Below are 72089 nucleotides of genomic sequence, written 5' to 3'. Positions count from 1 at the left end.
CAACCAGCTGATAAATGAAGTCACAAAAGCCAAAAGTTTGCAATAACACTGGGTTGAATGCCGCAAACTCCGGCAAAACCTATGTAATAATTTAGACTTGCCAGCAGAGAAGAGTTCTTACTGTGCTGTTAAGAATCTGCAACAGCACCTCATCCGTCATCTGTCACCGTCTGTTCAGGCTATCTCTCGGGCCCAGCTGGAGAGCATCCGCTCTCTCCGAGCTCACATAGATGCACACAGCTTCAAATGTGATGGATGAGGCAGTGTGCCTTGCTCTTTTCACAGAGCACGACTCCATTTACACCTACAGTGTACCGGGGAACACTTGTCTCGCTCGTTGGTCCCTGTGTTGTCCTTATCCTGACCATTATGAACAAGTGAAGACAGATGTAGGGCACACATGGCCCCTTTTTTCACTCGTCTTACGTGACTCTTAACATTGAGGGGCGTAGCGACAGCCAAACTTTTTTTCAGTGAGGTGGCCACGGTTACACATCTCACATGCATGAGTATGCATGCGTATTGTGTATTCTTGTGAACATATGCAAAACCCTTCCAGTCACACTCATAATACTGTACAAGTGGGATTTTTTTTTTTATTCCAAGGCTCAATTATACTTTGTGTGAACTTTATCACAGTCCCTACTCATGTAGTGGGGTAGGAGGATTACATTAAAACGTGGCCACCGTCATTTCGCAAATTTTCTGAACTCTGTCACTTTAGACGTTGAGGCACTGCATGAACAATCTGAAAAGATCTGAGGCGTACCCGTATCTGCGCATCTGAACCGTATACGAATCTGTGGTGTCTCAAATTGAGTAGAGAATTGGCTGTGGAAAACAAAATGCGAATCTGAATTTTCTCATCCGAGTCAGAATGCTTCATTGTCACGGACGAGGCAGAACAACCAAATGCAACACGGGCTCCTTATTTAGGGAAAGCGAAAAGGAGACAAGGGCTGATTAAGCGGTCAGCGAACGCGTTGTCGTGGTGGCAGCTAGTGGTTGGGCACAGGCAGAAGGTCAGGCCAAACAGAGTCCAGGCATCTCGCTTCACAGCGAGTCAGGAAGCAGGAAAACAGGTGGCAGGCGTTCGTGCATCAAGGCAGATGAACCGGCCAGGCATACCGCTCCACAGCGGATCAGGCAAATGGGAATCAGATGGTATGGCAAAAACAGGGGGAAGGAATACGTGTGTCGAATCACACAAATTGGCCAGACGTACCGCTACACAGTGGGTCAGAGCAGGGACGGGTGACAGGCGTGCGTGTCAAGGTAGACAAACTGTCCAGGACTGATGGTCTATATACACGCCCTTATCAGCGAGTAACACTAGACAGGTTGTTATATTCTGTCCCAGTTCTTTATCTTTAATGCTCACTATGCTAATAGGAATTACCAGGAGGCTGCCTTCTCAGGTTATGTCATGTATACCACAAAGATGGAGACACAGCTGTGGAGCCTTCTCTGCAAGATTGCGGAAGAAGGTTTAATCCCCCCCCCCCCAAGGTCCCTACTCTTATACTACTCTTGGCCGCCCTCCTGCAAGAGAGCGACTAGCCTGTGTGATAATGTGTGACCTTGCAGTTTTAAGTGAGATCAACTCCTACATATATTTGCAAAGGGTGTCATAGAGAAGGGAAAGCCGATGAAAGCATGAGAAAGGTCACCGCAAGATAACGACATAGCTCAAGCTACCTAGCCAATCACATGGGCCAAAGAGGCCTATTCTAACCACAAGCATGAGTAGTTCTGCATTGGCGACGTGCTCCCCCCCCCCTATTTATTTATTTATTTATTTATTTATTTATTTACTTATTTATTTCATTTAGTGTTGCAGACAGTATTTCATAGTGTGTACAGGGGCTTGTGTGTTTGCACAGCGACTTGAAAAATTAGAGGAAACATTGCCTGTGGGTACAACCAGTATGGAAGCAGTGTAAAGGTAGCCTAAGTTGCCATTTATTTTGGAAGGCTATTCAAGAAGTGTGGCATAGTTTTTTTTCCCCCTCCGAATTTCAGCTCTGAAACTCAGAACCAAAAACAACATCCTCTTTTGAGATCTGAGACTATGATTGTGACAGATCTTTGTACGATCAGAGAGCATATCTAGCTAGCATACCCTTGCAGATGAAAATAAGCCTCCAAGTGAGGCCAGCCAGCCTCGATATGTCATGAACAAAAATGTTTTAAGATTTTACAATTGGTAATAAAACCAAGTGCGCTGTGATATGCTAATTCTAACACATGCAGACAATGGGCAGGTGCATCCATGTACAAAGTAGAAAAGGTCACCATAATTAAGTACAGATAAAAAAGATAAAACACCTTCTGTCTCAATGCAAAATGAGACACCTCTAAAATACTATCTTAATTTCAACCTGGTTTTAAGAAGGTAATTGACATAAGGTTTAAAAGAGAGAGAACTGTCAAGCCAAACCCTAAAATACCGTGCATACATCCAAGAAACCATTTCAATATTTATTTTTTTATTGTTATTTTTTTATTACCATTGTTATTGTAATAAAAATCCCTGAGGGATTCACAAGTCTCACATCTCAGGCCTCAGCATCGCTGTTGTTTTGTTAGTATTTTTAGTCAACTTTAGCAGAGATAGTTACGTTAGGGTTAGAAAATGTAAAACATGCTCTTCAATTTGAGATAGAGGGACCAACACAATAAACCTATAGATAAATTAATCTGCATGAAATGACAACTGGCTCCATCCCCAAAAACGCAAATATTTATTATATGAACGGAATAGTAGTATGTCAAAGATGACGCCCTGAAGAACTTCTGTCAAACATTGAGCCATTGATATGTGAGCCCATCAAATTAAACAGGTTCTAGTCTTTCAGACAGTTTCTTCACAAACCAACCCACAGCATGCTTAGACAAACCAATTTCAGGTGAGCTATTGTGACATGATAAATTCAGTCAACTGGGACTGGTCAATAAATAGTGTAGCAAACAAAAATCTGTAGTTTATTGCTTAATTGTTTATGGCTTGACTTGCATGTTTCCGCAGTGTACACAAATGGCTTTTGGCTTATTTTTGGTACGTTTGCTGGAATAGATCATCATAAGATCAATTGATCAACTCAAATTCAGTAATAGAAACCATTTCATTTATTCAATAAATGTTACTGTAGTTGTTACCATTTTAATAGTAAACGTTTATAATTGATATTTCGAATCTTCTTATTCATTGAAATAAGATGGCTGAAACAATCTGTTCTCAGAAGTATTTTAGATAACCATGACCATGTATTCTTTCTTTTTCAAAGAATGAATCCCCCGTAGTTTCTATTTGGGCATTGTTTAGTTGAATTTATTCCTTCATTCAGGATTTATTTATTATTTTTCTGCTGCTTCTATTCCTATTGATTGGCCGCACTCTGTTGCTGTGGAAAGCGATGGGTAGGTGGTGCGTAGGCGTTTTATGACCCGTCCTCATCCTCTCGCCGTCCTGTAAAGTGCTTAACGACAATCAATCTTAACTTCTCTCCTAAGGAGATCACATCGACCACGAGCTTGCTATTGATTTGCAAAGAGGCCTCCAGGTGGTTTTCCCACAAACCTCACCTGCTTGCGGTCGGACTGAAATACTGATTTACGAATAAGTGGCCATGGTAACATTACTAAAAACGCAATACCTGATAACAAAGGGTAGATAACCATGCTCAATTAACCTAGGTCCAATTTGACCGATTTACAACTTAGACTCTCTAATAACAATAAATATAATAAGCAATAAATTGTGTTTTACTTCTAGCTGCCTCAAGGCCTCATGCAATTCTCCACTCCGTGTATTGAGCATATAAAAGTAATGATCACCATTGCCACTGAATTTTGAGTGGTATAGCCAACCTTGTAACACCTGTGGCATTCCGGATCAAACGTTATCGGCATCTAAAATGGATGGGTATCTAAATTATATCTAGTTGCAAAGTTAAAGTAGAATCCGAATATCACTGTGTGGGGGAATATTGCATCATCCTTAAAAGAGCTCATTTCAACTCCAGACATCAACAAGACGGTGAGTATGGTGAATCATTTATCACAGCTGGATGTGAACTTGAAAACTGTAGATTTGGGGTTCTGAAAGAGCAACCAAGAAGGAACAGGAGTCTATTTGGAATAAAGGACAAAACAGTGTCAGAACACCTGCAAATGGACACAGATCTAAAGCCATACAAAAAAATCTGACATTAAAACTGTAAAGAAGCAGATATCAATAATAAATAGCAGCTCTGTAGAAGACAAGACACTGAACATGGACACTATAAAAGCAAACACGAAGAAAGCAAAAACTTACTCATGGCAACAAAACCCACGCAGAAAAGTAGGTTTTTAAGGAATGTGACTCCGGTTGTTGAAAGAAGAACCATTCTGTTCTTGCATCTAAGTTGCAGCCCCTCACAAACATAACACCTTTGAGATGTTTCCGTTTCCCTGGCTCATTCTTTTTGACATAGCATTGGTGCGTAAGCAAAGGAGAATATCCAAGAGAGCTTGGATGGGTCATTGTGTTATTCTGACAATCATTTACTTGTGTATGGTAGAGATAGCGAGAGAGTGAAAACTATACTTCAAAAGTTCCAACAATAGGTTCATGTTTATTGGTCAAAAAAAAAAAATCAGCAGAAGGCATTGAAGCTAACCAAAACAAGGTAAAGGCAATCCAGCTGCTGCCACAGTCTAAATGTGTGGAAGATACTACTTTACCAAGTTCATGCCACAGTAATCCGCCTTAAACACACCACAAGTGGATCCAGCCGGTGCCACAGGAAACGACGTTCTAGAAACTAAAGGAGATCCTAAGCTCACCAAAAGTGCTTGCTCAGAACTCCAACATAGAAGACATGAGTGGCTGCAGATGCATTGCCATATGGTTTCACAGCCATACTCGCACAGCAGCAGTCGGCCTTTGGCGACCAGTGACCCACATTTCAAGAGGACTGGCTGACACTGAGAGGCACTATGTACAAATCGAAAAGAAGATGTTCTGCATCACATGGGAGTGTGAAAGACGAGAATGATATCTCGTGGGTTCATGCATTCTAAGGTTCAGGCCTAGGCTGCTACAATATTCATTGAAACTCATCTATCTTTCAAGGAAAAGTCTTCTCAAGAGGAAGTCAATGGGATTTTTGTGGATATTGACACATAGACACAAACATTTGGGTCTCCAATTGTTCTGCAAGTGCACACTCAAAGGTGTGTGATCTTAGTGAACTGTCAGGGTCTGGGAGTTTTCTCTTCTGTCCACAGGTGGCATCAGTGAGCAGGGTAACTGAGGATCCACAGGTATTGTTGAGCAAGCTCATTGAGGGGAGGCTCTTAAGGAGCTTGCTGCCAGCAACTCCTCGCCTGAGTGTTTGCCCACGTGATCGCCTACACGGCTTTTGTACTTGCGCTCAGATCTACCCTGCTCACCTTTCCTTGCCTCCTGGCTCTCCAGTCTGCCTGTTCGCTCTCCGCCGCATTACCATCGAGCCACCTGACAAATCTATTGTTGTCTTCCATCTCCTGGACCCTCGTCGCTGACCTCCCGATAGAATCCAATCCTCCCTGGCGGCACTTCACACACTCTACCTTCGAAGCACTAGCTCTGTTGCTTCTCTCCTGGACCTTCAGCTCTGCTATTCCATTCCTCCTTTTCAATAAACACTTAAAGATCACCTCGGTCTTCTGAGTATGTTCTGCATGTAGGTCAAACAATCGGCAAAACCATGACATGAACTTAACATCACCTGCCCATGGAGGTCTTCTTGCAATTCCTCTTGAATGTGCTATGCATGCCTCAAGCTCATGCCCGACTCAACAAAATCACGTTCTTCTTATGCCATGTCAAGGACTATCATTTGCACCTCTTTTGTGCAGCATTTGAAGGGAATGAGAGGAGATACAGTAAGTCAGCTGTGGTCACCCCCACAACCATGCAAACTCCCTTTTTTTTATTTGTGCGGGCTTGCGGGCTTCTGCCGAAATACCAATTGCTCTAACACTTTTCCAAGCAGAGTTAGATAATAATGCATATTTGAATGTATTATTTTTATTTTATTTGCATTTTATTTGAATATAAATTGCAATTTTAATTGCATTTTTAGTTTTAGTTGCATTTTTATGTGCATTACTCTTAAAACCTGATGTGCTATAGAAGAAAAACAGGCAGATTCAGAATTAGCGCAAAAATGAGCCAGAAGAGTTTATTTGCGTCTCTGATTAAAAACATTGAAAATATAAGTTGATCCCACTGTACATTACTGTAGTTTGAGAGTTGTTTTCTAGAGTTTAAGAAACCCACTCAGAATGCCCCAAACTTTAGCAGTTCTATCTCGTTGAACACATTTTTTACACATTAAATATCTTATTTTGGAGTCCAGGTGGGTCTAATTGTGTGCTCAGTGAAGGTTTTATGTATCTGACTCAAATTACACTCACCACATCAAATACATCAGACATGCATTGATTTTAAGCATTTCTCGGTGCTGGAAGCACTGAAACCACGGAGAAGCGTCATAATTCAGAGGGTTTACTTTATTTGACATGTGCAGCGTTCATGACAAAATAACAGGACACACTAAATTTCCTTTAACTGCTGTCCTTGCACTCCTCATTGCCCAAAGCATTTGCATCTGTCACCCTCCATACATTTAGGCTTGCAGAGCTGCAGGTTCATGTGAGGAAGAAAAACTGTTGGGAACATTACCAGATTAAAGAAAATACACCACAGCCATTTTGAGAGCCGCCGTTTTTGTTTGTATCCTGATATTCCTCATTATAATGTTAAAAATGTTTTTCTGTGTAGATTGAAATTCCATTTAGATGGATATCTTTCAACTGAAAAGGTCCCCTATTATTTTGGAACCTTTGATATTATTTTGTCGTGTATCCAAGACAATTTGGCTTGGTTTATTTAAATCGACATAGTCAGGCCACAGTCTGGTTAGTTTCATACGTATATTTTTCACAAATCTAGATTATTTGTCAGTCCACGTGTATTTGTTTTTATCACTGATTTTGTTCAACACTAGTACTTAGCAGAAGAATCAGATCCTTCAATAATCATAGACTCTTTGAATTGAAATATGCTTTGTATTTGATCATTTCAAATTCATTCCAAGATTTAACCAAAACGAGAAGGATATTCATTACATCTGCAGAAAATAATGTCACACCTTATAATTAACTGAACAGTTTACACATACCAGATGGGTAATAGAATGCTTGCAAAAAATGGGTTAGTTAATGTGAATTTGAAACAATAAAACAAATCACACCCATTGTTTCAGCTTGATGGGAATGCGTACTTTTGCGAAGTTCAACCAAAACTGTCCTCTAGAGCAGCATAATTTGTGAGAGGAATAATATAAGAAAATGTGAATCTGGTGTGTGTGTTTTTTTTTTCTCAACTAATATTCAAAGTGTTCGTTCAAACTGTGTGGGAGGATGAACCTTAATGGACAGTGCTTTCCTTTTATTAGAAGCAGTTCCAGATAATTGAAGTGGCATTTTTGTGTATGCATATTATACTAAAGCGCCTTTGTGGATTTAAGAAAAACAACTCAGCGAGAGAATTAGTGTTGATGACGGTAAAAATTCTTGCTCCTGGAGGCAAAAGGACAACTTTACATTTTCAAAAGGAAGGCAAACTTTATTGAAAAAAAGGGTCACTTTGACTCAATAGAAATTATGGAATTTTTGAGAGAATAATGATTCCACAATGATACAGTTATGCTACATTCAGACCATGGACACAATGTCGCTTTACCACACGTGTCTTAATTGCGGGAATTTTATTCCACGATACCAACGTAGTTGCATCAATCATGCCATGCTACAACGAAGATGCGGGGGCCATTCTTCTCCTCGGAAAAAATACCGTATTGGCCTGAATATAAGACGACCCTGATTATAAGACGACCCCCTCTTTTTCACGACTCCATTTTGAAAAAAGACTTTTTGAACACCAAATGTAACTTTTATACAGAAAATAATTACACTATATCTGAAACAAATGATGGTTGTGCTATAACGGGATATAATGCTAAATGCTATTGTTAATGTGGAGTGGAAAACTGAATGAAATAATAGACATAGGTGATAATATTTTTCACTTTGGAAAAAAATATTGAGAAAAGCAAATAGAAAACGTTCATGGCCAGAACTGAACAGACCAGAAGTTAACGTGTCATTTTTATTTTCCCCACAACAGTGTTGCCTTATAATGTAAAATATGCACGGCAGTTGAAAACCAGATCACTTAACTGATCAATAGAATTGATTTGCTAAAAAAAAATACATTTGAATATCATTTTGAGAAGAAAAAATATCATTACAATTAAGTTAGTCCCATTGTTCTTCCACAGAGGATTGCCTGTCTGTTCAGAAACAGATAGACACATAATTCTAATTGGGCCAATTGTGACAGCAATGTTTTTCTCCTTAGAGTCTTTTTTTTATTTTTTTTTAAATAAATGTCTCCCTTTCATCAGCTTCTCTGGTGAGGCTACGAGGAGTCAAGTGCACATCACATACTTTCTGTGTGGGACTCTGTCTGGTGGATATCTGTCTTTGGGTTTAGCCATTTCAGTATTCAAACCTAAAAGAGAGAACAAGCGCAGTGGGAAAGCGGCCATTTGAATAATTGAAGAGACTCCATGGCGCTGGAGGATGCTCTCTCTTCTTTACACTCTCTGTCGCCACCATCTTTCCCCTTCCTTCGCTTTTCCAGTCTAGCTACTTGAAGTTTGTCCCAGAAAGCAGTCTGGGACTTGTGCGAGCAGAGCAGTGCAACCAAGAATCCCAGTGGAATGCTGGAAAGAGATAGAAAGAAAAAGGAAAATGGAGTAACTTCACAGTACACGTTTTGACAGACAAGTGGCTAGTGACCTAAAAGGAGGCATAAAATAAGTTGCTCAATCCTTCATCTTTCTTTTACATTTTTAAACGGGAAGTCAACCCAATATGTCAAAACCTCTTGTTTAATCTGTTATTCTAAAAAATAAATGTAACATTCAAAGCACGGCATTTATTCACCTGTGGGAGGTGCCATTTTTCTTTGAAAAAATCCTTACGGTTGACTTTCGTTTTAATAACAAAACAGAGCTTTTCAGTTTGATTAAAGACAGACAAAACCAAGGTTGTCAAGTCAAGTGACGGGGGAACAATTTTAAAGTCCTCATTAAAAAAGGTCCTTTTTTTTTTTTTTAACAATAGAATTAATTTATTCATTCATTCATTCATTTTCTGAACCGCTTAGTCCCCACGGGGGTCGCGGGCGTGCTGGAGCCTATCCCAGCCGTCATCAGGCAGTAGGCGTGGGACACCCTGAACTGGTTGCCAACCAATCGCAGGGCACACAGAGACGAACAACCATTCGCACTCGCACTCACACCTAGGGACAATTTGGAGTGCTCAATCGGCCTATCAAGCATGTTTTTGGGATGTGGGAGGAAACCAGAGTGCCCGGAGAAAACCCACGCGGACACGGGGAGAACATGCAAACTCCACACAGGGAGGGCCGGAGGTGGAATCGAACCCGCACCCTCCTAACTGTGAGGCGGACGTGCTTAGAATTAATTTTGTGAAATGAAAATAAAACATTTTGCACATCATGCCAGTGTTCCTTGTAAGAAAATGATGGACCACATAGGCCATCTGGTTGCTCTACACTAGAGTAATGTGATGTTTGCAAGACTTTTATTCGCTTCTGTCTGGATCAGGTTTGCAAGAAAGCAAACACAGATAGGCTACAAACTGGGACGAGGGGGAAACCGCTATGAGCGAGGGCACTTTACCTACAGTGCAGTCAATAATTAATTTACACTTAACACCCTCTATTATAAAACCCAGCGAGATTAGTCTGTTTTGAGGAGGTGAGCCCCTCTCATACAAATGAGCCACTGCTCATCCTGCTCCTTTGACTGTGAGGCCCATCCTAAGTGCAAGACATGCTACATGTTCAGCAGAATAAGTGACCGGGCAACTGACTTTGCATGTAATTGTGTGGACATAAGATTTTCTTATTTCAGAGTCGATACAATGATTCATCTAAGGAACTCCCTGTGTAACATGCACACGCTCGCACGCACACACACACTACCACTTGATGAGAAGTTTACATAAATTCATCATAGACATAAATGCACATTTGGGGGGTTAAAATTATGTATTTTAATAATGTTCTTTTTCCAGAGTGGGAGGAATAAACAATGTCAGTGATTTGTTTCAGAAGTTGAAATGTCTTTTGCTAATGTTGAATATGTGTCGAGTGTGCCAACAACTGACAGAAGATAGTTGATGACTACAAAAAGGTTAGTTTAGTTACACTTAAACTCCCAATGGAACGTATAACCAAATAATCGTCAGGATCTTTGTATGTATTTGTGCAAATCTGTATTATTGTTCTAAAAGTCAAGACAAAGTCCACACACACCTGTTAAAATGCCAGGTTTTTGCAATATAAAATATTAGGCCAGTATTAATCATTAAAAATAATAAGCTATAACCTGTACAACTCAAGGCAAAATGTAATTATTATTTTGACAGAGAAAACCTGAAAAAATAAGCAACTAGGATAATGTGGTTGCATCTGTGCATAACACATAACTGGATAGTGAACTCTCAACTCATCTCTATTTTTAGAGTGCTTCAAAAACAACAGGGGTGCTGAAATTGTAGTTTTGCAATCATAGCGTGCTTGTCAATGCGTGTAAACAAATAAATGGAGTTTTCTAACAGCACATCTTCTGTCTCATTCATTTTAGCGCCAGCTTTTGAATCTTCTTCATGTCGCCGTCAGGATGCATTCTTTGCGTGGGGAACCACAGGCAGCTCCATGTAAGAGGTAAAAAAAAGCAGTTAGCTCCTTGAGGTTGTGGGGAAAAACAAGGTAAAAAACTCAGATCACTTTGATATTCACTTGGGCTAAAAACAGTTAATGGGATAAAAAATATAATAGAAGAACGAAGATAAATATAATGTAAATAATAATTGAGTCTGAACTGCCTCTTATTAACCCCGAGTAAAGTTCAGATGGTCATATGGTTTTCCTGACATTTTGGTATCTGATAGCACAAGCCACGGTCCGCGGAGAGCATCCTTAAGTTTCAGTCAGGAGAGGGGTACAAAACATTTTCAAGGCATTAAATATACCATGGAACACAGTGCAGACAGTCACCATCAAGTGGAGAAATATAGCATAACAGTGACTTCCCAAGAACTGGGTGTTCCGCCAAAATTTATGAACAGAAGAGAAGAAAATTGGTCAGGGAGGATGCCAAGAGCCCGACAGCAATGTTGAAGGAGATGCAGGAATTTCTGGCAGGTATTGACTTTTTAATACATATATATCTGGACGATGGGGTAGGGTGACAAGACGGGAGGCTTTCTTTTCCCCAAAGAAAAAGAATGAAGCCCTGCTATATTGCGCAAAACCACAAGATGCAGTGGTTCGATAAAAACCAAGGTTGAAATTTTGGAACGTTGTTATTCTACCTTGTGACTAATTTCCCGGCCATGTGATACACCAAAAAAGCTGAGTTCCTGGAGATTTGAATAATGCACAACAGGCTCAGTCGACCACTTTGTAAAGGCTCCTAATGATGCCGGCATATGCCAACATAGAAAAACTATTCCAGCCCTGTGTAAAATATTTTCCCCTCTTCTCATTCTGACTTTTTTTTTTTAGGAAGTTTTACCTCTGATGTGGAGGATCATCAGACAATTTAAATATCTGATAAATATGTATCTTAAATATCTGACAAACATAACAGAAGTTAGCAAAGTGTAATTTTTAAATCTTGATTTTTTTTTATGAAAGGAAGAATATATCTACGCTTTCGTCTGCTGTCTATTGTGTATTTATTTAATCTTGTTTATTTATACATTGACACGTTCGTCTGCTGTTGTTGTTTATTCAATCACGGATATCTTTTGCATCTACGGCGGATCTATTCCCCTCACTCGTTTCATTTGTCGTTTTGGTTGTGTCTGATGTTTATATTGTCTATTTGTTTATTTATGTATTTAATTATTAATTTAATGTCTCTCTCTATTCGTTTTGGTTGTGTCTGATGTTTATATTGTCTATTTGTTTATTTATGTATTTAATTATTAATTTAATGTCTCTCTCTCTCTCTCTCTCTCTCTCTCTCTCTGTTTCTCTCTCTCTCTCTCTCTCTCTCTCTCTCTCTCTCTCTCTCTCTCTCTCTCTCTCTCTCTCTCTCTCTCTCTCTCTCTCTCTCTCTCTCTCTCTCTCTCTCTCTCTCTCTCTCTCTCTCTCTCTCTCTCTCTCTCACTACCTACCCACCTACCTACCTACCTACTCACCCGACCCTGTGTGAAAATAGAAGCATTTTCTATAACTGCCAATGAGTCTGTGTGGAGATATTTTGGAGCACCTTTCTGTGTAGATTTATCTTAATTCAGCTACACTAGAGGTTTTTGGAGCGTGAACCTTTTTAAGGTCAAGTGGAAGTTGACTTGCTGGTGTTTTGGGGATCATTGTCCTGCTGCAGAATCCAATTGCACTTCAGCTTGAGTCACAAACTAATGGACCAACATTCTCTCTCAGGATTTTTGGGTAAAGAGCCAAATTCACAGGTCTAGCAATCACAGCAATTCGACCAGGTCCTGAAGTAAAAAGCAGTCGCAAACTATCACACCACTCAGACTGTTTGCCTCTTGCTATGATATTCTTTTTCTGAAAAGCTGTATTACATTCACACCTCCACATGCCTTTTGGTTCAATTGCTAGATTATTATGTAAAAAAAAAAAAAACTCCTTCTGTCATTGTTGGAAATAATGTTGAAAAATCCAGCATTTAAGGCCCATAGTCACTCTGCTTGTATATGGAAACATCTCTCACAACAAGACCCCGACCTCAAAAACATCCTTTGACTTCCATCCTATGAGTACACCACTTTAAGCAGAAAGTGCACTTTACCAGATTTTGCTGGTCCTTCATCCACAACTTGGGCACCCTTATGTCCTCGCCTGTCTGTCCATACTTATAAATGTTCATCGTTTTCAAACGGCTTCTGTCACCAGTCTGTTGCTCAGTCCATCGTCAGTCCGTGTTGAAAAAAAAGTCATCGTCCATAATCCAATTTGATTAAAATTATGGAGTGCATATATCAGAGTATCTACACACCATGCGGTGGCTGGCAAAGAGCTTTCCAAAGCCTCACATGCACTTATTTTATCCATTCCTACTTGCCGCCAAACAATATGCAGGGGATACCTTTCTCCAAGGCCAAAGTTGCCTACGCAGTCACACAGGGAAAGTCCAGCAGCCCAATAACACACACACTGCAGAGAGAGTCCTATCTTATTTGGCACTACTTTTCTTCTTGCTTCTTACACTCGAGTCAATATTCACTCGTTTGTTGTTTTCCGCTCCAAGTTCATACCCGCATGCACTCAACTTCTTCCTCTCGCACATTTGTACTCCACATATGTCTCACACACACACACATACATGCGCGCACACACATTCAGCTATAACCACAACGCCCAAAATGTGTTAGTTAAAAATGATTTACTTTAACCAGGATCCCACTCTGTATTGCAGCCAAAGACAGAATTAAATCCAAGTAGGTTATCGCGGTGTCATACAAAATACCATCCGGCAGCCATCAGTGGCATCCAAAAACTGAGCAGACTTTCTCTGCTCTAATTTTTTTGCCATGATCACAATGTGAGAAAGGCTAACGGCAGAGGTTTCTTCATTTGAAATAATTAACAATTAATGCTCAATATCTGGCTAATTTAATATTCACATCCACTTAATTTACGGGCACCCATTTCCAGGTCAACGTTCATATTCGCTCTGAACATAGTGAATTGGCGGATTACACAAGCAAGACAGAGGGTGTTTCTGTTTCAGGCGGGAACGGAAAACTTAATCTTTTGCACACTTCCATGTTGGTGTGCCGAAATGGTCCGTCTGAGAGCTTGACCCGGAAAGGGACAATTACACGACTGGACAGATGGAAAACCACTTCCGTCCGTCCTCAGTCGGTACCACTTCCGTCCGTCCTCAGTCGATACTTTTATTAACTTTCCCGTATCTTGCCTTTCGGCCGCAAAATGGGAGTCCGTCCGGGATGTTGTCACGCAAATGGCCGTGTTTTATCATCATCCCAAACATTTTCTTGGCTCCATTGATGGGTGATGCGGGTAGGAGGTCTGGCGAACAAGGTGCTCCTGGCTGCCTCTCTGGCGGTGACTAACAAGGTCATCGGCAGCCATGGAGCATTTTGTCTGCCTTGAAGTGTGTATGCGACAAAGAGCCCCGTGTCAGGCTTGTAAGAAGCTGAAATTGCTCTAATCGTTTCTGTTTAGCTATCAAAAGTGAACTGCCCTGTCTGTCTGCCTGTGGAGCTGCAGCTACTTCAGCGTTGCTAAATGTCCAAAAACTACGACTAATCGCCACCAAAATTCATATTCACATTATTATTATTGTCCACTTAAAGATGTAAGAATAATTCAAAAAACAACAAGCAATTTTTTTGATTTTGTGGGGGGTGATAGTGGGTTTTACCCGTATGAGCTCACATCTGAAAACCCAAATATTGTGCAGAACAAAATTACTGCAGATTTTTTTAGTTGCCTGAATTTGAGTGCTGACATCATCAGACTATTATTAGTGACTATTAGTGCTACTGTTCAGATCACTCAAATGTCCCTTTAATTTTGTCAAAAAGCTCAAGTGATTTCCAGATTAAAGAGGTCTGGAGGTAATCAGGCATCACCCAAGTTTGTATCAGACTAATATCATCTGCCAAAATTGTCACCAGGAATAAACCTTTTCTTCAAACTGTCTACCTCTGCAGCATGTACAAGTAGTTAGCATGCCTGCCTCATAGTGCTTTTGCTTTGGTTTAGAATTCCAGCTATTCAGTCTTCCTACCAGATTTCAAAACCATAAATATAAATCATGACGAACACAGAAGAGACCAGACAAAGAATATATGTCGAATTGAAATTTCTTTATTGTCTTTTATTGGATTTAGTATTGGCGTAATCCAAAAGTAATTATAATGAATCAATTGAATTACATGATTGTAATTGTGGTACTAGGTTTACGATATGAGCTACATTTTACATCATAACTAACCGAGTCTATTAGAATACATTTTTAAAGTAACATGCTGAATGCATTAATCCATGGATGACATTTTAGATGCCTGATTTTTAGACTAAAACGCCTGTAGGTGGCAACCATCCTTCATCAAGTACTCAATCGTATACGCGTGCTCGCGCGCGCTCAAGCACAAGTGCGTGTGCGCATATTGGCTTGATGCGTTAATGCCATCGATCCCTGATAATTGACGACCGCTGTGTGATTTAAACGGGCAGATGGACGCGCAGGCAAAGTGGTCCAAGTTAAAATGGTCCCTTGGCGATATGAACACTTCCAGTTTGCTTGAGCGACTCACACGATTCCCCGTACGCGTACTAAAGCTGAGCACATGGTCGCGCGCACATGCACGCTCCCCAAGTGTGCAGGAGGTGAGGGAAGTCGGTGGTCTAAGCTGCTTCGCTTGCACCGCACGGATGCTGTTGCTGCTGCTGCTGCTGCCGCCACTTCGTACCTGCGGAATTATTACTAATAGCCGGGCTTATACGATCAATACATCGAATTGCTTTGGGCGGTGGGGGCAGCGCCATGCAGGGGACTCTCAACATTCTGTCCGATTGAAAATACAGTTTGCCAACATGCTTTATAATTTTTGAAGCAGCGTATACGGCAGCCTATTAATCCTGTCCCAGACGTGTGATGCTCAAGATATAGGATGGCTATCTTTAATTGTATCCAATAGGTGTTACGACCCCCCCCCCCCCCCCCCCCCCCCCCGGTCTCCTGCTTTGCTCCCATCAATGCCTTCAAGAGTTAACTGTCTCGTTTATCTGAACCAGTAAAGTGGAGGGTGATTGGAGGAAAACGGCCAAAACCTAAAGAGTCCTGTTTTTGTTTGCGTGTGGAGGGTTGCGCTTGTATGTTTGTCGTTTTTTTTTTTTCCCTCCACCGAGGAATCTGTCGGTGGGAGTCAATTTTGGCTTTGACTGATTTTGGTAAGGGGGCGCCATCACAGACTCGACCCCCCCCCCTTCCCCCAGCATAATCAGAAACTCTACAGGATCTTCACCGTCTCGGTCCAGATCGGAATATCTTCAGGTCGTGGTCCCGCTAACAGTGCAGGTGCCGGTGCTCCACAGACTGGCTCATCACTATCCATGGGAACGGGTGGTGTGCATCGCAGATCCGCGCAACTCTTTTTTTCAATGTTTGGCATTTTTCGCAGGCGAGCATTCTGACTTGTGATCGAGAGGGAGACTCGGACTGGAGCAGCCTCCCCCCAAAAAAGCTCTCCTCACATGGAAATTTGCGCCTCGCTCGCACCGCAAATCTGGGGACCAGGGCCCTGATGATTTTTCCTTCAACGCTGCCAGTTTGTATTCACTCGATAAAATGCGTAAGTACTTGATTGCATTCACTTAGATTCAGCCCACGTCCGGTGTGATCTGCAGAGATCTTGTCATATAGCGCACATTGACCGGTTGCAATGCGGAAAACGGGGCACTTCATTTGCACGGAATGAATGGTATTATACTTTTTTTTTTTTTTTTTTTTTTTTAATGCCTTGCTACGTCCATTTTCACCCCTGTGTGCTTTTTATATCTGCCGCATCCATTTGTGTGTGCGTATGCGCATGTGAATGCATCCCATTCGGAACGATAGATTATGTTCAATGTAGATAAATATGGATCGGTGTGGAAGCGGGGCTATGCAACAAATTGCTGGTTTGAGCGCTTACTGGAGGCTGTACTGATGTGTGAGACTCCCTGTTGCAAGCAGGACATCACTGCTCGAAGAGACGTACGTCATATGGTAATTCAAATTCTGTTCAGGTATTCTCAGCATACACGTTTGCAGCACAAAAAGAGCGCAGGGAATGGGCCAGACGTGCGTGGAGGGGTTCTGGAACAGGAGTGTGTGTGACATCTCGTAAAAGCTTAAGCTTGAGGTTTATTTTCACTGAATCTACACAGGCAAAGCGCCTGTTTGTACAGTATGTCTATGGCCCCCCTATGTGTCCTGTTTTCTCCCTGCATGCCCTCTCCCTATGGGGTGGTGCAACTCAAGCAGAAATAAAGCTCCTATCTCATACTTAACACTGTGACACATAACGGATTTGTGAAATATCCCGTTTTTTTCTGGCCAATATTGAAATAAAATTAGAATCCACATAGAAACAATTGATCAGCATTGTGGGTGCTAAAAATATAAATGTTAAAAATTGTTGTTTGTAGTTTGGTGTGAAGAAGCTGTATTGGGAATAAGCATCTCACAATAAACCTGCATGACTTTGTCCTCGAGTGTTCACGAAATGCACATCTTTTCATTCCGCGAACAATATGCATTCCACATACAGTACACTTTGACACTGCTTCTCAGAAATCAGAAATGTGTGTAAAAACAATTTGGCACCATAACTATGAAACAATCAAATGAAAAACAATAATGAATGGCGTGTGTGCCTTCTTGTGTGGCGTGATGACGTATTTTCATGTTGCCGCGATCTCATCTCCACTCAATGTACAGTAATCAAATATCTTTTGGGGTCTCATACAGCCAATCACATTAACATTCCCCCAATGATGCCACCATGGAGGGAAATTAAGATCATTGACACACTGATGGCACAGCATCAGGGGAAACAGGGGCTTTTGTATCTTGCATCGCCTGGCTGTGTACCATTTGCTCGTGCAAATGCCAGGTACCCATCATATTCTTCGATTATTCGATGTTGCTCCGGCAACCATTTTCCCATTTCAAAGCACAAAACAGCAGTCAAAACATTCCGCCACAAAACTATATATAGTCATTATTCCGTCATGCAAATATGTATAATTTGACATCTTAATATCCACTGGTAAATGGACTGAATTTATATAACACTTTATATGCCGTATGGTGTCCAAAGCGCTTTACAACGCCTCACTCACATTCACCCATTCATGAACACATTCATACACCAGTGCCATGTAAGGCGCTGCCAGGGCCCACTAAGCAAATAAGGATTCAATGTCTTGCTCAAGGACACTTTGACATGGTCACCAGGGTTGAGGATCAAACCCACAACCTTTGACTTGGTAGAGACTGAGCCCTCAAAATAAAAATATGCTTGACTATTTTTCTGTAAAACATTTGACAGGAAAATCAATGGAACATAGTAATGGTATTATTGAAAACATTTTTTAGGAATTCAGGATTGTTAGGCATCTGTTTCATGAAACCAATACCAAGTACACACACCTGGCTTCCTTATTCAGTGTATTTGAGATGGGAGAAAGATAATCACGTTATTAAACACATATTGTAAAATAAATGTATCACACAGAGTGTATAATTGATTGTTTGTTATTTATTATTATTTAAATTGATTCGTTGACTGGGTGGAACATCGGCCAAATGTTTTGTAATATCTCTGATTAGATTGAGAGCCATAATTTGTAATATTTTCTCGAAGGTAATCTAGAAAAAAGGAACAAACAATATAATGGAGGTCTTTTACATGAAATATTTGATTGATTGTGCTGGAACCCCTCGATTAGTGTTGTTTTCGTTAATGTTATGAACATTGGTGGGTGAGTCACGTTGAGCCATCTGGGTTAGAAAGTCAACATCCTGCCGGGAAAAGCACTGTTCAATACTATCATTACCGACATTTTTCTCATGTGTATTGAAGCGCTGTGGGACCTGTCACATAGTGTGGATTTGGGTTTGTCAGCACAACTGAAGAAATTCGATCAAATTGAAAGGCATTGTAGCTTTTGGCATTTACCTTCACCTGCTAAAGAACCAAATAGCTGCAAAGCTTGCCAGGCCCATTCGCTACATCAGCTTTGACAGATGCTTTCACCATGGGAAACAAGATCCTGGTCAAAAAATTATACTGTACCTCTTCATGCATGGCACGCATGTAGTCAACCACTGGCTCACCTCAGTGAACAGCGGCTCATTTTGTATCTATGGCTTTTCCTTCTCTCATTTTTCCTTGCACAAATTGCTGACTAGAAAGACATAAAGCTTTGTCTAATTGTGGTTTGATGGGACTCAGTTCTTCGTTCGCTCTTAAAATTTCTGGTGACAAGCTGCCATTTTAAACACAGACATTCATGGTGAACTCAACAACAGAGTAAAGCGCTATTTATATATTCCCGAGTGATTGTGACTCTGTCGAGCATTGTTCTGTCATCGCCACCCACCTAAGCCACGTCGTTCAAGATCCAACATTAGAGGTTGAACATTGAAAATTGTAGCAGAAGCAGCAGCAGCACATGCACCAACCACAAGAGTCAGCTTTTTATTAAAGTCGTAGATTCCTTGTTCGAACCACAGGAAATAAAATAATGAGAGCTGGCCGCACCTGTTTTATTTCACTACACTAAGCATGGTGGGATGCTAATCGCTGAGCAATTTCAAGGACCACTGATACTCAGAAAAGAAGTGTTTACCCTTAGCTTCTTAAATAACCTGCAAGGTGAATTATGATCTTTAATTATTCGTACCTTGAAGTGATGCGCTTTACATGAACCGTAGCTGATTGACAATGTAGCACTGTAGATTTGTGGCACAGTCATATCTATAATTTAGATTTTTGATGACAAGAGCGCAGAAAAGTCATCACTTGTCACTTATTTTGACTGTTTATGGCACGTTAGATGAGATAAGAAAATATATGTTGTATGGAATATATATTAAAGTGTTTTTAAAGTATCTTTTATTGTTCACTCCCATTCAAATGCGTTTTAGTTTTAAAGACCTTGTCCATCATTAATGTGTCGAATAACCCGTACAACGTAACTGGAGGAAAAAAAGAAAATGTTTTTTTCTGAGAGGGGAAGAAAACCAAAACAATTAAAATAATGAGAGTTTTATGTGTGCTCACTCATAAATGCGGATATGGCTGTGTTCAATTAACCAATGACATTCAAAAAGCTCTGCAAGTTCACAGAACAGTCATAGGTCAGTAGTGTGAATGAGAGGGGCCTCAGAACACAGCCTTGGGGGAGCTAGTGCTGAGGGTAATGGACAAGGAGGCGGTGTTGTTGTTCAGGAAGTCCAGAACCCGGTTCCCGAGCGATATACTAAGCACAAGAATATTCGTCTTTTTTTACCACTTCTGTGGGATGACGGTTTTGAAGGTGGAGGAGGAATTTAAAAAAGGCAGGCTGTCAGTGGAGTACTGATGTCAGAAGTGATGCTGCTTTCTGGCGAAAGAGCCGGAAAAAAAATAGAGGATATTACGTGAGCTAAGTTCTGTAGTTCCTGAATAAAATGGGCCTCACAGCTAAGAAGAGCAAGTCTCACCCCTAGGCGCGTGATGGGAATACACTGGGCCAAATACATCTCCAACCTCACTCCCTGACCCCTTTGAAAGCTGTAGAACGCTAGCTGGGTACTAACTTCTAACCAGAAGCCCAGGCTTAGTATACCTAGTGTGCTTCGCTCTCAAAGCAGTTAAGAGGTGGTAGACAGTCCAAATGATCCCTGCACTGTAGCTTTCTCCTCTTTTGGCAAGTTGTGCATTGGCTGTTTTCAAGGGTAAGTCATATGTGAACGTGTCTGGTGCATCACTACCAGAATTCTTGAACTACATGTATGTTTCCTGTACATCAATTGCGAGTTTAAAAAAAAAAAAAAGCAATGTATTTAAAGGACTTTGCATTAATGTGTTGGAGAAAAAAAAACATCTATCCCATTTGTTGATGGAGTAATTGGGTTGAAGTGTACATTTCAACCTGTCAACAACCAAAATTTCATTTTCTAATAGCCCCGCCGCATCTTGCAATTGATGGTGAGTGTCAGCATTTTTGTCGGTTTTGCATTCTAATACGGCACACCATTTTGTTTCATCACTTGTTATTATCATATTGGCCTTCTGCATTCTTTTTTTTCCGTGACATTAAAATTGGTGATGGGAGCGATGATAATTTATGTCTGCGGCACTGTCTAGATAAAGTGGAAAGGCACCTAGTGCTTCCAGGCATGAGTGTTTTAAGTTGTAAAAAAAGATGATGATGATGAAATTGTGTATGATGAAGTAGACTAAGAATGTCTGGGTGACATAGATAAGTGAGTCGGATGCAGTTTGAGATTAGCTTGACTTGAAGCCAGCTCATCTTTGATGACAGTTCCCTGAACCTTTCCACCCGAGCCTCGAAACATGTGTTTGTGTCAGGTGGAGAGACATTCCAATTTGAATGTCTTGGACTGCTTGGGTAAGAAATACCCTAAATCCAATATATTCCATCTGAGAGAGATTTAGAATCCAATCTTGCATATTAAGTTGTGCCTTTGTACACCAGAAAGGGGATTATTCAGCGAATCCTGCTCTGTGTCACTCGCAAGCGTCAGTCAACTAATGTTGATGTGGTGATGACTGGAGAAGGAAGTTCCCTTGGCTTTTCGTTTACAAACCAGTGCGTCTTTTGGAGAGTGACACTGTTAATGTCATGATGACACATTCACTGTTTTGACTGAAGCCCTCTAAACATTTTATCTTTCTTTCTCACTACTCGTAAGGCCCTGTAATTGGAAAGCTACGCTCAAGATTTAAGGTACACTGTCTCTTGTCTCTTTTCAGCACTTTCAAATGTTTCATATTGAATCCTTGGCAAATATCATACAACTTTGAGCTGTAAGGCTTAAATCAAAGTCAACAACTTGTAAGCAAATAAAAGGCACTGTTTTTGTGAAGTACCAGACTATATGTAAGAAGTATCAAGTGTAGTGTGTCACACACTACTTTGAAACATGCAATCGTGTGTGCCAATTATAATCAGTATGCTTATAATAATAAGAGTCAGCTGTAAAAAAAAAAAAAAAAAAAAGTGTGCCAATTATAATCAGTATGCTTATAATAATAAGAGTCAGCTGTAAAAATCACATACTCGAGCAACAAAAAAAAATCTAAAGTATAATACTTGCGTCTTGCTGTTATACTTTTAGCTTTTCAGCACTGGTTACATAACGTGCAATTTGCTATTCAATTTCATTTTAAGAGTCATGGTTCTTTATTTGAAAAATGTCTTTAAGTTATGCGGTGAAATGTAATTATGATTTACTGTGCACCAACATTAAACGGATTAAATGTGTTCTTACAAATGGAATTCTTATTGTTGTGTTATTGTAAATGAGACCAGGTTTCTCATGACTATTTTAAGATGGAATACTTGGATGTGGTTTCAAAAAAACAAGTTGTAGGTGAAGAGCCTCAAAACATAGAAAGCAAGTCAAGCAACTTATTTAAATATGAAGGTGATAGAAAAGTGTTTTTTCCCCTGTTACTTTTATTAAATTATTCCATAATCTTTGACAAGAGTAGTCAAAAATACAAACTGTAGCAAATTTGAAGCTTCATTTTCTCATCACTGCTGATAGAAAATCATCTTTTTTCTGATTAATTGGTGCCAGCTCTGTGGGCTCTCTTCGTTTTGTTGGCTCTGTTTGAACTGTGGGCAGGAATGGTGCTGTGTTTGGTCCATTATATAGAGGATGCCTTTTTAAAGTCAACCTCCTTTCACACATACACTACAAAAAAACATTTCAGGGTTTTAAACGCCTCAGCTGCGTGGTCGTGCGAGGTCAACATGAAGGTATACCGGTATTTAAAGAATAAACGTTAAGAAGCAGTTGGGAAAGGGCTTTGTTCACGCTTCTCTGTTCCTCTCAGATTGCCTGCTGTATAGCTGTGCAGTCATGCACCGTCACCACATAGGTGGAACATTTTTCCTTTGGGGGCTGGTCTATTTATATATATATAGATATATATATATATCTATATATATATATAGATAGATAGATAGATAGATAGATAGATAGATAGATAGATAGATAGATAGATAGATAGATAGATAGATAGATAGATAGATAGATAGATAGATAGTGGCAGCACAGCAAGACACCTCCTCTTCCTCCCTCATACTGTGCAAGTCTTTACGTTCTCATAGTCAGTGATTCTTCCTGAGTTGATTGCAGCAACCTATGTTGAAATGGCCACAAATTCAAATCTCAACATTTTGCAAGCCTTTTGCCTTTTAACGGGTATTTCATTCAATTTACAAACAGTCTTGATGTCACACTTAAAATAGGTCGCAGACTCATCTTGACTTATGTATGTATATTATGCATATGAGTGGCAAAATTCAAATTATGACTAATTGCGAATCCGTTAGCCTCACAGTTCAGAAGTTCAGGATTTAACTCGGCTCCAGCCTTCCTGTGTGGAGTTTGCATGTTTTTCTCGACTTCTTTGAGTGGCTTTTCGAAAACATGTCTGCTAAGTTAACTGCAGACATCAATTGTACTTATGCGATCAATGCATGGTTTAACCCTTGTGATTGTCTCACCAAAAATGTATTGAGATAATCAGGAAAAGTGGTATAGCAAATGGATGGATATTTGATTCGGGGTAGTCTCTCTTCACCAGTAGTCAAGGAGGAATATATGATGAACAGTTATAGGCAGAAACATGTTACGTTTGTGCAATTACATTTAATTAAAGACCCTGTAAGATTTGCTGTTGTCTCTGAAGACACATATAAAAACTGAGAGGAAAATTATATAAGGAAAACTACCATTAGAAATGAATGTTTACTAAATTTTAATTTACTAGAATGTACATTGTGTGTGTACGTGCGTTCGTGTGCCACAAGGTTGACAACTTCCCTTTCATTGCAATTTAAGAAGCTGTAGCATTGAATTATTTTTCATCCCTTCGGTTTTTCCTGATTTTTTTAGGAAACTGTGCCTCATGACGCATTTTCTAGTGCAGCGTGAATCTCCTCATCTCCCTTAAATAAGAACTTGAGTGCCATCATCGGTTTCAGTTGCTATCTGGTATTTCAAAACCCAATTGTTAGATTGAAAAGTGTACCACCTTGATGACACCAAATATGGCAGTTTGAAGAGTCCTTCCGTCCATCCATCCGTCCATCCATCCGTCCATCCATCCGTCCATCCATCCGTCCATCCATCCATCCATCCATCCATCCATCCATCCATCCATCCATCCATCCATCCATCCATCCATCCATCCATTCATTTACCTGGGGTCAGGTCAAGAGAGCAGGAGCAAAATGCAGGAAACCCCAAAAGTTCCTCTCCCCAGCCGTTATAAGGCGTTCCCAGGCCATCTGGAAGATATAGTCTCTCCGGTGTGTGCCAGGTCTTACCCTGTGTCTCCTCCCAGTGGGCCCTGCCCGGAAGACCTCACGAGGTCAGTGTTCATAAGCATCCTAACAAGGTACCCGAGCGAGATAAACTGGCTCCTCTTGATGTGGAGGAGCAATGGCTCCCAGAGGACCAGATTTCTCACTTTATCTCTAAGGGAGCCCAGATACTCAGCAGAGGCAACTCATTTTGCCCATGTGTATCTGCACTCTGGTTTCTTCGGTCACGACTCACAACCTGTAAGGAAAGGATTGTACATTGGCGAGTAAATCAAGAGTTTTGCCTTTTGGCTCAGCTCTTTCTTCACCACGACAGACCAATGGAGAGACCTCATCACTGCAGATACTGATCAGCCTGTTAATCTCCCACTTCATTCTTCCCTCACTCGTGAACAAGACCTCAAGATATTCAAACTGCTCATTTGAGGCAATATCTTATGCCGATCTTGCAGAAGGCACTTCACCCTTTCTTGACTGAGTACCACGGTCTCAGATGTGGAAGTGTGGATTCCCATCCCAACATTTGGCCCGTTTCAGTGAGAGATGAAGATACCAGCTTGATGAAGTCAGTAGGACCACATCATCTGCAAAATGTAATACTGTGGTCACCAAACCAGGCCTCTTCAATGCCTTGGTTGTGCCTAGAGATTCTGTCAACAAAGGGTATGACCAGTCGATGACCAAGGGCAGCCTTGACAGAGTCCAACAACCACTGGAAATTAAATTGACTTGCCGCCAGCAAAGTGGACCAAACCTTGATACTCGGTCGTACAGGGACTGAACAGCCCATATCAGTTGTGAACAAAACGTTACCCCACTAATCCTCAAATCCGTCTGCATGATACAAATCCCAGGCTAACAGAAGATCTGACAGTGAAAGAAGTAAACACCAGAACTATGCGGGAAGTTTGCACACAACAAGAGACAGCTGGCAGGTGGGGAGCCGACTGGCTGGGGAACAAAAGGGAACTTGATAGGGTGAATGAAGATTGCTGGGTAAAAATGGTCAACAGGTAGACAGGTAGTAATTAACTAGGTGTTCAACGAGAGAGTGGTGAAATGTTGAAAGACAATTAAAATCAGAAGCCAATGTGTCCCATATCAAAATACCAATAGTATATAATGCCTTGGCCAAGACTTGACCATTAAAATCAGAATCCAATGTTTCCCACATCAAATTACCAAAAGTATATCATACCCTGGCCAAGACAATGCTGATAGAAATGAGTCAGAATACTATGTGGGTTGAAGATGAATCATCTTTCATCAGCAATTTAGCTGGTAGGCATCAAGTGTGCATTGCAATGCAAATGATAAAATTAATGATCAAAAACAGTGCTGAAAGTTAACGCAACTAAACCAACAACTATGTGATATATGTCAGAAATCTTTGACCAGAGCTGCAGTTCAAACTTCACAATCAAGGCCAACCAACAGCAAAGTCAGCCTATTTATTTCTCATTTGATGTGTCAAGTTTGAACCCAGTTGAGGTGAAAGCGAGTCATTGGAAGGGCTTTTCCTCAAAGCCCTAGCAAATCTCATTGTCTGCTTATCAGCCTCAAATTTACTTTGCCTTACTGAGATATTCCCTGAGAGAATTTGGGATAATAGCTGAAGTGATGACTGTCATGATGAGACTTTTTTGCCCCCTCAATGTTCAATGACACTCCTCTCGCTTTTAGTTTTCGACTTCCTCTCGATTCACTTCCCTATTCGTGTTCCAGTTCTCACATAACAACTACGCAATATATCTCGAGAAGGTTCATTTGAACAAAAGGTCATTAACGACTGTGCTATTTGTATTTAGGGCCATTCTACAACATGGCCATTCATATTACAGTGAAAGGAGTAACTAACTCACATTAAGAGAATTATCTTAACTGATGTATAAATGCTTTACACAGATTGTAGCTCAGAGAATGCAGACTTATTTGGCAGGAATAGGACTTGAGTATCTGGCCTCCAGTCAAACACAGCCGAAACAAAAAGGGAATCATCTATGGCTGACAACATTGCCTCAATAGTGTGTGGATCTCCTCTTCTTAGTTTGCCACCTTTTATGACAACAGCTTTCTTCCAACTACTGTTTTCTGTGACTGAACAAGGCTGTTAGAACATATTGTTCCCTTGTTGCCATGTACTAATACATTATTGGTGAACCTCGTTGTTTTTTGCCGCGAGAGGATTTTGTCACTCAAATTCAGAGAAAACCAGAAATAAATCCTCCTGTGATCCAATTCAATTTGTCTTGTATCATCAATAATAGAGAAAACTGGCTCTTATTTTGCAATGAGATGTATTTGGCTACACACTAAACCAAATTGTGCCTGTAAGTAGTGCCCTTTTGTACTCGCTGGGGGTCTTGCACCTTTTGTAGATTTTTTGGGGTTCTCGGTTTTATACTGTATACACTCAAACATGACTCTGTTGACAGTTTCGTCAATTTTTTGTACTTCAGGAAGGATTTGACGTAACAAAAGTGGGACAATTTAGATGAAATGTTATTTCCCCTTAAATCATCAGAAATTAAAAATGCAAGTCAACAGCATGTGCTTTGAAATATGGATTAGTGTTGGGATTAATAACTGCTGACACTTTCCAAACATGGCAGTATCAGTATTTTAAAGAAGAGTGTGGCGTTACAGCAGTTTGTATTGCAGGAAATAAGCACTAAGCTTTAATTTGAATTTTTTTTGCACGTGCTGGTGTTGAGTGTCAGTCTGAATAAATAATGTCCAGGTACATACTGTAGCTATACTATGAGCTCTGAGAATGGATGTGTGGCTGTATATGCCGTCCGACTCAATGGTGACCAGTGCAGGTGTACCCTGACACAGAAAAACAAATGTTATAAAAATGGATGTAAATATGTCCATCTGTAATTATTCTTCAGGTTTGGTTGAGTGGCTACTATTTTCTGTCTGTTAAATCCAAAGTCCATTGGTTTCTAGTCTATTAAATCAATGTTCCACTGTACATTTGATCAGATTCCTTATGCTCGTCAAATGCTAGTGGTAAATCCTCCAGTCTTCCTTATTTCCTGCACTGCATACATTTGTTACACTCAGTAAACATTGTGCATTTTACTGTAATGGCTCTGTGGATGCACTGGTTAAGTTGAATTTTGAAAGCCCATCTAAATAACACCTGCTGTTTGGACTTTAATTATCCAAGCAGGGAATAAGGATGCAAACGGTGGCGGAGTCTCTAATCTTTATGTCATTTACACCTACCTATATTGTGTTATTTACACATTTTTGAAAATGATTATGACTGGCCTGTTCAGAACAATAGTTCTGATGAACCTATTATATCCCCTAGTATGCTTTTTTGCTTACTTCCCAGCAAGAATTTTCTGCCGATTAAATATGTATGAATATGAATGTGTCCAAAGCACACATACTGTACATACATTTGTATGATCATGAAATCATGATTCTTTTATGACGCCTTCTTTTTTTAAAAGCAACGTGTAGTATAAAAATCTAGCTCCTAATGTTGATTACAATATTGACTCTGGCACTGCGATTAACAGTTGTACTCAGTTGTACTTTGGAGTTTGTTCGTGGTGTAGAATCATTTTAATTGACTAATTGACCTCTTCAGCTTCTGACCATTTTTTTGCCAGGTAACAAATACAAGTCGGTCGCCCTTCATAGCTTATTCCCACAGTAGCTTGGAAATAAATTACATCAATTAGGCAGTGCTTGTGAGTGATAAACGCTGATTTCAAACTACACATGAGAATTTACATTTTAACACGAAGCGATATGTTGGAAAAATAATGAACTTGAGCTAGACAGGAAGCAATAGCAGCAGAAATCCCGGCCCATGGTAAAATATATGTGACATGTTTTGTCACTATTGTCTTGGCTGTGTATTAGTCATATAAGATATCTTTGCAAAGGGATACTTCTAGTTATGTTGGAACATTTCCTCCAGTGTTAGCTGTTATATAGCAACGTTAACTTATCAAAATAGAGAGCTCTCTAATAGAAACCTTTCGTGCTTAATTTGAAACTGTAGAAATTCGTATAAAACAACAAATAATAAGCAGAACATCCATCCTGTATGCCTTACCTTACAGTGTAAGGTATGAACAGCTCAAAGCCACAAAATGTGAAGACACCCTATTTGTTTTCATTTCTATTTCCTCTGAGATATTGCTGCTGTGAGGAGCGGTTTGGCTTTGACTACTGCAGAATAAAATTCTGTGCAAGACATGACATTTGAGGCTTACAATTGCACACCTTTAATTTGTTCAGTGGAGCATTTGTTTCACACATCTGTCAACTTACTCTTTATAAAAGAGAAAATCCTCTCCACAAACCTAGTGGAAGAGGGGATGCTGAGGACAAAAGATACTGCTGCTTTGATGTTGGGGAGGTCAGCTGTCTGAAGGACGTACTTGTCAATCAATTGGACTTATACAATGCTGATATTCATTTCACATTCTTGTATAAACCTTTATCAGAGGGTTAAAAAAATTCATTCATTATAAAACATATGTATCATTTCCGTTGCTTGGCTGACAACTAATTTGTCTATTTCCCAAGTTTTGTTGTGCCTTCTATTCTATATGTGTCCAGAATCTGGAATCATACTATTTATAGTCAGTGACAAGAGTTGTGCTGGTGTGAAATATTTTCTTCTTCCCCTTGGGGGGGCGGCATCACAGAAAACAATTGAGAAGCACTGTCCTAATGTGTCATATAAAGGGCACTGTTGTTCATTCCATCAACATGTTTTAGCTGGTTTTTAATTCTCATTGTATTACAGGACAAAAAGCAGTATGGGACTTATATTTCTAAATACAGAATGTTTCGGTTTTTCAATGGATGGTTGGTAACCCTACTGACAATGTCTTGTAACATGCCAGTTAGGTTTGTGTTTCTGTCCTGTAAAATAGAGAGAATTGTGGTTGTCACACAGAAAGCAGTGTTTTTCAATGAATAAATGTGTTGATGTGAGCTGTATAAAAAAGAACACAGGCGATGGAGACTGCCCAAGTTATACTAAATTATCCTGGGTGACAAAAGTCGTTTTATTCACACGTTTTTTTTTTATGGACGATTTGTTCTAACACCAACATTCTGCTCAGGCTATCTGTGATTGGCTAAATAAAGCAGAGACAACGTTGCAGCAGAGCGCAGCTGACGATGGACTGTGTGTGTCGACTGTTGATTACGGCAGGAGACTGCCGTTCCATCTATTTCATATTCATGAGCCAAATGGTGCACGTTGTAATATTCATGAACAAATTAGACGTTCAAAAAACCACTGTGAGTAGAGTTGTATACAGAATACATTGGATTACACGTAGTTTCTTGAAAACCAATTTTCCTGTTTTATCCTTCCATTTTCTCTAGCTCTTCTCATTTTTCCAGGTTCACAGGTAAACTGGAACCTATCCCATCTGACTGGCTGGGTGGTGGTATTTGATTTGATATATCTTTATTTCGAATGTATTTGAAACATAAAAAATAAAAAAAATATAACAAATAACACTTTAAAGAGCCATCTTTAAGTCACTGAAAAAAAACTGAAAAAAACAACAACAAAGAATGGATACACCCTGAACTAGTCAACTCCACAGTCAATGGGCCTGGCTTTAAATGTTTTTTCCCATAACCTATCCTGAGTCTACCATCTCTTTTGTCATGAGTTGCTGAAGGTACTGGATTTTTTGTATGACAACATTCAGAGTTGTTTTTCGCCGTTTACATAAGAGTGTTCAGGGTTACAGGTAGATCGAGCCAATCCCAGCTCCGCCTCTCCCCACCAGGTGGGATAGGCTGCGATAACCTGGACTGGTCACCAGGCATTCACAGGAGGGAGAGACAGACAAACCATTCACACTCACATTCACACTACCACAGAGTGAGAAATGAACCTGGCACACAATCTGTGATGTGGATAATTATATAAATATATGTGTGTGTGTGTGTGTATATATATATATATATATATATATATATATATATATATATATATATATATATATGCTAGATTCAAATGTGAGCCAATTTAATTTGAGCTATGTTTACATTTGTGTTATAGTCAGAGGCATCAGTAATTTACTAAGAGTCATTACACGTGTCCCCTTTCGTGATCTTTCATTCTTCAGAGTAACAGTTTTTACAAGGCCATTTAGCCGAAAATTGATAAAATGTAGTCTATTCATTGTCCTTTTGTGGGAGGACAAACAGTTTGTGTGTTATGTTTTCTAAGGAGCCTTGTCAACTGCTGGCCCATATTTTTCCTTTTGGCAGATCTGCAGACAAGAAAACTCATTTTTACTTGTTTGTTGTAATGTAGATGTCGTGTTCCCAGAGAAGTGTTTTTCATGTATTTTTAAGAGCTGTCAGGAGGGAGCAAAAACAGAAGTGTGTCCAATCGGTCTCCAAAAAGTCTCATGAGCCACCAACAGTATACAGTATCAGTGTCTGTGCTGTGTGATTCTTTGTTATTTTTACCAATGGCAATATGAAAGGTCAATGGAGAGACAGCAAACTATACATATTTTCAAATGAATAATGATAGGACATGAAAATTAACTTTACAACCAATCAACAATTTATTTAATATTCACCTCATTTAGATTTAGCAAAGCCACGTTCTTTATTTTGAGACTGCAATGCATTTGGTCAATCACTGTAATGGTGTGGATTTATAGTCCATTTTGTCCATTAGGTAATAAAAATGTTTTGTACCCTTGTGGGTCTAATCTGTTAATCGAATAGATCCTCTTGACCAAAATATGAAAACTTTATTTCTTTGAAAATGAATAAATGTTTCTCCTGAATAAATAATGTTGAATAATGTGGAAGTATCATGAAAAAGCTCAGACCTAAACTTGAAAATGACATTAATGTTAAATTGATGAAGAGTCAGTATTACTATCGCCATTATGATTTGAATTGTTGTATTGCAGTGCTGTGCTTTCCACAGATTCATTCCAGCTGCAGTTTTGCCTTGCTCAAGCTAATCAATTTAGTTTGACACCATGAGCGATTTGTCAAGGAAGGTATTCATAATTGAACGATGGACTTCTCTCTGAATCACTCTTTCGTTCTTGATACCCAAATTAAAGAAAGCAAATTCAGATGATTTGAAAATCTGAAATTACTGGAGAGTGGCCAGAGTTTTCGTCTTGGACTTTAGCATTGCATATTTCTGTTAAATTCACATCATTGGTGGAAGTAATTATAATCTGTGGTAACTATACTGCAGTGGCTGCCTATTCATCAAGCGTGATATTAGACAACCAACATCTTTTGGGGGTAGTTTATGTCAAGAAATGGTTGTAGTTGCAATATTTTGGCCTGATTGTAACATTTCAAAATGACTAATTTACATAAATAATACTGCCCCCACTGCAAATTTTGCTACCCACGACTAGCTAGGGGAAAGATGAAAGATCCACTGAACACATGATGGCTGGAAACATGTAAATGTCACCACAAAAGCTTGGCACTAACATGCCTTCAATTGGGCTCAGCACTAATTTGGAGTAGATACCGAACAATATCGAGCACTGTGTTCTTTTTTTAATCAGAGAAATTGGTGACTAGATGAAGCATGGAGCAGCAAAAGCAAGTAGGATTCAGAATGTATAAATACAAAAAAAAGAAGAATCACTGTGACCTATCCAAGTAAAAAAAAAAAAAGATTTAATTGCATGAGTAGAAACTATAATGTTAGGAAGGTATGACAACCTAATAATTTATATTTTACACACTATCAAAAAAAATACTGCACTCAACCAGAACAGGACGTTGTCTACACTAATGGATGTTAGTATAGCACACGCACCTAAATTTCACGAGCAAGAAGCTATAATGCTGGTGGGAGCACCACGGTAGCACCATGATAGTCAAGGAAAAAAAAAAACCTTGCTAGTTCAGCTTGCTCATAAGTAAGTGAAGGATGATCATTTCTGACAAATTCCATTTAACATTGAGTAGATTTTTTTTTTAATAACATGCTTCCTTGAGCAAAGGAGGCACAGCTTGTCTTTGGCTATAATAGCAGGAAAAAAATGTGTCTGGATTCAAAAAGGTGCATCTAGTTCGTTGTTGACATCATTACAGCTTTTTCTGACTTGATGTGAGCATATCCAATTCTTCACTTTCCGCCACTGTAGTCCCAATATCACCTGTTTCTACAGAAACACTGAAATAATCACAATAAGCAGGTATAAATGATGGATTTTTTTTTTTTCTTTTTAATACCAGAGATTGCTATTGGGTTTATGTTGTATGAATTTTGGCTTGAAGCGTTGAATTTAATCCTTTAGTTCTCCTATTCAAGGCATAGCCAAAGACTACGATGGTTTACTTGTCCACTGCATGTGCCACAGTCAGTAAAAGGTTCTACTCATTAATTCACAAGTGGAATTCCATCGTTCGGTGACGAAATGCAATCACTGTGTTTATGGATGCACTTGTAACTGTATTGAAGTTCAGTATTTTTTCCCAAATGATCCAGCTAAACATGAACAGAAATGCACACCTCCATCTTCAATCTCATTTCTCAGAGATTTGTCTCACTGGATAGTTTTAAAATTTCTTTCATGTTTTGACTCTGGAATTCAAACTTAAACACAGCTTAGTATTTCAGAACACAGCCTATCGGTGTCAAATACGGTTTCAACCTGCAGCTATAACTTAGTAATTAAATGTTCAGTCAAAGACAGGTTTATTTAATTTGCATCTGACATAGTAATAGTTGATGCAGATTCCTTTTGTAATTAACTCCTGACCTGAAGGTTTGGAATAATTTTTGAACATTGCTGCTTGGAAAACAGTCGTGATTTCCATAAGTTTAAAAAATACAACATTAACAGCCCTTAATGAGTTGCTTAAGGCCTAGTGAAATGTTAACACTCATTTGCTGTACATCAAATATGTAACTTAATGAACGTAGAGGGCAGAGGTTGGACTTGCACACCAAGAATTGATCATTGCCTTGCCTGATAGGTCCTCAGTTAAGCTCAGGAAGTTAACGGGCAGCTCTCCAGTGACCCGTTGCAGTTTTCACATTTTGATCCACAGTGCGACTTGACCTGACGACTATCTGCTCAGTAACCAATTGTTTGCAATCTGAGCTACTGTTGTTGAAGCAGAGATTTTATTGACCTTGTGCTGTGATTCAGTCGTGCAATTTGGGATTTCAAAGAAAAAGCAGTTGTCGTGCCACTGTACAACTGATGTAATGCGAGGCATCAGAAGATAGTCTGTGACATTATGCAATATTTTAATTTGAGTTAGTCAGAGTCAGTCACTGTTGATCTGAACTAGTGTTGTATGAGTTGTTTCTTTTTATTCCATTCTAAATATTCCGGTTAATGGCCTGAGCCTCGCATTATAATCACATTGCAAAAGTATATCCTTTGTTTATATATGCAGCACACAAAACATTTTGTACTGATATGACGGTCTGGACATAATGCGACTAAGATGGTAATATTGCATTAGTCTTCTTTCAGCTATTGCTTATGCTGACTATGACCGCTCCAAGTTTAAGGTAATAAGAAAAAAGCAGTCTACATGGCAGCATCTTATTCAGAGTAACAACTTAAGCGCATCTAAATCGAGGTGACAATCAGAAACCTTATTGAGAGCTTGGAGACTGCTTAATATATTGAAATGCATTTTGCTGACTGATGCAAGGTCTATTCCTTTCAACTTTCCATCTACTGCCAACTGTACACCTAATTTAAGTTGATATGCGATGTATGCAATTTTCAACCATTGTAAGGACAGACGCTATTAAAATCTATGAATCAGCATTCTGTAGCATTTTCTCTGCTCTCATATTGGTTTGAGTGAGCTATCCAGCCATTTTCTATACCGCTTGTCTCCACGGGGGTCACGGGCTTGCTGGAGCCTATTCCTATGACTGGAGAAAGCCAACGCGGGCATGGGGAGAAAATGCAAATTCCACACAGGGAGGGCCGGGGGTGGAATCAAACTTGCACCCTCCTAATTGTGAGGGCGGACGTGCTAACCAGTGCGCCACCGAGTCACCCTTTGGTTGAGCTAGTTTACAGTTGTTTCTCAACTCAAACTGAGGCTGGAGGTTCTGCCACTGCTGTTTAGAGGCTTGTGAGATTAATTAAATATTTTTCGTGCAGGAAAAACAAATGCAACTCCACCAAATATCTTTGGAATTTCCTGCATGTACTGTACATCATTGTCGTCATATAGATGTTCAATTTAATGAAATTGAATTAAACTTCAATTAAATGTAATTTATTTTCATTTAATTAAACTTGAATTACATTTAATTGATAGTAATTGTGAGGTCTGCTTCCTCTACTTTTTAATATGATGCCTTTGGTCAATTGTTTCAAGTTACACAAAGGAGAGGACCAGGGGAGACGCACCCTTGAAATAAGATGACTGTTTGCTCAAGCAGTATTTTTCATTACACAAAGGCCTCACTTCAGTCATCCTTAGGGAACCTTCCAAGACGCTCCGATTTTCTACAAAAGTTACTGCTTGTCCCTGTGTCTCATTGGCAGCAGTAAACAGGGAAACAAACGCATCAGAAAAGTGTGTGCGATTGAAACGTTATATGAAACCTCTTCTGCACCCTATCCTTCGGCTCTTGGCTGTGCAATTAACAAAAGGTGTTTGGCATTTGCAAGGCGCTGGAGATTGATGTGGGCCATTGCAGACACCAGCATGTTAGTGTGTCACAGCCGTTTAGAGGATTGCTCGTGTAATGCCATTCGTATTCAGGGGATGAGCATTCACTTTTACAGCAGGGCGGAGAGAGCGAGAGAGAGCAAGCGAGAGAGAGAGAGAGAGAGAGAGAGAGAGAGAGAGAGAGAGAGAGAGAGAGAGAGAGAGAGAGAGATGGACGGAGAAAGATAGACTGCAACCAACATCTGTCGCTTCCCTTTTATCGTCCTTTCAGTCATCTGCCAGTCACTTTCATCCATTTAGCATCACGCCACATGCTTAGAATTGTTAATTAGAAAAAAAAATTCACTCTTGCAAGAAAACTAAGATCAAATCATTTGTTTAACACCTGGCACAAGCTTTGTCATGCACATTTGCAGGAGGTATGAAAAAAGAAGCTTGAGAAATGAATGGCTTGAGCTTTGTAATACATCCAACCATCCATTTTCTGAACGGCTTATCCTCACAAGGGTCGCGGGCGTGCTGGAGCCTTTCCCAACGGTCTTTGAGCTGTAGTTGGGGGACACACTGAACCAGCCGCTAGCCATTCGCAAGGCACACAGAGACAAACAACCACCACCCGCACTCACACGTACACCTACGGCCTACCATAAATGTTTTTGGGATGTGGAAGAAAACCGGAGTACCTGGAGAAAACCCACATGATCATGCAAACTCTACACAGGAAGGAGGTGGAATCGAACCCGCAACATCTGAACTGTGAGGAGGACGCTCCAACCAGTGTCCCACCATGACACCCTCTGTGTATTACAGTAATATGTTATTTATAGTTATTATTATAGTTGTTACACAAAAGTGAGGTTAATACCGTGTCAATGGTGGTGGTGTGGTTCACTCTGAATTCCTGACTTACAAGCATTGGGGAATCGTGGTTCAGTTCTCACTTGGTGACAGTGTGAATGTGAGTTGAAGTGTTGCCTGTCTGTGATTGACTGGACAGCAGTCAATGTGAAGTCTGTTTTTTTTTCTGGAAGTTGACAACTCCCCACGACCCTAAACAGGTTAAGACGCACTGAAAATGGATGGATGAAAGGTTAACACATTCAATGGATGTCAATAAAGTTATGATGATATAACATGATGATCTGCGATTGGCTGGCAACCACTACAGGGTGTCCCCTGCCTACTGCCCGATGACTCCTCGGATAGGCTCCAGCATGCCCACGACCCCCGTGGGGACAAGCGGGACAAATAATGGATGGATATGTAGATGGATGGATGGATGGATCCATGGATGGATGGATGGACGGATGGAAGGAGGACGGACAGACGGACGGACAACATATCACCCAATGGAATATTTGTGTCCTTCATTTGTACTATGTAGACTGTTGCTTCAGACAAGGCATGTGAAAAAATTGAAAGAGCAGCAATTAAGCTTGACGGATCCACAGAAAAATGAACATTTATGTGAGAAACATGTTGTAAACCTACCTCTCGTTAATCTGTTTGAAGCCCCTAGAAGCATTAGAATTACAGATGTAATGCCTTGGTGCTGCCTTGGTTAGATTGAGGATCAAACGTAAAACAGAGTTATATGCAGGAGCTATCTGAAACGGTTTGATTCGTGAATCAACCCAAAGGAAAAATAAGTCTTGAAAGGTTTTTTTACACGACACCAAACTTTATGCTGAACTTTTTGGAGCAAATTGTTTTTACCCCATGTCTGTGCTGTCATATGTGTTTCTGTTATTACAGATGCTGGTAGAAGCAGAGTTAGTGAAAAGTGATTATAATTTTAATCCAAACTCTGATCACAATAGAAAATTTGTGTCCAGTGTACAGGAAGGCATTCTGATCATTTGGAGATGACAACTCAACCTTTGTATGCTGGTTCTACCTCATTTAGGATGAAATATATTCCATGTTATACTTAATAAATACAGGTGTAACTAACAAACTGTTTTGTTTTAAAAATACAAAAAAACATTCTTTATACGGCATTGGATTTTAGAAATGGAGTATTTTACTGAAATTCAATCGAGTATGAATAAAGATTCAATCAAGGCTGAGTAACAAATCAGTCTTTCTGTTGCACGTAGTGCAAACATATTCCAGTGTTGTTGGGAGATGATCTTCACCAAAGATGTGTTTTTCAACTACTTGCAAACCAGATTTCATGTAATTCAGTCCAAAATCCCATCCATTCTCCATATTACTTTTCCTGTTCACGGTCGTTCTTGGGGCGAAGCCTATCGCAGCTGACTTTGGGTAAAAGAATGACAACACCAAGGATTATAAAAAAAAAAAAAAGTACATTTAAAAATGCTAAATACACTTTGGCTTTGTGTGTCTCAAAGATGGACATATTTACATTAGAGGCAATGATGCTTTGTCTAGTAGTCATCCTTGTGGTCTGAATGGCTTTCAGTGATTGGTGCTCTTGATGAGATTAATGCTTTCAACCTAATGAGCCTCTGCATCGCCTCTGGTACATAAGAGAGATGTTTATATTGTTTATTGTGCTTTCTAATTACCATATTTTTCAAGTTATTATCCATCCATCAATTTACTAAACTATAAGGTCACGGCTAACCTGGAGTCAATACCAGATGACTTTGAATACTGGTTGGCAGCCAATCACAGTTCCAGACAATTTAAGGCATTCAATAGAATCATGTTTTTTTAATGTGGTAGGAAGCTAGAGTATCCATGCAAAGCAAACCTGCTGCTTGCTTGCCTAGACCTTGTCGTCAGAAAAGAGAACAAGCGAAAACAGAGATCGCTCATGGTCAGTGTGGCAGCTTTAGTTGATTATTATGGAAGATCTCTGTCATGACAAGCATGTCCCCTTCATACGCGCCTGATGTCTTTCAGCCGTAACCTATCAACATAAGATAAATCACCGTCTATTGCGCAGCATACAAAGATGATTGCATTTCTGCATGGGAGAAAATTCCAGCATAGCAGTACGCATGTTTTGCAACAAGTGGCAATGAGCATGAAGGCGTTGCGCAAATAAGGAAAAAAAGAGTTTGCAGGGATAAGATAGAATTACGAGTTGAAGCTTTTATTTTAGTTGGGCTCAAACAAGAAAATAGCAATACATAACAGTAAATTTCATTTGTGATGTTCTGTAATATTCAAAGATGATTAGTATGTACGTACATCACAATAACTCAGGAAAAGGTTGGAAAATCTACTTGTATAACAGTATGATATTATTTTAGACATTTCATGGGCTGAACTTTGTCAGGGATAAATGTGCACATTACAAACAAAGGTAACATGTTTCTCATTTAGATTAGCTCAGGGAAGATAAAACAGCAATGTCATACTTTTATTTAATATTCGATAGACAACATATGTTGATGTATGCCTACAACAAATCTTTTGTATGTTGTGACAAATTCCAACTCCATCGTTGTTTGATTGATGACTTTGATGATACGGCATAATGAATAGACAGTCTTACATGTCATATTCATAGGTGATGGGGGACATTTGCATTTATTTTTTAATTTAATCTGTCAGTCCTTGTATTGTTGCCACTGGACTAGAAGGTGCATCCTTAAAAATCACAAACATGATTCACAAATTCAAAAAGCCCTCTTAAATATTGTACATGGAAAACCTGTGTATAATAGCTCTTTCCATTTTAGAGAAAGCCCTGATTTTAATTACTATACATGGTGAATTAGCTAATGAATAATGAATGGATTCCCCACAGTAAGTGCTCAGACTGCAAATGCACTTGCACTTCTCCTACTCTGCAACCCCTTCACACACCACCAATGTCGCGTTTTGATGCTGCCTTTTTCCCCCTCGCTAACACCCGCTCCCGCCCCGGGCCTGATGCACAAGTTTGCACACACACACACATACACACACACACACACACACACACACACACACACACACACACACACACACACATGCATGCACACATGCAGACACACACACACAATTCCGTCCCATCTTTGCTTTTCTCACTCAGATTTGATTAGATTTTTCTCAGTGAGGAATTATTTAGTGATGAGAGTAGAGGATTAGACAGCAAGAGAGCAAGACTCCAGGATAGGAAAGGACAGATAGTGGTTCCCAAGGGAATGAGGGAGAAGCAAAATGGTGCTTCGAGGAAAGTGAGTGGAAAAAAACCTTGAGGATTAAGGTGCTTTTGTAGCTCTAGACATAAGTCACAAAGGCAGTGACTCTGTGTGCATAACTTCAAATTCCATTAAAACAGATAAGAATTGTCACCCTTGTACAAATAGAGAAACATACATGTCATCGTGATAGAACAAGAAGGCTTCAGAGGGTTTAAACACACCAAGCAGAGAAATTCTCCACGGAGTTTTTGTCTTTTCCTCATCTCAATCTTTTTTTTTTCCTTCACAGCTGCTCCAGTTTTACTCTGTTTTCCAAAGACAGGCATGACAAGTAAAGTGGAGACTTTAAAGTGCCTGTAGGTGTGAATGTGTTTGTCTGTCGATATGTGTTAGCACGGACTGCCGTCCCGATCGGGCAGGCTCCCACTTGTGCATACAAGGTGGCCGAACATCACAATCAACTTCACAACAACATCAACTTGCCAGTCACTAGAGAGTTAGGCCTCGAGCTAACTGGGATTCAATTAAATGGAAACGGTGTCAGACATGAAAAGATAACCCGTAGTAGTGTTAGCCTGAGATTATATTTAACAGCGTGAACAATTAATGTAGCGTGGTGTTTACTCTGCTTGGAACTGCACCATCAACAGTGTCAAAGGTCATCATCATTCAGAGTACAGTTGTGTCCAGACGTCACCACTGTTACTAACAACAGAATCTGGACTAAGAATGGCCTTCAAATTGCAGATGTCCAAAATGGCCCCACGCCATAATATTAGACAGCTAAATGTTGTCATTAAAATGAATGCAATAGCCACTGAAAATGAACATCTCCAGAGAATGTCCTACCCAACACAAAGTTACATTAAAATGAATCTTTGTGGAATGTTGTGTTGTTTCATTTTGAGAAATTCTTAAAATAGGATTGATTATTATTGGGTGGTATGCTCAGTGGTAGTGTTTGTCTCCCAACTTGCAGGTTGTGAGTTAAATCCTCATCCCTGGCAACAATGTCAAAGTGTCCTTGAGCTGGACCCTAAATTGTTCCCAGTTCTGCCTGACAACGCATTGCATGGCAGCAGCCTCCCAATGGTAGAATATCTTAATGTTGTTGTACACCAGTTGTACAATGACAATAAAGGCATTCTTCTTCTGATTAGATGAGGTTACAATCTTTCTAACTTGGAAAAATGTAATTTTTTAGCATGAGTAAAGTCACTCACTGTCTTCTATTAATAATTACCTGAGTAGCAAACATCTGTTGAATTCATAAATAATGCATACAGGCAAAATGGTCACAAAAGAAGCCATGGAAGTTTGTGATGAATATATGGTGGAAAGGTTGGTCTTCCAATTCCAAAAAGGACTACATGAACGTGCAAAAACCTTACTGCATCAAAGGCAGCAATGAAACAGCAACAGTTAAGTCCAACGATGGTCTTATTTACTTTGTGGCATCTGACTGTCGGCCACGGTCAGGAGACACATTTTATTTGTGAGGAGACTCAAGGCAACGAGAGTAAAAGTCATACTTTGAACCAAGGCTGACCGGGTACGACAAATAGTGCCTTGTATAACCTGATTTTGAAAAATGTCCTTTGTTTAGTTTTAGCGTGCTACAAAGCTTACAGAGGAAATTCACACAGATCTTATCAAAGAGTATTGGGAGATGTCCCAATTGGTCCATCAGTAATATAATCAAGTAAAGGATAACGTTGCTGCATATTATCATTTTTGGATATATGTGCATGATAAGGTTTGTTTATGATGAATTATGAACCACTTTAACCAATGTTTTTTTTGCATGAATGTGACAAAGACGCTATTTAATTATCTTCTATCATTACATGCTATTGAGTATGAATGGGAAAACAAAAATGCATTACAATGACACATTAAGGACAGATTGACAGGGATGCATATTTTGGCGCACCACCAGCCTTTAACAGCTTATTAGCATGCCAGCTGAGACTTCTCACCATGAAGAAATAATGAAAGAAAAAACATGATGGACTGCCTACCGTAGGCTGTCAATGCTAGCTACACGCAATCAATCATCCATCGCTAGCAACAAAACTCACATATAACAACAGACGAGTCTGCGCAGCGTCTGCCGTCGGAGATAAGAAAACACTCGAGCTATAAAACAAAACAGCATAACTTTCCCGCCTCCATTGTTATCGCCATAAGTGCGATAGTACAAAAGTTAGGAATGCATGTAATGTTCGTAGGGCAAAAGTAGTCCAATAAGAACAACAACAGAAATGCAGGTGTAGCAAATGACCTTGCGGAGGCAGAACAATAATCTGGCTCATGGTGATGATTTGTGAGGCTCTGGGTAGCTCCCAGCCTTTTTCAGACACTGTGTATGCAGTTTACATCCATCTTTTGCAAAATAGTTTACTGCCACTTGAACAATTGAATTTCCTCTGCTTTGACTTTAAGATGCTCTACCACCAAGCGCCATGCATTCTCCGCTGGTTGATCAAAGCAGCTTAACAGAGAGAAAAGAACAGAGGTGGTGTTGGGGGGGAGAGAATCAAAGTCCCGTAGTGAGAAAATGCCCACTCCCTCCATTATTGAGTCCAAATATATTTGATGGTGGTTATTTTTAAACAGACCTTAATCCTCTGCTCCTTCTTCATTGTGAGTTTGATAATTACAGTAATCTGGTTGGAGAGAATTTAATTTTCCCATAGATAAATTGTTGCTGTGGGATGGACTAGGTGGCTTAGGTGAAGGAATGTTCGGTGTCCTCAAATTGTGAGCGTCGAGTGCAATTTCAGTGTTAGAACATTGTTCAATATCTACCTTTGTATCTTTGAGTCGCTAATTAGCACACGAGTCACCAAGAAACCTTAGGAGATGATGGCAAGGATATATTTCGGATGAATAGTTATGAGCATTCTACTCGGCATAGGCATAGGAAAAGGTATTTGCTTAAGGTTCACTTAAAAAAAATAGACTAATGTCTGTCTGGGTTTCAAAGTGGAACGGGATTTTCCTTTTGAAAAACCCCGTAATTAGGATGATGTTTCGAGTAAAGTATTACCAGTCCAGTAATAATCTTTGTTTTCTTGTACAGAGAGGCTATACGCCTGTGACTTTGTGTAATAGTATGCCATGTACATTGCTGTAGCAGTTGCTTGAAGGTATAATAGTCATGCAAATTTGCCCATCCACTTTCCATGATAAAATAATGGACTTCAGTTCAATCAATTTGTATGACTTGGTTAAAAAAATAAATGTGCAATATTGTGCCCTGCCCTTGAGCAACAGTGTCTCCCTGCTGATTCTTGGCCACAATCATTGGGAATGAAGATGCCCTTTTGTGACCTCCCTTGAGAGAGCAAGTGTAAAGAGAATTCCTCCACAGGGATCAATAAAGAAACCACTACCCCACCACCTTATCGAGCTGCTTGCAGATTTTGAAAAAAAAAGGGAAACGTCTGCTTGCTTTACTTGTCGACTGAAATATGTGGCTTAATTTTAGGTAATTTGTGAATCATCTCACTTAATTTTGTGCCTCTGTGAGAAATTGAGAATGTTGATGAACTACCCACTGGCTGGCCTGTCAAATACCATAATGATTTTGCCATATGTAAACTTTTCTCAAATTCCCACTCTTGAGATGATCAACAATAAACAACATTCAAAGTCTTTCGCGCTAAATATTCATAAGCTAACAAACAGATCATTGTAACATTAAACAAAGTAGCCTCAACTTAAATAACTCACCTTTTGAAAAATTGAACTGAAATGCAGAGAGTTGGAAATTTGCCAGTGCTCACTGACATGCTGGTTTTCTTTTCCACACTCCCAGCGCACTTGGTAACTTGGTGCAAGAAAGTATACACTCAATTGTAGTGTAGAGGAAATATTACTGGACTTAAAATGATGGGCTTTGTTTTCCGTTGGTTTTTCCTTTTGCTCTTCTTCCTCTTTTTCTATCGTCCTGCATATCTTCCAGTTGAACTCAGTGCTGGCGGCATGTTGCATCACAACGTGGTAACTGCACTTAATGCATCCAATGGTAAAAATGTGGACTTTCCTTTATACTGTACAAATACATACAAATTGATCACTTAAATATATGATGTAGTGGAGGTGCAAATAATCAAGAATTATAGTATAGTTTGGTTTCAACTTATACTGATTAATGGTCTGTGCCATTAAAGGCATTGACTTGAATATAAGTGCAATCATTTTCCTGGAAAAGATATGAATCCATTTTGCAGCACTGATGTTATTTTACAGGAAACAACTCATATCCCTAGGGTAAATTATAACATTTACTGAGGCAGTTACGCTTTTAAGGTTTTAAATGTATTTCTTGTTGTTTATGTGAAGACATACTGTAATTATCCCTCAACACTGCACTTATGGTCTCATAGGGGTGCATTCCAAGCCTTTTGTGGGAGCCGAAAGCACCAATGAGTGGTATATAATTTTATCCTTGATCATCAGATGCTTATCGATTATCTGCAGGTTTTCCTTGGATATTTAATCATGAATCAATCTTGTGAGGGTATCCACATAATTTGTAGGAATGAGAAAATCTCTTGAGCTGAATTTGAAACTCAGGTCCCAGTAACAATCTAGTCTCTCTGTTTTGATGGGTCTACGATTTATTGATTATTAATTATTGTTTTCACCATGGTGAAGACTATTCTTCCTGGGGTGCATCACAAAAAATACAGACAAATTCTTTACAAAATAAAATCAACATGGGTTCAGTTCTTCACCTAAACCAGGTGTCACCAATTCATATGACATCAATTGTAACTTCTTTTCCAGTTATTGCTTTTTTTTTTTTTTTTAGTTTTCTTTTAAAGTTTTGTGATTGAACTGTAACAATTGGGGAAAATATAAAACGGTTTCAGTATGAAAGTGTTCGGTACATTGCTGTTCTTTTCAGTGCATTAGTCCTGGGAATAGACGGGGTGAAATGATTACCTAGGGCCTGTCTGGCGTTATAGCGTTACCTTTCAGTGGTTGGCAGCAGCCAGGTTTAGCTGACATATAGATGCATGCCTGAGACAGAACCGCCACCCCAAAATGGAGAAATTTCAATTTAAGTTTCACCAGTGGGGGTTAACTGTAATTTTCATACTTTGTGTATGTAATGTGTCGATAACCCTAACCTTAACCCTAAACCATGAAAGGAGCGTAATCGCCACATCAGTCCAATAGTAACCGTTGGCAGTTGTTTTCCTTATTTAATGATTAAAACACATCTAATCAACTTTTTTCCAAATTATTTTATTATCTATATTTGATTATTCTGTATGATATATTTAAAGATAATTTTTATTTCATTTGCATTGTCTTGGCAATTGTATGTAATATAGTAGATCAGTATACTTCGATCAATGGCGTCAGGACTGCATTGACTGGGACAATCCAACACTGCAGATTTCCAATACTTATTATATTTTTATTCACGTTTGCATAAGACCTGTTTCTTATCTAAGGATGTTTGATTTACCCTGTAATGATTCATGTCCAGGGCGGCTTGGTGGAGCACTGGTTAGCATGTCCGCCTCACAGTTAGGAGGGTGGAGGTTTGATTCCACCTCCAGCCCTCCCTGTGTGGAGTTTGCATGTTCTCACCGTGTCCGCATGGATTTTCTCCGGCCACTTCGGTTTCCTCCCACATACCAAAAACATTTGTTGGTAGGCCGACTGAGCACCCCAAATTGCCCCTAGGTGTGAGTGCGGATGGTTGTTCGTCTCTGTTTGCCCTGTGATTGGCTGGAAACCAGTTCAGGGTGTTCCCCGCCTACTGCCCGATGACATCTAGGATAGGCTCCAGCACGCCCGCGACCCCCGTGGGGACAAAGCGGTACAAAAAATGGATGGATGGATGGATAGATGGATGGTGCATGTCCAAATTGTGACATTTGGCCTTCAGTTTGTAAAGTGAAGTATTGACACACACCTTAATTTGTTAAGTGATTACAAAGGTATTTTAAATTATGAGTGTGCCCACTCTTGTACAATTTGGAGTTTGGCAAAATTATATTGAGACAGCCTCATCAACAATGGGGGGAAACAAGGAAAGAAATATTGTTTCAAGGCTTTGGCATCAAGCTAATGATGGTGTACGGGTACACTCGCCTGGCTTGTGTGCAGGCAGCGTGGGATCGATTCCTGCTCAGTGGCGGTGCGCACGTGGGTGTGACTTGTTGTTTGTTTCTATGTGTCCCCTACGACTGGTTGGCGACCACTTCAGGGTGTATGATGTCAGTTGGAATTGCCTCTAGCACCCCTCGTGACTCTGAACAGGATAAGCAGTGATGAGAATGGATGGATGGTCTGGGAAACATGATTCACTGAAAATAATTATTGAAAATAATATAGCACACACTGAAAAGCAATGATAAGCAAGTAGGCGGAGTAATCCTATCCCTGAGTGCATCACTTTTGAGAATAGAATGTGATTTTATAATCAAAACACCATGTTTATCCCCAAGGTGCAATTCAAAAGGTATGAGCAGCGACATTAAGAAAGGACCAACTGAACATAAAATTGTACACAAAGTGCAAAATATGTATATAATCTATGATTAAAGTTAGGTTTTCAGTAGAATTGGACAAGACATCCATAAGCACATTCACAGTCAGTAGTTTCTAGAGTGTAGAAGGACGGTGACTCAAAGTGGACAGAAATACGTCACAAGCATACATTGATTGTGTCAGTATAGTGTAAGCGCGGCGTTATAAAATGTAATTTAATAAATATTTCCTTGCTACCTCATTTTCCTCTATAGCTGTAGGATAATGATAAGTGTGGAACTATTCTCAGTGTGTGACAGTTGGTGCTAAAGAAATCAGATGTGTAACGTGCAACAGGAGACTCTTGAATTAAGTTTGAAAAAAAAGTGACTTGTGTTTTATTTTATTTTATTAATCATCTTAGACTTGTCATCTGCTTCTACTTGATGACAATATGAAAAGTAGGATCGAAGATTTTTTTTTAATGTGGACGATTCCAGTTCTGATTCTGATTATTCAATTCTGCATCAAACTTTTGTGCCAACATTTTTAAATCTGAATGATTCTCAGAGATCTGGAATGTTAGTCCTGGCTCCACATGATTCTTGATGCCCAAAGTAAATGAAAAAAGCTACACATACATTTTATGCTGATGAAAGTTTCAACTCAAACAAATCCAAAACACTGAAGCATGGGCTCTATGATGATAAGTTTTGCCAGTATTTTCTTCACCCTAATGTGCACACCAAAGCCCCAGCGAGCACACTCTTGGATTCAGTCAATTTGCAAAGGAGAATAACTTTCAAGAATAGCTGTGACTGAGCGCTGTTTGCATGGAGGCCACTCTGCCAAGACTCGGCCATTGAAGCTTCATGGCGGTTGTGTCATTCTCCATGTGACACGATTGAATCTCAGCATCTCAGCCTTTAAGAGGCAATGCATTTGCAATACCAATGCACTGCCCCTTGAATAATTTATAGATCCAATTAATAACTCGATGTAAACATATCAAAACACATTCATTGTGTAAGTAGGATTAATATTTGTAGTAGCATTAGCGGTGGCATTTTATTGAAAGGAACAGTAGTTGGTCATTTAAACACATACCCCCCTCGGGATGAATCTGCTGTTGTTTACATCTTTACATGCACATATAAACAGGTGAATCAATTTATTTGAATCACTTTATCTCACGCGAGTCTCCTGTCACCTCCTGCTTGAAGATATATATTTGAAAAAAAATTAAAACCCTGCTGTTAGTAAAGTTATTAGTTGGAGGAGAAGTCTGTGTGAAATCATTTCAGTGATATGAAATCTGACAAGTCTCTCATCATGTTACCACTTACAGACCTACTGCTGAGCTGAATGCTATTTAGTCTATCCATTTAACACATTACCAATTCATAACATTCACAAATTTTTACTGCGTGTGCCGTCTGAATCTTGTTTGTGTGTAAATGTTTCACTTCACAAGCCATATGGATATGGAGAAGGTTCTCACACACTACGTTTGAGGATGGACAAATAGAATGGTTTTGTAAGTCTTTAAAATGTCATGCACGTCTAAATGCATGTAAACACACCTAGTCATAATCTAGGTCGATACAATATTCATGATCTTGCGATGTCAAATGAAACACGCTCTCTCGTTTTTTTTTGTTTGTTTTTTGGGACATTGTGCTCTACTGTATGATTGCTTCTTCTTTTTCTACACACAGTGTATGCAATATTCAAGTAGTTACAATGAAACACTTTTCATATTTATGTGTAATATGCTTTAGACCATGAGCCTTAGCATTAAAGTGTCAATATGATGTATGCCCGATGCCCTCAAATGTACAAAATAATAGGTTTATGGTTTTCAGTGAAACAATGGCATACTTTACACTCAGAATAGGCCAGTGTCATCGAATCCAAACCGTTTATCATGTGCATGGGCTCAGGGGGCTGAGAGGAAATGCCTCTACTAATTTATGAGCTCCAATGTTGCAATGGTTCTGATAAATGACAGTTAGTGAACAAGCTTGTTTGCAGAGAGAGAAAAGGGAACAGATGTTTTTCATGATGAACAATGCACAATGAGGTGTTACACTTGACCTTTATAACCCGAGTTTAACCCCTGCTGTGCCCATAGGGCAGATAGGACGATCTTCTTGAAATTGATCACAATTCTTGGTGACTGGTCTCATTTTCCCTTCCATGGGATGTGTGTTATCATATGTGTCCACAGGCCGGAGGATATTAAATTAAAACAGGCACTAAACTGCGAACAATCAAATTGCCATCTGGAATTATGGTCAAACTGACAATTGCTGCAAGGACCCAAAAAATAAACTACTGCCACTAATTGCTACTACCCCCTCTGCTATATTAACTTGAACTGTAATATAAACAAAGTAGTTTGCACTTTGACCAATACACCGATCACTGGTTTAGAAATTCTTCTTGTATATTGACTAAAATACTTTTGAAATCGAATTGTTCATGAAGATTATGAAAATTAAAAAAAAAGGTTCTCATATGTTGACATTGTGTGGGGAGTTTAAGAGTTAGCGCACACAGATAGGTATATTGTGATTTAATTCTTCATGAACGAGTGCAAGCGTGATCGTGACCTAAAAAATATGTGGGTTATTTACTAATGATAGTACATACCTATTTATTTCTGTTAATGTGCAAACATGCATATTTAGCCACATCCATCAAAGGTTACATCATAAAAATGTGGTTCGTACAAAGATGTGCATTTGTTAACTCTGTCAGAGGGATATTATTTTAGCAATTTAACTGGTTTAAGTTATTGCAGTTTTGCGAAATTCTACAGCATTTTCCTGACCTGTTCTCTTTTGGTTCAACTATATTGACCTTTTTTAATGTTGTATTTTCTGTAGATCACAAAACGGCATGTGCCAACGTTTGATTGATATGGGGGAGGGTTGGTATCTTTCACCAATACAGGGAAATAGGGAAAGCAAGTGAATGGTTTAGTGACACTCATCAAGTGATAATTCAATTCCTAATCAGACATTACCTTATGCTGCCTCCATTATGATAATTGCATGGGCTAAATCACTGTCAAGGGACTTCCATGCATGTTGTTCTCCTCTCTGCAGAGAGATTAAGGCGAGATGCCCACATGGCTGAAGATGAGGGCACGCTTAGTATTCGTGTCACTTGTTTAGCCCACCTCTGAGCATGCAGCCTTAAAATACATTTGCCTCCACATCTTATATGAATACAAAACAGCAGCTGTATGAATTACAACGTAATATTTATTAAAAAAACAAACGAGCAACATTTGGAAGTAGTCTTATAGTAATTCATCTAGCTTCATTGCCGTGCTATAAGTACTTGTTATTTGGAATGCAGTCCATGCTAAATTGTAGCAGGTTTGTGTAGGTAGTGTCTACACAACATTGCTTATCTGGTGGGTACTGCATTTCTGAGCTACTTTTTTTTTTTTCTTCCCACCTGCATTGCATTATTAAATACAGATGTGTATGTTCCGTCCCAGTTGGATGCCCGCCTTCCGTATAAAGTACAAAGAACGAGAATGTTAAAAAAAAACAGAGAAAAAGAGGGTGGACTGAAGATTGGCGGAAGAGGGTTTTTGTTCATCCCTGTAATAGTCCAGGTTGAGAGAGAGAGAGAGAGAGAGAGAGAGAGAAAGAGAGAGAGAGACAGAGAGAGAGAAACAGAGAGAGAAACAGAGAGAGAGAGAGAGAGAGAGAGAGAGAGAGAGAGAGAGAGAGAGAGAGAGAGAGAGAGAGAGACAAAGAGAGTATGCGTCTTTCGCAGCACAATATTTTTTGCACGGGTGTATACTTATTTCAACATAGTTTAGCAGACAAATAGAAAATGTGTCTTAGTACCCATTACGCATTACCAAACCACATGAGAAGCAAGATGCTCCTGGGGGGTTTTGAATTACGATACGATCAGTACATTTACTTTGGTCAGGCTTCAACAGTTCAATTGTCACTACAACACCTTTATGTCAGACCTGTTCTAAGAAATGAATCGATAAATCTCAGTAACATCAGCCATAATGCCAGTGGCTGCTGCCACAAAAGTAAATGTGGGTGTATGTTTATGTTGAAGCCAGGATTTTAGATGTGAACAGCAAACTGCTTTCAGCGGCTCTGAATACATTTTGAGCTGTCGAGATTCAATTATGAGAATGTTGGATCGAATCTATTTGGGTTTTTTTTGTATTCTCTTTATGTGCAACGGGATTGTCATGTTTAAATCCGAGCAGATGGGGGGAAAAAGGAGAAAGGCATATATCCAAGTCTACTGTATAATTGCTGCCTCTGAACAAAACACAATCATCACTTAAGCACTTTTCATAAACATTGCAGTAAAATGGAACCAGAGATATTTTATCGGGCAATCATTCTTTCTGTGTGTTTGCTACGTTCAACACATGCTGTGTTTAGGTGGTAGTGCAGAGTGTTTGTGATTCCGGACAGATAAAATGAGCCCTTGCCAGTGGGAGGCCTCATTCCATCTCATTCTTCAACAGAGACCTGTCCCTCTGCAGCCTCCCAATGCTGCAGTAGCATGGTAGCTTGGCTGGAGAGAAAACAAGCCACATGTATCGTGTACCTCTTATATTGATTCATCCAGCCACTCTGTCTTACAAGCAAAAGAACAATTCCAGCTGAGCTGACAATTTTTCCAGTGGTGTGGCAAACATAAGTCAGAATATCCATATACCCTGCCTTGAGATGATTAACAGACGAGTTGGGATTTCAGTTTGGAAAGGCGCAATAACAAAACCAGAAATGAGTGAATTTGAAATAAAACAAAACAAGAACAAGCGGTGACCTATTTTACTGTATCTGCTCAGCATATTGCGTGTGAAATGTTTAGTATACTGTGTTGTGTGTTGACGCAGGTTGCTTCTAGGGCATAACATAATAAGGGGTACTAAACGCATCAATCATGCTGTATGAACTAGATGCCTGCTGTTGTACATTGTATTTGCTATTTGAATGTCCTGCTCTATTTTTGGTGCTCTGCAAGACAGCAAATTCCTAAACACTCACACCTTGAATGGATATCGAGCTGGTGTTGTTGTTCTTTCTACTTTTGTGACATTGTGGAGGCTGATATGATTGATTTTTCTGTAGTATTGAAAAGGTGGAAATTGTTATATAATTTAAGTATCTAGAATTGAATGTTCTCAGAAGTGATGGAAAGGGTTAGGGCCGGATCGTTTCATCCTAGTCCTTTGCAAGCAGTGATGTGTACATTTTTCACTGTCTTGTTCATCTTATTTTTACCAGTCATGTTCATATGAGGATTGATTAATTAGTTAATTAATTAGAATCATCCCTTCATTCATTCATCCAGTCTAAAGAAGGCTTATTCTGTGAAAAGAAGGAAGATCATTGTAAAGTTAGTGTTCTCACATGTAGCGTATGAGTCTTCTTCACTCTAAACTCACTCTTTTGCTGTTGGTTTTCGTGTTGAATTGTACTGTAATTAAATGTAAATGGGTCATTGCTCGGGCAATGCCAAATGCCAGACAAATGGCAGGTAGGCAACAGTACTCGTCACATTAAAAATGTATTGGACAGCTTCTTCTTTTGTCTAGAATAAATAAAAGAATTGAAGTTCATTTTCATGCAACGATTAAGGTCATAACTTGCTCATTTGATTTCATTTCTTATTGAAATAAATGTTTCTCTTAAAATTCTTACAATGAAACATCCATTTCTATAATCAAATGCAAACCCATACATTGCAACACAAATCTAAAAGCAAGCTTTATTAGTTTTGTAGTATAAAATAATACCACTTTTTTTTATAGGATATTTGAGTATGCAGGAGCAGCCAAAGACATTTTATCGTAATTTGCATTTTTGTTTTCATTGCATAATTCATAGATAATTTTCCTGGTATCTGTATTGCACTGTATGGAGAAATCAAATTGCCATTACATACAGCTGAGAACACAATGAAATGCTTGAGTGCTAAAAAAGGTCATGTGTGACTTAAAATGGGGCAGCATGCAAACAGTCTTGCATCGGGTTATTTAAAACTAGATGAACTGGACAACTAGATATTGAAAATGACGTGCCAAGTGTGCTCTCAGTCCTCCACAGCAGTGAGGGGCCAAATTACAATGCAATATCCAAACGTTGATTTGTGTTTCTCACCGAGTTTTTTTGTTTTGCTTTGTTTTTGTGTTGCAGAAACCTCAAACAGCAGATGAACTATGAATGCTGAACAAAATGATCTCCTCCTTCCAGCGCCAGACAATGAGAAGTCGTAGGCTAAAGGGGGCGCTATCCAACCCCCTCTTCGTGCTACTCTTGGCCCTTCAGCTCTTGGTGGTGGCCGGGCTAGTTCGTGCTCAGACTTGTCCTTCTGTCTGCTCGTGCAGTAACCAGTTCAGCAAAGTCATATGCACCCGTCGCAGTCTGCGGGACGTGCCTGATGGTATCTCGACCAACACCCGTTACTTAAACCTTCAGGACAACCTCATACAGGTCATCAAGGTGGACAGTTTCAAACATCTGCGCCACTTGGAGATTCTGCAGCTGAGCAAAAACCACATTCGCAGCATTGAAATCGGCGCCTTCAATGGACTGGCAAGCCTAAACACCTTGGAGCTCTTTGATAACCGACTCACGACAATCCCCAATGGAGCATTTGAGTATTTGTCCAAGTTGAAGGAACTGTGGCTTCGTAACAACCCTATCGAAAGTATACCGTCCTATGCCTTCAACCGAGTCCCCTCGCTTCGAAGGTTGGACTTGGGCGAGCTCAAACGTCTCTCCTACATTTCGGATGGAGCCTTCAAGGACTTGAGCAATTTGCGCTATTTGAATTTGGGAATGTGCAACCTGAAGGAGATCCCCAACATCTTACCACTGGTAAGACTGGAAGAACTGGAAATGTCTGGAAATCAGCTGACTATTGTCAAGCCTAGCTCCTTCACAGGATTAGTCAACCTCCAGAAGCTGTGGATGATGCACGCCCAGATCCAAACCATTGAGAGGAATTCCTTTGACGACTTGCAGTCGTTGGTGGAGCTAAACCTTGCTCACAACAACCTGACTTTTCTTCCACATGACCTCTTCACACCTCTGCACCGTATGGAACGGGTCCACCTTCATCACAACCCTTGGAATTGCAACTGTGATATCTTGTGGCTCAGTTGGTGGCTCAAGGAATCCGTACCCGCCAATACGAGTTGCTGTGCCCGTTGCCACACCCCTACTCTCTTTAAAGGTCGCTACATTGGTGAATTGGATCATAGCTACTTCCAGTGCGATGTTCCAGTCATAATAGAGCCACCCTCTGACTTAAATGTGACAGAGGGCATGGGTGCAGAGCTCAAATGTCGTACAAGCTCCTTGACATCCATCAGCTGGCTCACACCAAATGGCTCCCTGGTGACGCACGGGGCGTATAAGGTGCGACTGTCGGTACTCAACGATGGCACGCTTAACTTCACCAGCGTCACCATGCAAGACACCGGGACGTACACCTGTATGGTCAGCAACACTGCGGGCAACATCTCCGCCTCAGCTGTGCTCAATGTCACTTCTGTGGAAAACAGCGGGGTGACCTATTTCACAACAGTCACTGTGGAGACCATTGAGAGCCCGGGTGACCATAGCCACACGCCGCTTCCGCCGTTCGGTTGGGTGTCCTCCTCGACCACAAAAACCACCCCGGTTTCAACGAGGACCACGGAGAGGACTTACACCATTCCGGTTCTCGATCTGGATGGAGAAGGAGCCCTCAACGGCTTGGATGAGGTGATGAAAACAACCAAGATTATCATTGGCTGCTTTGTGGCCATCACGCTCATGGCTGCTGTTCTACTTGTTATTTTCTACAAAATGAGGAAGCAGCATAACCAACAGGATCCTGACGGCCCGGCCTCCTCTATGGAAGTCATTACAGTTGAAGAAGAGCTTGCAGGTGTTGCTGCAATTGACAGACACCTATCGCTGCCCCCACTGGAGCACTACAACCACTACAACACCTACAAGAGCACTTATCATCACCCCTCAATGCTCAGTACCATACACAGCTCAACCACACAGGAACATTTACTGATTCAAGCTTGTTCAAAAGACAATGTACAAGAGACCCAAATCTGAGCCAACATTTCGCATACAGTAATATTCAACACGAGCGGTGTTAGGAACACAAAGGAGACCGCAAAGAAGAAGAAGAAAAAGAAGAAAAAAAAATACTCCAATGAGACATTATCACGGTTAATGTCAACGACAGTGCTAAATCGACATTTGGCAAAGGGACCACCAATGATACTTTATTAAGTGTCTTTACAAAAACAAAGCTTATTTATTTAAAAACTGTCTGGTGACTAAAGACAAAAACTAATTGTGATAGCTTTTTAGCTCGTTTTCCTTTTTCTTTTATCTCTCGCTCCCTCTCTCTGTAATGTTGCACAAGGAAAAGAATGGTTTGCCAAACGTGAATATGGAATGTAGGTCTTGTACTGAAAGAAATACAATTTCATTCAATTTAGTGTTTGGTCTCAGCTGTTTTGGTTTTGCGAGGGGCATTGTTTTAGTGTTTACAAGCCTTCATTTGCCTGTTGTTCAGTGTACGGCGTACCACTCCACATTGAGGCAGCTGTCTATACTACTCCAGCATAAGATGAGTTAATTTTCATAATTCCGCAGTTCTTGCTGCCATTCAGGAGAACCTTTTGCGGGAAAAGCTCTCGCTGATATCAAAGGGAAGCCAGCGTGTGTCTGAAGACGAAAGCAGTCAAATTAGTACGTGCATTAGAGGCACCTTAAAGCGGCCAGATACTATTCATTGTAGTATAACGAGTAAGACCTCCATTTACCCATTATTTACAATTCATTTCTTAATTAGTTTCTCCTGTAAATATCTTTTCCTGTTATCTCAATTAGTTTCTCCTGTTTTTCATGTTTATCAAGCCCCCCTGTAGCTTCCCCCCTTCTCGTTTACTCCGTGTCCCCATGCTTGTCCTTCTTTGATTGTCTCTGCTGCTTAATTCAGGGACATTACACACCCCTTGCCATGTCTCATTTGTCTCGCTTTAGCCGTCGGCATGTGTCGCACGATGGCAGAATACTGCTTGAGAAAATGAAGGGGAGCATAAGGCTGCAGTCAGTACCCTCCCTTTTAACCCAGTTATGATGTATGTCCATGCAGTGTGGCGTTACCTCGCCATCACCCTGGGGTCACACAAGCTCATGTGCTGATAGTCCATCTGTTGGTACAGATAAAGAGGCAAATGAGGCAGCTTTGTAATGTAGTGTGACCCTGTCGGACCAATGCAGACAGGGCGAACAGACTCAGTGAAGCAGCAAGGGACCTGGCACAAAAAAGGGGAGATAGGTTACGTCTCATTAAACTGCATCAGCACTTCATTTGCGGACCAAGAGAGCAAAAGTGATAACCAAATAGCGTTAGACTTTTTCACCATCCATATGCCAAGCATAGCGGAGGTTGAGAACTTTCATATGGTAACTTGGTGTCATTGATGTCAGACCACAAGAAAAATGCTCTAATTTGAAGCCGCATCATTTGTAGCCCATCAAAACATTATTTTCGGAGTCTGCTGCTGATTTTATTCATTTTTTTGGAATGGTGAAAAAAAGAAGAGTAGGTGTGTGGAGAAAGGATAAACCCACAACGGTCACGTGGGGGTCTTCAAACAGAAATCTGGAAGATATGAAGGAAGAGGAATAAAAAATAGATAAGCTATAAGGAGGCAAAACTAGCCATCGGTCTGTCACCATGGAAACGGTGACCTTGTGCAGAAAGTAAGATGTGATAGATATGCCTTTCACTTGTCTATAATGGTCGTCTGTTCAACAAGCTTGTTTTGATTTCCCAGTAAAGATTGTGCAGATACCAGTGATTATTTCTTAAGTTGAAATAATATGGTGGGCATTTACAGCTGGAATAATAGAATTTCGAGCAACATGTGACATCATCATTGCAGAGCACTCTGCAGCTTCATGTTTTTAAATGAAATAAAGTGGTGCCTGATTTGAAAATGCGACCAGTTTATATTTCCATTGCCCCTTCCTTTCTTGAATTTAAATTCACTAAGGACGGCAACCATCTCTTATAGAAGGAATATAATAAAGGCCCATCACTCAAAAATTCATCTGCGTCTGATCAGTTAGTCACCCGCATTTTTTTTTTCATTAGTTCTCAATAACAAATGTGATGGGAGCAAAATATACATTAGGAGACCAATGTGTGGATGCACACTGCAGAAATGGATTAGAAATGTCTGCCGTTCTGCTGGAGTTATGAATGATGTGGGCATCAATAATAACATTAAATGTGAACCATTCTTTCCCTTTCCCAGTTTTCTGTTTTGGTGCTCAGTTTCTTTTCACTGCTTTTTGTGATTTATTGATTCAGTGTTGATGCTGGCTATAATTAAAACAGTTGGGATTTTATATTTGTATGTATTTGAGAATGAGGGTGGAGATTCTTCTTTTTTTTCCAGAGTTAATGGATTTTTTTTTTTCTCTGCATTGGTAGTATTATGTACATGAGTAAACCGGCCCAAAGTGGAAGGCTGTTTTGGGACAAAACTAAGACTGCTGTGTAGAATGTTGGACATGAAATACCAGCAGTGTGTGCTTGATTTTTGTTCAAAATCCAAGCCAAGATATAATTCGTGTGTGTTATTCTGCCAACTGTGTATGTATGGGAAAGGGTACTGGATGTAGGAATATTCTCTCTCATTTTTGGAGAGAGCAACCATCAAATGGTTACGTTTCTACAAAAAAAAAAAAAATTAAATATTTTCAAAAACATATTGCAAAAAAAAAATTAAGCTCATAATTTTACATGTGCTTCAATTGTTTGAAAAATGCAGAAGGAAAAAAATGGGTGACGTAAAAGAACAGCAAGAGACTGTGCTTGTAATAAGTCCAGCTAATTTCTCTGCAGATGAAGTCCACTTATTGATACCTGAGATTGTAGTTCATACTGTACATGAATATGAATAAAATGCATTTTTTTTCCTAATAGCTTTCACAGAGCAAATCGTCATGATGTCAGTATTTTGTTCTCTTTATGCCATTTTTTGATGAACGTGTGGGTATAAATATTCAAGCAAGAGGAAATAGTGTGCAGACTACATAATTCAGAGGAGTATACTTTGAAGAGACGTATAGCTTCACAAGAGAGGCAAAAAAAAGTGCTATTTCTCTTGTCACATATCAGTAGACATTGTTTAATCCCTACTTTGGAAAGCTTTGGTTGAATGAATAGCAAATCACAGTTGGAAACAAAGCAAATCAGTGTTTACATTAAATTACTAATAAGAAAACCTTAAGGAACATTGTTATCATCAAACAAAATAAAGCTACATAGGATTTGAATGCACTGGGAGGTCATGATTATAGTTCACTTTCAAAAAAGTAATTTCCTACAGGTTATGATTGATAGCATAATAGCGATACATCTGTGGATAAGAAGAGAACAGACCAACAGAGAAAAAAGCCAAACTGCTAGGTTGGTGTGCGCATGCCGATACTGACAAAATGACTCATAATTCTTTACATAACAAGATGTCATTTCTCCTAAAATCACACCTATAGTGGTCTTTATGTAATCGTGATTTGCTTTAGATCTTCACGCAACCTCACTCAAGATTTTAATATCCATAAACTCATACATTGAAGCATCCAAAAAATAAATTTGGGGGGGGTACCTGTTGTTATGGGAAATAAATCTGTGCCACCACTCAGCATATACTCAATAATATATAATATACAGGATACGCAATAAGCAAAATATGCTACTCTGTTTGGACTATTGAGCTTTGAAAATAAGCCTCACTAATGGTATTTAAGCATCCTATCAGATGGCTCTGATGTCATCCCCATTCTGGAACAGTGCCTAGGAGCGGGATAATTATAATTACACTCTGATCTATTTTCATGCGTTCTAGAGAGGTTTTCTATTCATTTCTGATATTGGCATTCTTCAGCAACCACACACAATTTTCATGGGAACTGATATTCTTAGTTTCAGTTCTGATTTTGTATATGATTTGAGGCAATTCAAAATCTTCCAACTGATGATTTGCGCCCTCTTAAACACTGACCCTTTGTTGCTTCGAACGGATTCCAACAGATACTATGTTGTAATCACTGGAGTGCTACAAAGTTAAAAAAAAAAAAAAGTGAAATAAATGCAGCAAAAAACAGAAGAAAACTAATTTTTTTGTGTAAAATGAATGTCCCCTTTAAGAAAATCTCTGCTCGGGGGCAGCTTCGTTCCAAGAGGAGACTGCCAGGTGGAATGGATCATCGGCAAACTGTGAAACAGATGGTTTGCCACGTGACAGTTGTTGTCCATAATCAAGGTTCTAATAACACCTGTTACACATGAAAGGTGGACAGAGAGATGGGAGCATCTTAAAATAGAGCGTAGTCCGAAAATATCAAACCTAGGGCTTGTGATCAAACGGAGCATTATCGAAGGAGATTCTTGCCACAGTAAATGAAGGGCTGGAAGCCATGTTTGAGCCGAATGAATACTTGCAATCACAATGAATCATAATTGATCATTTCAAATAATCCTCCTACATAATTTCTATACCACTTATCCTCATTTGGGTCGCAGATGAATTTGAGCCTCTCACAACTGACTGTGGGTGAGTGGTAAGATACACCTGTCCGATCACCAGCCACTCACTTTTTACATATTGACAGAAAGCCACAAGAGGGATTGCTAATTGAAAATGGACTATAGTGTGAAATGATTGCAGGTCAATTTTGAATGGGAATCCCATACATGCAAATCAACTGTATAAACCATTATATGATCGTCCTCCAATTAAATTTTTTACTGGCACAATTTTGACAGAAATTCTAATTATACTTTAATTACATGCTTTGCTAATATCCTCTTGGGTTACATGGACATGGAAATAATGCATTAGGTCATATAGGAAAATCGTCTTTTCATCACAGCACTCTTTACAAAAAATATCCCAAGTGTCTTAATGACTTGTGAGTGAAGCCCAGTTGTTACAATTTCAGAGTCGTCGTCTTAATTCTTCATGAATTCTCATCTTTTCTTGACCACATCATGTTTTCAACTGACGTGGTTAGGAAAAAGCATGGGCTTTGTCCCCACGGGGGTCGCGGGCATGCTGGAGCCTATCCCAGCGGTCATCAGGCAGTAACCGGGGGACACCCTGAACTGGTTGCCAGCCAATCGCATGGCATACAGAGACGAACAACCGTCCGCACTCGCACTCACACCTAGGGGGCAATTTGGAGTGGCCTAGCAAGCATGATTTTGGGATGTGGGAGGAAACCGGAGTGCCCGGAGAAAACCCACGCGGGCCCGGGGAGAACACACAGGGAGGGCCCGAGGTGGAATCGAACAGGCACCCTCTTAACTTTGAGGCGGACGTGCTAACCACTGAGCCACCGAGCCGCCTAACATGGGCTTAATGTTTTTGACTATTCAAGCATAGACCAAAACTCTGCTGGCGGTACAGTTGCCAATGGGACCAATGGAATTCTTTCATGTTGGTTGAATTTTGGTGTAACACTTCTCTCATCCATAAATGATTCCATAAAAGGAAAAGGAATGTTTTTCTAGTATTTGCATTGCATTTCTGTGTAACACTTCTCTCATCCATAAATGATGAAAGGGAGTGTTATTTTAGTAGTTTCAGTTTTTCAAGGTCTTATTGTAATAATAGCTCATCACACCAGGTCTTGATGGAACTGTCCGAAGCAGTATTTTTTGTGAGTACCAGGTCACTGAGAAAGAGCAGTCACAAGAAAAAGCATGTGAATCATTCGGAATTCCCACATCAATTAGACATATGTGGTTGTCAAATGTGATCAGATCTTCATGCTTTCACAATCCCGCTATCTGTCTGTTTGCTGTAATGCAATTTTGTTTCCTCAGGCCTGGGTTATGTAGATGGACGGAGCCTCCTCCGCACCTGATCTCTATGACATTACACCAGGTTTTGTTACATTCCTGCGTCACCTGCCTTCCAGCCAAACCTCCAATCAAGCCAATCACCAGAAACTGTCACTGCTTGTTCGGTCAGGAATTAAGACAATGATGGTCGGTTCGTCTCCTTACCCTGCCAGTGTCGCCACCACTGTGCTCACTGTGCTCTGCCTGAACGATTCCTGTTGCCGACCTGACCTGACCTGACCCGACTCGCCTTGCTTGCAACCCATCCTGTTAGTTTGTTCCTGCCGGTTAGTCCTACCATGCCTTTTTGTTTCCCTCATCTTCCCCTCCACCATCCTTTCTCTCAATAAACCCTGATCCAAGCTGCATTTGGTTGCCCTGCTCCATTCCGCACGTGACACGTTTTCAGTCTTGACTTATGATTCTTCGCCTCAGTGAGCATTTTGCAATGTTCTCTTCCTGTCATTTTGGAAGGATGGCCTTTCCCTCGAAAGGAAACAACAGTGCCAAGCTTTATTTATTTATTTATTTATTTATTTATTTATTTATTTATTTATTTGTGACCCTGTCCTGTTTCATAGAAGTTAAGTTTAGGTGTTCTTAAGCTCCAGGTCAATCTTTCTTGAGAAAAGAAAACTAAACTGGTGTGTGCTTTTTTGCAGGGCAGGTAGCTTTAACTAACACCTCGAATCTCATTACATTGATTGGCGTCTATGTTGGCAGACACCGGAAACCAATTAACTCTTTCTTTGAGAGGTTATCAGCCTTAAGATTCATATACTTTTTTCACCAAATGTTTACACGAATGCATTGAAGTCATGACAAAAAATGCCGTCTTTGTGTGGTCCAAGTTTGCACAGACTGTGTTTGTCTACCGTTGGGACTTGCGTATATGCACACATTACATTTTCTGACCAATTTCTGTAGAAAGAATATGTAAATTCAAAGTGTACTCTCTTTGCTCTTGTAGAGATCTCTGTACAGGTGAATAGTTAAATTACCCAGTCTAAAAGCAAATGTAAGATCCATCCATCAGGTTTTCTATACCACTCACTTGTCCTAAAGAATGTCACGGCAGCGTTGTAGAAAATGGATGGGCTTTAAAACAGAACAGCTATGATGCGCGCTATCATCTGTGCCAACCTTAAATTGCAGCAAGACCTCTGTTTGCAACTTGAGAATCATTCGAGTGGCTGTCTCGGGCTGTTTGCAAAATGTAATGCTCTGTAAATTAAACCAGAGGACATGAATTCAAATTGCAGTTTGATGGACACATTTAAGTTCTGTTTTTCTCTTTGTAGAAAGGTTTGTGGTCATTTAAAAGGAGCAGGGGGAGAAAGCACTCTTCCACGTATGAACACAAAATTCAACTTGACAGAACGGTTGTTTTTGAGTGTGGGAGACTGGGAAAAACTGTAATATTTTTGACATTTCTATCTCTAACTTTGAGCTCTTTGACCTAGGGTGTTCAAACTGCTATGAAAACTTGCTTCAAGTGTCTACTAATAAATGGAGTGGAAAATGCCCGTGGAACACAAACAGATAACACATGATGTAATCTGACATACTAGAAGTGAAAAAGTGTAATCGACCCCATGGCTCGGCACAGTTCTAATCAGAGGTGAGCAATTTACCAATTTTTGCTTGTCCGTCTTCCATGCTCCGCCCACAACCTGGGCACCATTCCGTCATTGTTGGTCTGTCCTTATTTGTTACCCTTACCCTCCCTGTTTTTTAATTTTTTTTATAAGCACTCCCGTCATCATTTCCACCATCACGTCCGTCATCGCTTCCGTCATCAGTTCCGTCATCAATCCGTCCCTCCGTCGTCAATCCATAAAAACAAGTCATAGTCCAACAGATGAGAAACCAAATTTGATTAAAAGGCTGGTGTGCATATGTCAGATTAACTACACCATACGGTGTCTAGCAAAGAATTTATAAAGCAAATATAGTTGGTGACCCCTCTGGATTGGAGCGTCAAACGTCAGAACTGTGAGGCAGTCGTGCCAACCTTTTGGCTGTGTGCATGCCTGAGAGTTTGATTAGATTTGAAATGTTGAAGCTAAGAGCTCACCACATTCAGTCATAAACCAATCTTTGTAGCTGCTGATCGCTGTACTATAGTAATGCTCAAGGACAGAACACTCTTAACTATAAACAGCCAAGTACAAGAGACCAATATAGAAGTAGCGTGCAGTTCCATAAAACATACACACTACATGTCGCCTTGACACAAACAGAGGCTGCTGGTCTTGCCTGAAAGATGTACACATTAGAGAGTACTCGACTAATATGTGCAATGTGGACGAAATGGCAACAGCAGTTGCAGAAAGCTGTTCTTACAATAGATGATGCTTAAAAACAACATGCTGATGTCAGCTAATGTTGCCCTTTAGGCGAGAGCAACTCACTGTTTTACTTCCTCAGTGATGGCCTGTGTGGTTGGTAAACAAGAAACACAAACAGTTCTATTCATCTCAACTAACATGATGAGCAAATAAAATGCAATAATATCAACTAGATAAAATGCACTAAAAGTATGGCATCATTGAATGAATCAATATTGTGTATAGTGTATGAAAATGTTTGTTTGTAAATGTTTTAAAATTTATATGAAACTCATGAACTCAGATGTGGAGTTGAATATGCGAAGAAGGCTACTGCATAAATAAAAAAAATAAAAAAGATAATTATTCCATGCTGGCAAAAGGGTCAAACAGACCAGTGCTATAGATCTACTGTGTCGTATACCGCACCATGCACAGCTTGTAGGAGTGTTATTTTTGCTGTAGCGATATCCACTGTGAGCTCAGATCCACAAGCGTGTCTTTGGGTAAACAGGTGGCTACCTGCGTTGGCAGCCATGCTTGGCAGTGGCAGCAGTCTGCTCTGCCCTTTTCTTGGCTTTGATGAGCTGGCAGGTGAGGAACTGCAATAGCAGTAGCAGACTAGCCTATTTCATGTGAGAGCTCCAGTTTAGCAAGCAATAATTAGCAGATCATTTTGATTGTTGATGTCATCATGATGGCAAAGCCTGAATGAATTATCGATCAGCACTACTGCACTTGCATGCATAATAAATGAAAAACTATTAGCGCGGTAAAAAGGGATCATGGCATCACATGGAAGAGTTCAGAGAGAATGATTGAAACAGTGAAGAGCTCCAATCAGATTCTCTTTGCATTTTTTAACACCACTTTTCTGTCGACTGGCTCGAAAAGTAGGCTGCTTCACTTGATGATGCCTGCATTTGAGTCACTCCTGCTCTTTGGGACTACTGAAATGGAGTGAAAAGGGATGATATATATTGTAATCAATCAAAAATTAATTATTCCTACACATTCTCATAAAATTCAGTAGACTTGTTTGTTCTCAACAAAATAGCTGCTGTCGTATCAAAGTCTGTGTTTGATTTGACCCATCATATCCAACCTTTTTCTAACCCTAACTCAAATGAGAATGGTATAATGAGGCCACACTGATTCTGACATCATAATATTTTGCATGGTTTTGTTCATATAAAAACATCATTAAAATTATGCCCAATACTCTGAAAGAATAAATTCATCTAATGGCGAAGGCTATTTGTGGGCTTTTGCCAATTTGCTTCGTTTCTTTGTGTTGGACCGCCTCTCATGAAGAATCATTAACAACAACAACAAAATGGTAGCATGATCCCCCTTTTACATTTTCACCTGCCGCCTCACGTATGCCAGTTTAGAACCGGCCTTGGACTTGACATAACCCATGATTGCCCTACCTACTAGAAAGTCTGCATTGGCTCCTGGTTAAGCCATGCATAAAGTAGACAATTTAACTCCTCACTTTTAAAGCAATTCATGACCATATATATCAGACCTTATCACTATCACTTCTCACTCACATTCACTGGGACCATCTGCCTCCACACACCTGTCTGTTCCCATCACATGCCTTAGTACTATGGGGGGGGGCTCAGTAGCTCTGCCCCTAGATTATGGAATGCAGTACCTCCTGATTTAAGAAATTGACGCTATTTTACATTTTAATTCTAGTCTCAAAACAAATTACAAATATTTATTCACCTTCACTTTATTTTATACAATTTCCCAATGTTCTTATTTTATTGCTATATTGTTTTATATTAACCCATATAAGTTAACCTTGAGCGTCAGAAAGGCGCCGTCAAATTAAATGTATCGTTATTATAAAGACATTCAAAGGGAAAAAAATGGCATAAATATGTTGTCTCTTAATCTTTTAACATCCTTTGCAATTTCAGTGATTCAAGTATTTTCTTGCAAAGAACAGCAAAAGTAATCGACAACATCATCTTAAAACTTGCTGGCACCTGCACAAAAGGTAATTTAGTGTAGAATGGTAATATGATGCATTTAGAGTGAATTCTTTAATTTTAAGTCGTGCCACAGTAGGTGGGATGATGAACAGAGGATTAAGGAAGACAAGATTAAATAAAGCTTCATCGGAAGTTCAACAGTGAAAAGCAGAATTCATCCTTGCAGTGGTGCTGGGCTGTTTAAAAAACATAAATTGGTAGAGACAGCTTTTAGCTTAATCTACTGTAGCTTCTAATGTCAACTGAGATCTGACTTAAAACCTAGAAAACAACTCTAACCCTACAGTATGTTACAGTACTGAGTTGGGGAGAAATCGTCCAAAAACACTGTATAGAAAATGGTTTTTATGTGAATACTAATATTCTGATTTAGAAATGAGCTGTTGCCTAGCAACCCATGCTGTGAGTGGAGGAAGTCATGGAGAACATCTGTTGAACAGGTTTTCTTTTTAAAGTACATGGATGGAATCGATGCAATATCAACCAAACTATATTTTTCCTTGTATTTTTTTACACAGCTAACAACATTGGTTTTGTTTCCGAAAATGATAAGATGGATGTAAAATGAAAGGCATGAAAAGTACTATGAAGTCTGAAGTACATAAGTGCATTAGTCAGTAGTCCTGAGGGCAATTTCACCATATTTGCATGTGCTAAGGATAGAGTCCAATTGCAACAATGATGATGACTAATGTTTAGCTGGCCAATGTTAACATGATACAATGGAGCATTCTTAAAAATCTCATATATGTATGCAAAAATAAAAAATATATGCATATTAAAATAATAAAATAAAATGAAAAATGGTTGGTGGTGCATTTCAGACCTTGGCCTTCATTGAAGAATTTAGTGACCCAATCAACTTCTATCACACTGAGATTTTGATGTCAAAAATCCAAAACAATGTATGCATAGTATTACAAACAGACACTGGCATTTACTGAATTTGGGATGAACACCATTACAGTTTGGCCTGGCCCCACTCTGCCCTGGCCTCGCTTGGCCCAGCCTGGCCTGGCCTCCGTTACTACTCCATTAAAACAGGCACCTATCATTTGGGGCGGAATCAAATGAACCCTTCGAGCCTCCACTGAACACTCACACTGTGCCGGGGTCTGTCGCAAGAGTCCACGACTGGCCAAGTCTCAGCCACTGGTTTTGCAGCAACGTCACAAATTATAGTCCATGAAAGGAAACTTAAATGATGGACGATGACTCAATTTTTCATCAAGGCTATTCGCCAACTTGACCAGATATATGACAAAAAATTAAAATAAATGAGTGCATTTGATATATGTTACTTTTCCAAATACAGTTCCTAATGCAGGTATAAAAATCATTGCACGTATAAAAGATATCCTACAACAAAGGTTTAGAAGCAAAAAAACATAAATCATAAATTACCATTCACAAAGAGTACAGAGGATTTGAACAGTGACCCAACATTAAGTTCAACAACTTATGTTTTGTGCATTTTTTCACATGAATTATTTCACTCAAAATTTTAATATTACTCACTTTGTCCTGCCTGCTATCCCAAATACAACCTAAACCTGGTTGTGAGGAAAAGTTGTAACCACATGGCCTGTTTAATGAAAAAGCAATTTGAAGTAGAACTGGTACAGTGGAAAAGGGGCTTTTTATAGCCTGAAGAGAGCATAACGGTTTTGGAGTGGTTCTTTAAAGAGCACCAGAGGTTGTTGTCTTGATTCACATTTATTTCTTGACCTATCAACTTCATGGAATGAATTTAAAGACTTACAGCAAATCCAAGAAAAGTAGGGCTTGCCAATTCTAGCCCTTCCAGTCTCTGGCCAGCCCTTTGTGAAGTCAAAATAAAACGTCAAGTTAAAAGTCCCAATGATCGTCACACACACACACACATCTAGGTGTGGTTGAATTTGTTTTCTGCATTCGAGTGTGATTTTGATCCAATCCCTGGGAGCAGTGAGCAGCAGCGGTGCCGCGCTTGGGAATCATTTGGTGATCTAAGCCCGCAATTCCAACCCTTAATGCTGATTGCCAACCAGGGAGGCAATGGGTCCCATTTTTATAGTCTTTGGTATGACCCGGCCGGGGTTTGATCTCAGGACCTTCCAGTCTCAGGGAGGACACTCTACCACTAGGCCACTGAGCTGAGTACAAGTCAGCTGTGCAAACAAACAAAGGCAAAAAATTGTCTTTAGTGAAGCCACCTCAAATATATTGTCACTGTTTTTAGTGATTTGCCCTGGTAACGATTTGGGAGTCCAAAGAACAACTAATTGTGGCTTGTACTCATAATGTCAGCACATGTTGAGACGTATTTTTTTTGTGTGAATGTTAATTAAACCTGATGTAATGCTAATATGTGTAGATCCTCTATGTAGTTTTAATGTCACTGATTATGTTTTTCACAGCTTTACTTCTTATCTTCAAATTATAACATGAATCACAAGTAGCAGCTTCTTAAAACAGTACAACTTATAGTCAAGTCAAGTCAAGTTTATTTGTATAGCCCTAAATTACAATCAGTCTCAAAGGGCTTCACATAGACAAACAATTGACAATTATTCTCAAAGCATCCCCTATATAGCTTTCTGCCCGTCCGTCTGTCCATCCGTCAGTGTGTCTTTCGTGTATTTAAAATCTTTCATCTCACAAAGAAGACCACGCAAGACCACATATCTGTGGACCACAAATGTGGATGCCCTGGCTTATGTGAATGGGATGGCTTTTATGAGAGCGGAAATACATCACCAGGGATAGGGCTGAGTGAGGATTTGTAGTCACCTTAAGATGCTTTTGTTCTTAATTACACCCTCTGCCCCCTCGACACCCTTGGCAACGTGCTTTAAAGTGTGCTGCATTAAGTAAAATGGAACATGCCACTGAGGATATAGTGTACAGTGCTGCAAATCCATACTGATACCACGATAATCCTCTACGTGGGGCAGATAGAAGGAGAGTGAGTATACCGGAGAGCCGCAGTAACGGAGGAGGAGAGTGGGATCAGAACTCAGCATTCACCTCCAGAACTTGAAGTAAGCACTTTCCTTGCTTTAGATTTTGGAATCCTGCCAAACTCTAGCCAAAGACCGTCTCACCTATTAAAAGGATTACATGCCTTGACATTTTGACACTTGTATTCATGGGGAAAAAAAAAAATGCATCTCCCTCGCTTTCTTGGTAGTTTTGTTCCCTGGCAAATGAAATACCAGCTGACGCTTTCCTAAGATCGCCAATGTACTCACAGCACTACTCTCACATCTGGGCCAAGCCTAGAAGCAAAATATTATCTGTGCAGCCATTAAAGTTTCCTAAAATAGAATTCAGCCATGTTTCCATTACTGTATGGGGGTAACAAATTGTAGTTTTAGTGCACTCATTTGATTTCCTCCAGTAGTTGCAATGTCTTAAGGGTCTCTTTTTGTTTGTAGTTTGTCGGAAATTTGGAAAATAGAGGCCACGTGCTTGACCGAAAGAAGGCTCTGTTTAGTCTGGATGATGCTGCCACTTAATTAAGAGACTTGGATCTGGTCTTCCAAGCCCACCACTCCCACCACCATCAATCAGATATTCCACCACGCTGCACAAGATAGCCTTGATATAACGAGTTGTTGGAATCAGCTAACAGACCAGTGTTCTCCACTTAAAATTGTATTGCAAAAAAAATGATTGGACGTGTGTGTGTGTGTGTGTGTGTGTGTGTGTGTGTGTGTGTGTGTGTGTGTGTGTGTGTGTGTGTGTGTGTGTGTGTGTGTGCTTGGAGGTTCAGCAGTTTAATCTGTTTCGCATTACAATGACACGCGGAGGGGCACGTGCGCTGCGCACAGTGGCACATCAAATGTAATTTAAGATATTACTACGTTGGTCAACAGTTGTTATCTAGTTGTTGTATATCAGTGGCAAAATGGTCTGTTTAAAGATTATTTGGATGCTAATTTTCCCAAAAATGATGGTGAATACACTGGAGTTTAAAGCCTTCTTAGTGAGATAATTATTTCTTAGCATGCTCCACACATCAGGGGTCATATCGTTGGTGTAACTAAAACAATCTCGCATGCTGTTTTCCTGCTGATGTGCGAAGAATCGAAATAATAAACTGTAGACAAGGATAATTACATTTTCTTGCCAGCAGCAAGACTGGCAAGTACGTTTTATTTATTTTTGTTCTTCTAATATTTGTTTTTGGACTCTTTGTGGCCATTAATGAGATTCCCAATTCAACTGTTTATCCCCTTTAGGGCTTTATAATTAAGTGTGTATACAAATGGAGACTTGAATAACAGTAAATAAAGTCTCCCTGACCAAAATCGATTTTTTTGAATGACTTTCAGATGAAATAATGCACAAAGGACCACAGCTAGTGAAAAGCCTTCCATACACACCAACATATAGAACTAACAAATTTGTTATTTTTTTCCTCAAATCTCTGCTCATTATATTCCAACACACATCTATGACTAAAATAAAATAAAGATGCTCCAAATCACATCGAGTTGTGGTAGTAGAGTTGAGTCTCCTGTCCTTGTTTTTAAAAGCTGGTCATGTGTACTTATTCAGATTTGATGTCCCTGTTGGTTCTCCACCAAGAACTAAACAAGTTTTATTCAGGCATCTCTGTAAATAAGCACGTTCTATTGAATGTTTTAGTGTTTTACTGACTTGGCCTATGCGTGTGATAAAAACAAGATGTCCAGATGTGTTTGTCAGAGTCATTTACTGCTTTATTTACTGTTGTAAGAACATCATCTGTAAATATTTAACTGCAAGGAAGTAATGCATTCTTGATACTTTTGTTGTTGTTGTCGTTGCATTAAATAATACCCAGAGATTTGTTGAAATTTATTGGATGTGGCGCAGTCCTATAAAACTATCCACAAGACTCTGCAAAGTACTTTTCTATTTTATTTATTGCGCTCTCTGAACCACACACATCATGAACTGGTGAGACACTAAGATGCACAGTGATAAAACATTTGAACAAATCATGAATTTCACCCTGAATAACTCCGGATCATATAAATTAAAGCTAGCCTCGTTTCAGTCGTTTATCTGGTTGGAAAAGTCACAATTGAGTGTTTTATAAATGAACTTTTAACCTGGTTTGCAATGAGCAAACGTGTTGATTTTTGAGAACCGTAGTGCACCAGGTGAATGAGGACTTTAGTTTGCAGTAAAATCAGTGATTTTTGATGGCATTTCTTTTCAACATAAGGGAAGACGCTTTAGAAAAGACACACACAGAATGTACAAGAAAATATATCCATGAAATTATTCAGGCTACCTCACTTGAGATTGTGAATATTGATATTTCATAGCATGTATTATATGTAGCATATATGTACATATCCGTGGTGTGATTATATCACACGGCTTCTCCAACATAAACCTCATCCCTCTGCAGCACTTTTTCATCTTAAAGTGGCACAAAATATATTTTGTTTTCTAATAACTGGAAGCAAAGTAAAGATAATTACATCTTACATTTGGTGGGCAATATGTCCCATGTAAATGAGCACTGTCTTGACATTTACAAAAGTAGCAGACAATATTGAGTGTGATGGGGCAAATGTGTACTCTAAAAGAAGCAAACATTAAGGAGCAGCTCACCTCACTAAAGGTGAAAAATAAAAATAGAATGTTTGTGCGAGCAGAAATTCTCATGAGTAGCATGAAACTGAAACACGACGAAAAAGCGAAGCGACTGTTTTTGTTGTTGTTTTAAAGCCAGATGGACAGATGGTCATGACCCGAACAGAACGGGCTCCCATCCCTGAGAAAAAAACAAAAAACAAATAAATAAATAATTCATGTTATCACTGTTAATGTCTTCTGAATGATTCAACACAGATTTCATAATGAATGTATTTATTTTAAAATGCTTGTTTAAGTTAATTATGTACAAGGAGACTTTCAACAATATTCAAACATAAACTTTTTGATCATTCTGTCTGCCCTAACCCGAATCTCTTGCCACAATCTCTTGTTGATTATGTCACCATGTCCATAATTGAATTAAGCAGTTCACTTGCATAATTGATGACAAACAAGCTCCTAAATGTTGCTACCTGAATGCTTTTTAACCTCTCCTTGAAATGTTAGGGATTAGTTCCAAAGCAAGACTGCAATCAAAATAAAACATCAGACGCAAGCATATATGTCAGTGAAACAGCTACAGTCTCATATATTGGTTCCAATTAATAAGTTAACACCTTTTCAACATCAACGCTCATTTAAGTGAATATTTACCAAATGTACTGCACTAAAGTTTCTTGACAATCACATGTTGCCTCTGCTAGAACAACTGAACTGGCACAACTCATAATAGCTCAATTAGGTTTTACTGGTTTGGACAACCCAAGAATGTAATAGGAAGCACATTGACAAAGTGGCAGTGTGATATCAAACACCTTTGGCAGGTAGTTGAAGTTTGAAGAGCCAGATATACCTGCTGCCTAATTAGAGTGACGGCGACATTACCGCTGTCTGTTTAAAGGCTGTTCGCCAATTTGCCAATGCTTTCTTTTTCATCATTACACACGTTCCGGTCATCTGACACACACAACATCTGTTGGGTTGGAAGAAGATTAGCTGCTTGATTTTCTCTCATTTATTTATTTCGTGTCATTGGAGCCACCTGCATCCTATCAGATATGACTTTAACATAGTAGCCTAATGTTAGAGGGGAAGTTAACCCCAACATTTTCTTTGTAATAATATGTTCTGTGCAGTATAAATACGTTTGTGTTTCATTTGTGGAATATGAATTACACAGGCAAAATCCACCTGTTTTCATCCGTTTTGCCACTTGCTGTCATCTGAAAATGACATCACAGTTGTCTGGTCTCAACCAATCAGGGCTCACCAATTTTCAGAAACTTGTCGAGAGCGCTTCCATCGAGGCAAGATTTATTATGTTCACGTGAGTGAGTGGTGCAAAATGTATCAAATTTACATTTTTTTCTCCATCCTGTCTACTTTGTCTGAAGAGTGATTCAGGTTGTTTTGTTCACTGAGGGATGAAGAGTTTATCCATCACGTTTGACAAATATCTCCTGCACTTGATCACAACATGATAGAGTGAAGGCTCTCCAGGCTCTGTGAGCTAGGGGAACTTGTGCCAGGCGGGAAACGTTGTCTTGTCAGCACTAATTAAAGTCTTCAAAAGTGCAGCTTTCCAGTAGTGCAGTGTCAATCGTTTTGAGGAGTGTCTGACAGGGTCAACTGACGTCTTATGCAGTATGTGCACTTTTGATGCTGCAGACTCACAGGATGTGCCATTAGTGCAAACAGCCTAACTGTTTACAGGACCTGCCCGTGACCCCTGAATGTCACTTGGCATTCTTACTGTACTTTGTCTTTGTACTCAATATATAAAAGTCAAAATATTCAAACTATCGGGTGCATGCTTTGCTTTTGTTTGCTATGCAATCCCTCGAGCGTTGCCTGGAGCGCAGAAAAGGAGGGTATTCTCCAACAGATGAAAAAAAGAGATTTGACATCATTAGTCAGTCTGTTTACCAGTGGTTGTGTTATGACTTTGGCTGTGCTTTCTTGGTTGACAGTTCAAAAGCTGAAAAGAGGTCAATGCACTCACCATCATCCAACTTCTTTTGTTCAGTCCCAGCAGCTATTGAAAGTTGACTGTGTCGTTTACCTCACATCGGTCCTACATTGTAACATTAAAATGTTCCGCTTATGTTCGGTTTGACGGCAGCCTAGCAGGTCTACAATGCCCCTGATTCAGGAAGTTCATACACATATTCCTCACAGTCAAATGGAAAAAAGTACCGTCGGTCTCACCCACTTAGCTATTTGAATGGCAAACTAGGGTCTGACAGAGCCATTTCATTTGGAGAATTCATTGCAAACACAATAGACACCCACACAGAAAATTGTTGCAACAACACCAATTATGAGACAGTTATTTATACATATTAATTACACTGGAAGATTGCTCTGTAATCAATATACCTAGTGATTCCCAACCCGGGTGCCATGCCTGCAACTCAGTAAAAGCGCATCGGGGGTGCCAAAGAACAAATACATATATATATGTATATATATAGCCATAGCAAAGGTTGGGAAAACACTAGAATGTACAATTTGAAGAGGTTCACTGTCTCCTGGCTGCCCTCCTGCCAACCCCTGTGCACCTGCCCATCCTAATGCACATTCACCATCTTGACAGTTGACGCATCAATTAAGAAGAATAGTTTTATGTGGGTGACCTTGGTAACCTTTTGGCTGTAGAGATGATCTGATTTACTGACAATTGATTTACTAACAACATTGCTTATTG

The 72089-nt window shown here is 39.7% G+C and overlaps 1 protein-coding gene across 1 annotated transcript; it reads left to right on the top strand.

Moving 5' to 3' along the window:
- The first annotated feature begins 16207 nt into the window (after window positions 1-16207).
- On the top strand, window positions 16208-54096 carry lrrc4cb (leucine rich repeat containing 4C, genome duplicate b). Its single transcript, XM_085907687.1, has 2 exons — window positions 16208-16491; window positions 51720-54096. Exon 2 carries the CDS (start codon window positions 51747-51749, stop codon window positions 53640-53642), a length of 1896 nt encoding a protein of 631 aa, XP_085763813.1. The 5' UTR covers window positions 16208-16491; window positions 51720-51746; the 3' UTR covers window positions 53643-54096.
- The last annotated feature ends 17993 nt before the right edge of the window (window positions 54097-72089 follow it).

The sequence above is a fragment of the Syngnathus leptorhynchus genome, chromosome 3 (genome assembly GCF_054491065.1).
Source record: "Syngnathus leptorhynchus isolate UIUO chromosome 3, UIUO_Slep, whole genome shotgun sequence".
Lineage (NCBI taxonomy): Eukaryota > Metazoa > Chordata > Actinopteri > Syngnathiformes > Syngnathidae > Syngnathus > Syngnathus leptorhynchus.
The sequence above is the reverse complement of the archived record's forward strand: the minus strand, read 5'-3'. Positions and strand labels throughout refer to the sequence as shown.

Excerpts from the sequence above, each read along its gene's own strand:
- lrrc4cb (XM_085907687.1), top strand. The coding sequence starts at position 51,747 with ATGCTGAACAAAATGATCTCCTCCTTCCAGCGCCAGACAATGAGAAGT.